Source organism: Falco peregrinus, chromosome Z (assembly GCF_023634155.1).
Source record: "Falco peregrinus isolate bFalPer1 chromosome Z, bFalPer1.pri, whole genome shotgun sequence".
NCBI classification, from domain to species: Eukaryota; Metazoa; Chordata; class Aves; order Falconiformes; family Falconidae; genus Falco; species Falco peregrinus.
This window is the reverse complement of record NC_073739.1, coordinates 66225342-66296333: the sequence shown is the minus strand read 5'-3', so window position 1 is coordinate 66296333 and position 70992 is coordinate 66225342. Positions and strand designations below refer to the sequence as shown.

The 70992-nt window shown below is 40.2% G+C and overlaps 5 protein-coding genes across 7 annotated transcripts in view; 2 read left to right on the top strand and 3 right to left on the bottom strand.

Moving 5' to 3' along the window:
• ESM1 (endothelial cell specific molecule 1) overlaps window positions 1-6572 on the bottom strand; it is a 9978-nt gene extending 3406 nt beyond the window's left edge. The window contains exons 1-2 of the mRNA XM_005241993.3: window positions 6002-6572; window positions 1861-2016 (exon numbers count right to left, since the gene is read on the bottom strand). Coding sequence (XP_005242050.1) covers window positions 1861-2016; window positions 6002-6302 — 457 coding nt within the window. The 5' untranslated portion in view covers window positions 6303-6572. The remainder of the gene's footprint in view (window positions 1-1860; window positions 2017-6001) is intronic.
• Window positions 6573-19092: 12520 nt separating this feature from the next.
• Window positions 19093-26491, bottom strand: LOC101915064 (granzyme A-like). The gene is made up of 5 exons (XM_005242008.4): window positions 26397-26491; window positions 26168-26309; window positions 23398-23545; window positions 20766-21032; window positions 19093-20041 (listed from the first exon to the last, which is right to left on the bottom strand). Exons 1-5 carry the CDS (start codon window positions 26455-26457, stop codon window positions 19880-19882), a joined length of 780 nt encoding a protein of 259 aa, XP_005242065.1. The 5' UTR covers window positions 26458-26491; the 3' UTR covers window positions 19093-19879.
• Window positions 26492-30988: 4497 nt separating this feature from the next.
• On the top strand, window positions 30989-35929 carry LOC101912239 (granzyme A). Of its 2 annotated transcripts, none has more exons than XM_005241991.3 (5): window positions 30989-31108; window positions 31821-31968; window positions 33260-33398; window positions 34084-34356; window positions 35119-35929. In XM_005241991.3, exons 1-5 carry the CDS (start codon window positions 31048-31050, stop codon window positions 35275-35277), a joined length of 780 nt encoding a protein of 259 aa, XP_005242048.1. In that variant the 5' UTR covers window positions 30989-31047; the 3' UTR covers window positions 35278-35929. The 2 variants fall into 2 exon arrangements, with proteins under 2 accessions (XP_005242048.1, XP_027649122.1); XM_027793321.2 differs by having other exon boundaries at window positions 31060-31136.
• A 2746-nt stretch (window positions 35930-38675) lies between these two features.
• On the bottom strand, window positions 38676-62886 carry CDC20B (cell division cycle 20B). Its single transcript, XM_013302866.2, has 11 exons — window positions 62860-62886; window positions 61348-61540; window positions 59624-59745; window positions 55455-55554; window positions 52631-52741; window positions 51043-51239; window positions 50099-50193; window positions 46498-46726; window positions 45305-45430; window positions 44456-44573; window positions 38676-40874 (listed from the first exon to the last, which is right to left on the bottom strand). The coding sequence occupies exons 1-11, from the start codon at window positions 62884-62886 to the stop codon at window positions 40711-40713; spliced, it is 1482 nt and encodes a 493-aa protein (XP_013158320.2). The 3' UTR covers window positions 38676-40710.
• Window positions 62887-64022: 1136 nt separating this feature from the next.
• On the top strand, window positions 64023-68601 carry GPX8 (glutathione peroxidase 8 (putative)). Of its 2 annotated transcripts, XM_005241990.3 has the most exons (3): window positions 64045-64392; window positions 65021-65282; window positions 67849-68601. In XM_005241990.3, exons 1-3 carry the CDS (start codon window positions 64186-64188, stop codon window positions 68010-68012), a joined length of 633 nt encoding a protein of 210 aa, XP_005242047.1. In that variant the 5' UTR covers window positions 64045-64185; the 3' UTR covers window positions 68013-68601. The 2 variants fall into 2 exon arrangements, with proteins under 2 accessions (XP_013158333.1, XP_005242047.1); XM_013302879.3 differs by lacking the exon at window positions 65021-65282 and having other exon boundaries at window positions 64023-64392.
• Window positions 68602-70992: the final 2391 nt, after the last annotated feature.

The window sequence follows — 70992 nt, the reverse complement described above, 5'->3', positions numbered from 1 at the left end:
TGGACCTGGCAGTTCTGGGCTGGTGGTTAGACTCGATGATTTTGAGGGTCTTTGCCAACCTAGGTGATACTACAATTCTGTCTTCTGACTGAGGACAGCTGCCATGGAACAGCCTGGTGCATAACACTAAACTCTCTTAAAATTTATCCAATTTTTCAGTTCCTGGCTGACACTGATTCCTGAGCTATGGGTGAGGCCATGTGGTATGACTGGCTAGGCTTGGAGAAAGTATGCTGGCTGCTGCCCTACTGTGAAGGTGGTCAAAGTGCAACACACAGGAACACCCCTGGCACCATTAAGTTTACTAAGGTATACATAGCCATAGCGTTTTTATAAAACATACAGACCAGAAACTCACCTGTTTAAAATGCAGAAGCATACACTGCTGTACTAATTCACTGAGGATCTGTCCTAGATGCTAGAGTTACCTCTGAAGACCACTATTAAATGAAACCCTGTGTGATCATTAAATGCAGTACTACCTACAGTGTCCCTGGTCTACTTCCAGTGATGGAATTCTGAGGGCAAGAATCAGTGCAAAACCTTTGCACAAGTCAAAAGTACCATTTGTTCCTATGGGGTCAGGATCTCATCCTGGCTGGGATCAGACAATCTGCTAAGTATTAAGGCAGCAAGAAGGTTTGGGACCAAAAGCAAGAAGGGAGAGGAAAGGAAAGAAGGAACTAGTGAAAGGTTGCTACTTGGTAATTGGACTATAGGCTAGATACAGAAAAAAGCAAGACAGGAGCAGTTTTTTCATGTTATTTCAGCACCATTATTGGTAATAAACAAAACCTAGAAAGGCAAATTGCACAATCATGTAGAAAAATATGAAAGGATCAGGACTAATCCATTTCACAAAGTTTTTTTTCAAGATCATTTTAAATGTGGTATGAGCATAAGCTGAAGAAGTTTGCTTCATGTAACTTTCTCTAAACAGAGAGCAGAGCAAAGATAAATCATGTATTAAGGAAGCAAACTTAGATAGGTTAATACAGCAGGAGAAAATCAAAATAAGGCACATGAATTGCATTTGGAGGAGAAATAAAATTCAAAGGCTTTTGGATTAAATCCTAGAAAAGCTCCCAGTAGGTCTAGGATTAAACCTTTGATACTTATTTAAAATCTTTAAATTTGTATTTATTTGTGTTTAAATTTAAACACTGTTCAGTCAAATATACCTCAGTAACATCAGGTAGAGAATAAAAGGGGAAGAAATTTTAATTTCAGCTTTAGAAACTTCAGTGTTCTCTCCTTCTTGCCTCAAAACCACTCCAGTTTCTCATGCACCTTATTTTATTTTTTTTTAATTTAGGAAAGATCTGTTACACACTTCAGACATAATCTTAAAGGTAAGAACTCACTGCAGAGATACTGTGATAAATGCCTACAATAAAACATTTCATAAAACAATTCATTGACACCTGAAAACGTATAAAGCTCTGTTTTCATGGAAAAAAGATGTTATTTTCACCATATATCAGCCAACAGTAAATGCAACCTAGTGAAAACTTACTCTACACAAAGCAGCTACATGCATTGCATCAGAACTGACTAATGCAAATCTTAGCATAGCCTCCCATTGCACAGGTGACATTGTACTGCTAGCGCATGCAAAAGCTGAGAAGTATTTCACTCATTTTAGGATTTAAAAATGTTTTTACCGTGTGTCACAGCTCACCTAATTTCTTGCCTTGTGTTAAAGGAGCTGCCAATAAGAAAAACAAACATACCTTGTGCTGTTAGCTATTTGCACAGCTCAACCAAGGCACACATCACTCACACACAGCATGCGCAGCATGATACTAGATCATGTACAAGGTGATTTCTGCCAAAATCAAGTGCCCCACGAAGTCTTACCTGTGTGTGAAACTATTTTTCGTCGATTTGGAGGCTTTGAAGCAGACAGTTGAAAAAATGGGAACTTCAAACACTTGCCGGTTACTCTGTCACAGATGCCAGAGGGACAGTTGCAGGTTTTCCTGCATTCCATTCCATAGGTACCATAGGGACATTCTGAAAAAAAAAGTAATACAGCAAAGCAGACCTCAGTGATCCAGGTCAGCTGCCAGCACTCCTAATAGCTGGTCTGCTTATATCCTTAAAAGTGGAAAACCTTTGAGTGGAGGTCAGCTAAAGATTAACCACAGGATTTCAGTATGCCAGTGTAACATGTAACAATACTTGTTACAAGTATTTTCCAGTTCTAACAAACCTTGATACACATCATATACATAATTTCTTTTCTTATAACTTATTTACAATGTGCTAACAGTAATACTCTGAAAACTCCTAGTACTAAAATGCAAATTAAAGGCAATATGAATATGTAAGTATGTAAACCTAGAAGATGTAGTTTTACATTTATAAAAGAAGACTTCAGAAAGTTCCTGAATTCACTGTTTGGGCATGATACTATCTGACTTACACGTCTGTCATGATTTAGAGCTGGTTATTGCTGGTGCTGGACTGCTTGTGGTCTGGGCCACTGCACATAGGCTTGGTGGAGGCTGCAGCCCCGATCCTGAGGAGCTATCCAGCAAACGCACCCTCCATCTGGCAACACTCCTGTCTCTTTCCGAAGAACCTCCCCCTATCCAAAAACTTCTCAGACAGTAAAGGTCTGCCTTCCCATTGCAGACACCAAAAAGCTCACCTACATCTCCAGCCTACAGAATGAGTATGCTTTGAAGGGATCACTGGACTTAGGCTGCTGCCTGATTATACTGCATCTGATCACATACCGCCCCACATCGAATCTCCCATTCCTGAGCAAGCTGGTAAAGGAGAACTTGACGGCAGCTGTCAGAATGTGACCAAATATTAAAAAAAAAAAAAAAAAAAAAAAGTCAGGTGCAGAGTCAGGTGCAGAGGATTTGCCCCATCCCATAGCCAACATGTGTCACATGCTGGATTGCATAACTTCCCAGAGGTTTAAACCTGTGGTCACAGCCCTTGTTTTCATCTGCCTTGCTGTTGAAAAGTATAACTTTCCAGGGCCATACCTGAGGAGATGGAGAAAAGGAAAATCCAGATCCAACATCCCCTTTCCAAACCCCCAAAGAGACCATCCCAAGGGAAGTTTGGGATGTCCCAGGAGAAAGGTCTTTACGCTCAGGCTGTGTTTGCCAACCGAGGGTACATGGTCACCTTAAACAGCAAGTCCTGGAGGCTTTCCAATTCAACTCCTAGGGGCAGATTAAGGACCGTTCAGGACTGGACCAAGGATCCAGCCAGCCCAGGCTCCCACAAAACACTTAAGGAAGATGAGCATGGTAAGCAGAAATGATACTTGCCCCCTTATATGCTCGCCATTTTCAGCGCTGGAACCTCCTGAGCCAGACATATTTATGTGCATACAACACCCCACACCAGGGTTATCCTTCTCAGTTTTTCCAGTCTCCTCTTGAATCAGTGCAAATATTTAGTTTTGCCTAGGTTATCTGAGAATCAGGCTAATACCTCAACAAGAAACCAACATTTTACAATTATATGCATGTCCAATGGGTATATTTTTATAAATAAAAAGCATTGGAAAATCAATGACTTCCCCACTAGGGAATGCACAGTGAATCCCTCCAGCCTGGAGGACCTCACTGAGCTCCACCATACTCCCCTTCCCAAGCAAGGATACTCTTTGATCTGCTGTTTGTCCACATAACACAAAAACAAAATCCTGCTAAAGCAAAACAGTTTTTGTGTGCACAATCCTCCCCGAGGGACAAGCTGAGAGCACACAGCACATGGAGCATTAATCTGCCCACTGCAGGTGCTCAAGTCGCTCAGCCCAAGAGGTGGGATGCAAAGCTGTGCACAACAGCATAGAAACAGGTCTGAGCGCCAAGCACTTGGCTCTGTGTGGAGTAATCCCGGCATTGACGCTGCTCTTCAGATTTGATGAAATTGACATCTAAATCAATATTGCTGTTAGAAGGTTTTGTTTAGCAGGAGCCTGCTCCTAAATAAATTGCAAATAGCTCCCAGAGATCTAGGGGAAGCAGGAGCAGGTTCTCTGCTGTGACAGTTATACCTCAAGTTTAGAGGGTATTTACTGATAAAAGTGCAGAGCGCTAGTCTTCCCTAGTCTGTTTTGGACAATAATGACATTGCTATTGACTACAATATGATGCAATCTTATAATACTAAAAGTACCCAGAAAATTACTCTGAAACATATACTGTCCATGTTTTACCAACTTTAGAAATCAGAAACTGAAGAACAAAGAATTCAAGTAGTTTTTCCACAACTTCAAAGTAAATCAGTCGCCAGCTACCAGACAGAATTTATCCATTCTGACTCTGAATTATTACAAACATGAAAATTATTAAAATGAGTGAGTGGTCTGGTATCATAGCTATAAATGGATATATAAGATAACAACATTTGGCCCCATAATTTGCCTGATAAAATTCACATACATATATAGAGAGATTATAATGTCTCAGATCTGAGATGAAAAAAGAAAAAGAATTAGAAATTACACCTATAATATTTAGTGCAAATAAATATATGGGGAATATAAGCCTTAAATACCAGTTTACAACTCTAAGTCAAGATACAGCTTTATTTAAATCAACAAGAGTTTTTCCACAGACTCCCTGGGAAAAAAAAAAATAAATTTACTTTACATTTTCTACAGAGCTTCCAAGATTCAGCTACAGGAATTCAGACCTCATATTCCCAATGTTTCTTTTTTCCCATTTAAAGTGTGTATTACAAAGAAATTCCTGTGAGGACAGTGAAAAGTATATAATCATTCAAAGGAGCTGTTAAAAAATTATAGGTGGTATCTTGCACTGCAGTAATTTTTAATAAACTGAAGATCAGTCAGCTATGTCTGTAAAATACTCTTCTGATGAGTGTATCAAGGATATGATCTTTATGCATAAATTCTAGTCTTTATAAATGAAAGTATTATTTTGGGTTTCACCCTCAAATAGGCACATGATTTTGTTTTTAAATGCCAATGTAAATAAATGTGTGCTGTATGTGACAGCCTGAATGATTTTTGCAGCATCTGATCCTAAGTCATTACTTTAACTAAGGCTATTAATACGCTTGATATTTAACTGCCAAGACATCTCCACTTTTAAGGTTGTTCAAAGGCATATCTATACCTACTTTCTGGAGTGGTACGTGGACACAGGGGAAAACTCACTGCATTCATGCTTTGCAAAGCCTATTTTAAAAATTATTCATTTAAAAATAACTTTGATCCTACTTCTTAGTAATTTAATACCTCCTGTCCTTTTAAAGATTTTCCTTTTTGCATGAAGTGAGGATCGGTCTTAAATGAAAAATGCCATTATAGTCTGTGACTAAAGAAATCAACATGCAGCATACCTGGAATAAGATGAGAGCAGTGACTGGCTGTTCATCTCACAGTCAGCTCCTGTTCTGTTATTCCCATCTTTCAGGCAGGAGCATCTCTGCCTCCCCTGACCACATCCCCAGAGTAGCTGAGCACCTCAAAAGCAGGACTGAATTAAACACCACAACATCCCCAGGCACTGGGCAGTGCTGTTACCTCCATCTCCCAGACCCCAGAAAGAGCACCTGGTCCCTGGGCAGGCAACTGGCAGTGCCCACAGGAACTTCACCCCAGGGAGAGCATGGCAGGGGCAGGGACCCCATGACAAGGATGGACTTGCAGGATTAAAGTCTTTGCAATTTATAGAAACCCACCCACTAAATCAGTAGAAGGATCAGGACTAGCACCTGGGTCTCCCATATCCCAATCAAAAATTTCACCTCCGAGCACACTCCACTCGTATTTCCTCACACATGTCCCCAAGTCTGAAAAATATTCTCACATTAATAACCCTGTCCCTCCTACATGTAACACCTTTTAATACCAGCAGGTATTTTTAACTTTCTTCCTGGCTAAGGGCTGAGCTGGAAAAATCCCATTTTAGACCTTTCAAGCAGGAGGCAAGCTCTATACATAGGTTGCTTGCTGCCAAATTGCCACAGTGGGTGCATGCAAAGTGAATATTATTACCTTTGCAGATACCAAATTCATCACCAAAGTCATCCTCCTCAGTGTAAAACTGGCACTTCAGCCCAGGACCACACTTGACACCATCCATACCCGAGACCGTACGATAGCAAGTCTCCCCCAGAGCAGCTGCACACACTCTGCAACAGCCACAGTCATCCAGCACTGTTCGCTTACAGCGCAAGGTACTTTTGCATGCGTTACTGTCACAGGGCTCGGGACAATCTACTGCGTATTTCGCACTCCAAGCAGTTCCAGCGTGCACGGGCATCAGGAGGAGTGTGAGAAACAGGAAGCCCTTCATGTCTTGCAAGGGTAAATGCTCCGTCCCAAAGAGCAGGCTTTAATGCTCAGCCTGCTGGTGCCTTGTGCCGAGGGAAACAGCAGTACAGAATCCAAAGTGGTAGCTGCACACATCAGCCTACAAGTTTATGAGCTTTATACAGTGTGTTGCCCACATGCTGCACCGTCGTCAGCTTCCTCAATCCGGCAGCGCTGCTCCTGCCAGCCTCCGTTGTTTCAGTTTATGAAATCCAGGATGAAGGTTGGATTAGCACTCTGCTGCCATCCAGGAATTGAAAAGCCTGAGCTGATGTAATCTGTTATGTTTAGTTGGTTGTTTTGCATGAAGACTAAAAACTCTCTCACATCCGTCTCAAATGCTCAAGGACATCTGCCAAAAGAAAAAAAGGGAAAAAAAAAAAACCACAAAAAACCACACACAACTGGGAAAGAAAAAAAAACACAAACCCTGACTAGGTTGCATACCTTCCTGTAGGACAGGGATCACTCTGACAGCAGGCACATTGCTGACAGGACAGCTCTGCCTCACTAACACAGCACATGCAGCCTCAAGAAAATCATTCTGAATCATCTCGTTGCTGAAAGAATAAACTTTAAAAGAATAAATTTTTCCCATCCCCTTCAAGGGGATGTGGACAGTTACTTTAATGAACAAAGTGAGATCATGCCATTTAACAGCCGAGCTCAGATGTGGTTTTCCTGCCTGCATTAAAATTATATTTTTTAATCAGTATTTAGGTGCAGATGAATTAAACACTTCACTCAAAGTTACTTCACTCAAAATTTACTGCTAGAACTAAAACCAAGCCAGACAGAAACCAGCATTTTATGGGATCTTCCACAGGAAGTTCAGGAGAACTATCAATGAGCTGCCCTGACCTCACAACTAAAGGGGGAAATCCCCATCCATCACCAGCACCGTCTACACAGCCTTAACATGCATCCAGGAGGGGCCGATTCTCCTCCTTTTTACACCTCTTCTATCCTGATCAAACTCTATGGGATGCCCTGATGTTCCTCTTCAATGAAATCAGTGTAAATAAACAGATAATAAGTCTCAGCTTCACCCGTCCCCCCTCTTAGATTTTATTCACACTGCCAAAGACTTGACAAGAAACAGCAAACACTTGAAGAGTTCAGTGAAACAGATGAGCCACCAGAGAGATTAAAACTTCTGCTCTAAAGAAAGTTCTACAGAAAAGGAAAAAGGAATAAAGCTAGTCATAAATAAATCTCTGAATACCAAAAGTTGCTGTCACTGAAGTTAGTGGGAACCAAATCAGACTAAACTTGTGTGTGATTGGCTTGCCATTTGGGAATCCTGTGTCTTCAGCGGGCTGAGGACACTGCCAGTGTCTGCCAAATAAAATGAAGGGCTATGCTGGAAATACAGGAGAGCAGGAAAGCCTTTTCTTCATGAATGCAAACGAGAACTGATAGATCCAAAACAAAGTGCTTAACTCGCCTCTTGTGAAGAAGATGAGAAAACCAACATACTGTATGTTGGGTAGGTTATTCATATAGTTCTGGTAGATGTAGATGTAAGAACCTGGATAGGATAGGATAGGATAGGATAGGATAGGATAGGATAGGATAGGATAGGATAGGATAGGATAGGATAGGATAGGATAGGATAGGATAGGATAGGATAGGATAGGATAGGATAGGATAGGATAAAAAGAGGGCAGGGCAGGGCAGGGCAGGGCAGGGCAGGGGGCCTAATATGTTCAACCCATGTGAAAGGGAGATTACACTCAGGCAAACATTTGCAGCCATCCATCTTATATAGTGTATATTTACTGGAAATACAGTTCTAATCACAGTTGCCACTTGGGAGGTGTTTACATGCAGTAGCTCATGCCTGGTTTTACATGTAATTTTGGACCAATCAGTGAATTTAAAGTGTAGAAATTAAAGCATTAGGTTGAAGTTTTATATAAACCAACAAAGTGCTATTGGTAGCCATGAGGTGACAGCAATTAGCAGTAGCAGACAACTTCATCTTCAAAATCCAATGCAACCATCTTCTGGGAAGTGAAAGGAATTATTCAAACATGGAAATGAAGACTGCAGCTATAACCCAAGGAAGAGCACAAGTGCAAGGTTATAATGAGCAGATAAATTAGAAATGGATGTGCTACCCCTGGCCCCATCACAACTACAACATAGCAAAGCCTGGTTAAAAACAAAAAAAACCCACCAACCAACAACAAAAAAACCCACAACTCACCACAACTCAATACCTCCCCCACAGATCACAGGTCAGCAAAGTAATGTAAACCACTGTCCATTTCTGCTGGCATTAGCATCAACTAAAATTGACATTTGTTTATATTAATAGGTCAGGCTTTAATCTGTAGGGTTGAGAAGCCTATGTAAACCCTGCTGGGCAGTCCCTCAGTGGAGAGAGGCTAAGCTCGATCAGAGGGCCACGGAGCACAGTGAAGGGCAGTAAACATTTCAGTCCCCTGGCCAAATCTGCTTGCAAAGTTGAAACAGCCCAAAGAAGCAGGTTGCATACTTAGTGCATGAGACTTCACAGGTCTGCAGCTGTAAGGAGCGGGAAGGCTCTCCCTTAAGTCCTTCCCTTAGTTTTCCCTTATGTTAATTCACACCTGCCCTTAAATTCATACCTGCTTGTTCACTCAGTGGAGATAACAGAGGAGTATGCAGACCCAATCCACACATGCATTTAGGCATTTATGCCTGGTAGTAAACATCAGCTGGTAAAATCCTGTTCTGTGAATATATTTAGGAAATGCTCCTTGTATAAAACACCAAACAAGATCTGAAAGGGCTACATTTCACGTTTGGGTTTCTCACAGGAGAAATGTCCTAGGGAGATGATAAATAAAAAAATTACACACAGATGTGGTGAAGAAAAGAAATTGTAAAAGAAATCAGCACACTCCCCTAGCAACTGGCCAATAATATTTGGAATAAGATGGAAACTGTATTCTCTGCTTGGAGCTGGAAGCCAAAGTAAATTATTATAATGGATCAAAAAATACATATAATGGAAGAAAAAAGTATGAACAGTTAAAGGTCTGGCTTACTGTACAAGTATTATGGAGGAAGCAACGATATTATGACCTTCCACACTGTCCACTCATTAAGTAGTGAAATAAATCCCATGTCACTCTCTCTGATTTTAATGTTTCTTTGTTGTTTTACCTGTTGAATCCATTAAGCTTTTCTTTCCAATTAACAGCTTGATCCTGTAAAGCCCTGAAGTAAGCTCTTTCTTGAAAACTGGTGCAATGGTAATTAATGAAGCTTCCCCAGCTATCAACAGCAGAAAATTTGGCACCATTATTTAAGTTGTGGTATAAGTGTACTTTAAATATGGAAGGTTTTCTGGATCAGATCAGAGCTAATATTTTTTTTCCAAATGTGCAGTATAAATTGTCTTAGTGCCAGTTTACATCATAATTACATCATCACATATAATGTTTGGCATTCCTTCTAGAAGCAGAAAAGATTTCAGCCCTTTGGTTCAACACTTCACAAGGAAATGAGCAATCACTGGTTTAGTATCAGTGAGCTGTGAACGATTTCCAGCTGAATACTTCAGAGTGCATTTTTTCTAGTTTTTTTGCAAATAATCCATTTTTCAAGCAAAAGCAGCTTGTGTGGGGGTCTTGAGGTTGTATTTATACCCTCTGAAAAATTTGTCCCCACCTGTTAAAGATCCCTATGAAATGACACACCTCATGATATACATTATTAATTGGTGCTGATACATGGGAGCCATCTATTCATTAGGCCAGTAGTCTAAGGCTTTGGTCATTTTATTCTTTAGATAGAGAGAGTAACATTCACTTCAGTTCTTCTGAACTTAAACATTCTGGCCACTCTTATTATCCAGTCTTCTGAACACTGAAGTCAGGATAAGCAGGAAACATTAATATCTCTTTAAACATAGGAAAGATTTTAATGCATGACCCTTGTTGCTCGTTTCCAAAAGGCAGTCCCTAAACTAAAAATATGTTACCATACATTCCTGAATGATCCAACCCTTTCCCAGGCTTCCTTTACAAAAAGCCGTAAGCACAATGCTATATGAGAATCAAAGATTCAAAGGGAAACACCGAAAGGAAGCTGAGCTGCAAAGTCCAATATGAAAAGCCAGAAATAGGAAGTAAAAGATAAGAATCAGGAAAGTGAGATAGCAGCAAGGACTCCCCTTTGTATGATTTCTTTTCTTGTATCTTTTCAATGAATTGCTAATTACTCTTTGTTTTAACTGTAACATGGCAACTCAACTTCACTCTGGTAAAAATAGATGCTTTGGGACATTTCCTACTTGCTGAAGGCAAGAGGTGCTTACATGTTTTCTCCAGGCAGACCAGGTGCTATGCACAGGACTGGGTAGGCTGGTTACCTTTGCACACTCAGGAACTACTATAGAAATGACTGGATATGGTGGGGTTACTCACAGAGAGCCTCAGGAACTAGAGCCATACATAGCTTGTTCAGAGTACACTAAAAATATACTTACCCATTACTTCACATTGCAAATACATGGCATGTCCAGCCTGGGATCTGGAAGCCAAACTGACTGAAAGTAACTTCTGCTCTGAATTTCCTCCCTCAGACCTGTTCATACAAATGGAGCTGGGCACTTTTCAGGTCTGTGCTACTGAGTCCATGTGGCACAGCCCTGTTCCTCAACGGGTCACGGTCATGGCCTAGCCTGATAGAAGCTTCTCTGCATTGTGTCATCCCTGCACAGTGTGGCTATTCCTAGTGATTTTACAGCCACTGCAAATATCTGTGTAGCAGAAATCACTGGCTTTCCCTCAATTAATTCATTAATTGGGTCAAATAATTCTGCTGTGCTTGGAGAATATGTTCAAGAGACAAAAAACATCACAGAGTGGTGGAAAAGCTCTACTACATGGCAACATGGGTCAATTTTCTCCAAAGCAGGCAAGTTCCAGTTTGTCACACACAATAAATAGGCAGTTGATATAAGCTGGAAAAAATAGATTGGGATTCTATTATGCTGAAGTCTTTTTTACTACTTCCAAATCATCTACTTTTCCTGAGGAAGAAAAGAGTTTCAGTGCCCAAGCCCTCTAAGATCTATATTAGAGAGTTTCTAAAAAGTACAGGAAAGTCACATACCTTCTCTGTACTTCAGAAAATCTACTTCTCTGAATACAATACTAAATTTGACTGACCACTCACAGCCCAAACCAATGCCCTGCTTTCACACATCACTACCTTATCAGTAGTTTTGTCAGTAGCAGTTTCTTTTGTGAGATCTCTTGGTCCTAGGAATCTAAATCACCCTGATTAAGCCATATGTCCACCTAGGGAAAAAAAGCCTTTCTGCATAGAAAAACATCTTCACTATTTTTCACAGTTACTAATTTTCAAGAATTTGCAAAAAAAAAAAAACCAAAAAAAACCCAATCCCAAACCCTCTTCCAGGAATCGTCTTCAAATATTCGGTTTGTTTATCAATAAAACAAAACAAGATGTGAATGATGGTTCTTTGCATGCTGTACTTAGGTGTGCAAGTGTATATATTCTGCCCGTATGCAGGTATGCAGCTTTAATGTTGAGATAATGTGAAAGATATTTTGTCCTTCACTACTCGACATAATAAACTGAGGTAGAATACACATTCATTTCCCTATTGCCATGCAGCCTATGCTCTCAGTAGTTCTCTGCAGAACTAGAATAAAACATATTAGACTGAAAAAAGCATTGTCATTAGTTTTGTTGGGACATAAACAGTAATACAGCAGTCAGTAAAATGACAAATATTGTGAATTCTATCCTTTCCCTACTCAATGTGAATGGCAATTGTACTCTGACTCTATCAGTCCCTGATAACTAAGCCAAATTCCCATTTGAGAAAGGTTTGTTCTTGGTTACCTGTGCAGGATCTCGAAATGCACCATTTGGTTTTCAAATCCTAGGTATAAATTTTAGAATCAAATGTTTTTTGACTGGTGAAGAGTATCCTTTTACTCTCAACTCAAGCTGATTTTGATCTCTGCTCTTTAAGGAAAAAAAAGTGACATCTCTATAGATAGAGCAATAGAACCATATCTAAGTATTAATGTGATTTCTACTTTTCTGTACTAGAACATGTTTTTGAAAGCCTTGTTGCAGTTCAGTAGTGCTATTGTCTTACAAGGTTTCTGCAAAAGTTTTAGCTATGCTTTATATATAGTTCACACTTGAATAAGTAGCTATTTCCTGTAATGAATGACAAAGCAATTAGAAGCTCAACTTTTGTGGTACTCTGTGTGTTCTAATAAGAAAATTTGTCATTATGTGTGTAAAACGTTGTTTGATTTTGGGCTAGGTGTCCTTATGAGCTAATATTTCTATGTAACCTCTGCAATATTGCCAGAATAATGACCTTTACATTGGCAGAGAAAAACCAGTTTGAACTAATCCATTTAGATCTGCAAAATGATCAAATTTGTATCAATCATCTTTTTTTTTTTTTAGAAGAAAACTCTCTTCCTTTTCATAAGAAACCATCTTTGGAGCATAAACACTTTACAGAATAATTACATGAACCCAGAAAGGCCATAAGAGGACTTCAGCATCTCCTAGTGATAAAGCTTCAGGCAAGAGCTAGCCAAAGGCTGCAAGGAGTAAGGACACCAACAGGAACTATTAGAAGAATTTTCCGCCAAGTTACTTTCTTTCCTTAGGATGAGTGGCTGTTTTATCCTGGCTTCTCTCTACCACGCAATCTCTCCAGCTCACCCTTAGTCCTCACTATGCTGGTTTTCTTCACTGCTGACACCTTCATCTCTTTATGTAAATGCGTTCTCTCTCTCTCTGATTTACATGTAGCTTTATTCTTTGTGAGTCTATGCCACAAATAAAATATACCCTAAAAATAAGAGTGGAACAAGACTGTGCCACTTCAGCCCATCTTTATTGCTTTATTTTGTTCGCAGTCTTCACATTTTGTCCATCTTGTCTATCCAGGCTGAAGCCTTTTTGAGACTTTGGGATAACTAGTGCAGAGCATTCTTCAAGGAGACTTTTGACAGTTGGTCATCAGGCATTTCCATGCTATATGCAATTGATAGATAATTCAGTGAACAGGTTTGGACATAAATTTAATTAATATCTTGGCTTCCAAGTCTTGACACCAGTCAAGGTCTCCCAGAACAATGCATTTGGAGGGATCTAGCACAGGTCCATTTGTTTCTCCAGGGTGTGAACAGGCTTTTCACACATGTACATGCTTTTTACATCCTCTGCCCTTTGCCTCATCAATCATATGGCTGTATTTTCACATATTTGAAAATATTATTATTTTTTTCCTCTGGGGTATACATATTTTGGGTGAGCACTGACCCGGTGATGTAAATGCTCTGCCACTCTTTTCATTTATCCTTTAAGAAAAATGCTGGGGAAAAAATTGAGTAAGCTATTCAAAGCTGCAACTGGTCTTCCAAATGATGAATCTGAGAGCCTGAATGTGTGATTTCTCCATACTGACATATTCTACTCTTTTGCTTTATCTTCTGCATTGTCATGGACTGACCATGGGTTATTTTCGAAGTTACTTGTCCCTGACAGAGTAAACTATTTAAGCAAGCAGAATTTCTGAAATAGTTCACAATCAGTATATTTTCTTAGATTATTTAATTAAAATCAGATAGTACTGATCATCCCCCAATCATGTTCTAATTGCCAGCCATGCTGTATCACCTTCACTATTCCAGAAGTTGGCCTATAATGTTCTAGACTTCAAATGTTGGCCAAGTGCTGGCTAAGTGTGTCATCCTGCCTGTCGAGAAGCTGCAAAGGGGAGCAAGAGGAAGGTCAGCTGCAGATGGTTGTTGACAGTAGGAAACAGCCACCAAAGCTGTAGTACACAAGATATTCCCTCCTGTGGATCCCATGAGGGAATGGGGCCAGAATTGGTCAATGGTATCTTCAGTTATGGCTTTAGTGGCTTTTTCTGTTTCATAAAATGAAAACTTGTTTTTTTCATTTTATAAAGCATTGGTAGTAAACTAATAAGTCTGTTTTCTACAACAAACATAGAGGGAAAGGACTTTTTGTTTGTTTATTGCCTAAGATAAGTGACTGAAACAGGACTTAGGAATCACTGGTTGTGCCCATTGAAACCCACCCGGAGTTTCATCTGACTAGCTGTGTTTGACTAGGCAGATGAATACTGCCCAGGATGGCTAAACTGGAACCAAGCATCATGAGAAGGGAAAACCCAAACCCAACACAGCTGGTGGAATAACACCCTTCTGAAAACCACTGTTGCAAATACGAATATCAAAACTAGTCACTGTTACCATGACCCTGACTGCAGTAACTATGTGCGGGACAAACAAGGGGAGGGAGAAAGAGCCCTGGAAGAGAAAAACTTTGAATATCCCATTAGAATTGAGTCTATTTCTTACATTTTCTTATCACCAGCTGTCTTCTTACCTCATGCAGATACTTTCAATACTTCTGCACGATGAAGCCAAGACCACCCAATAAGATCAACACCATTGTTCATAAGACAAAATACACAAACTGACTTTGTATAATTCAGTGCACTAATGAGCAGTCCCTGTTAAATCTCACTGTGGTACTGCCTGGCAGCAGAGTCTTATTTCACAGCTCCATAAACAAATTTACAGGGCAGCAAGTTAACTCAAACCACCCATTTCCACATCAGGAGGAGCACAAACACCACTGCCCTCCAGCTACAGAGGTGATAAAACCTGAAACTGGGGTACCTTGAATCATGAGCACCACAGCCCCCTGTATCACACTCATCACACTCATATTTTCACGTACTCCTGTTTTGTTGTAGAGGCATCCTCAAGATAACCTGCAGTTAGAACGCGTCCCTTTGAAATATGGCAGAAAGAAAATAAGCTATGCAGCAGTATCAGCAAGTTTATCTTCTGTCCCTGTGTTTGTGAGATCTTTAGTGCTGCAAGTATAGTTGCTGCCTCCACATTATTCTTTTCATTATGATGTGGATTGTACACAGTAGGAATCTATCGACAAGGTCTAGCTGGAAGACAAGATTTCTAAGGCCCCACCTTAGAAGACGGGGCTTCTCATGATCCCCAGTGAAAGGAAGCAGTGCAAGTTTTTCCACAGCGCTCCATCAGCATGCCTGAAACCTCAGTTCAGAGAATACTCGTGTGCTCAGTGTGACTATTGTTACCTGAACTCTGCTAAAACCAGTGCTAGGACAGGACCATGGCTTTTGGCACAAGATGTGGGTGCCCTAGATTTTAATCAGTGAAAGCCACATCACTGTCAGTGTGGTCCATTGCCATTTGAAAATTTCGGGGGTTTTGAAAACACACTAGTCCAGAGCTCCCTCTTCTTCTCATACATCTGCTTTTATCTGTTACCAAGGGGGCTGAAAGGATGTGTGATGTGGCTTTGGTTGTAACAGCTTGAGATAGGGATGTTTCAAGCAACCTGGACACTACATCCTGATAGGTAACATCCTCTACATGGGTTCAAGATAACCTGAACAAACAGCCATGTGCCATTTATTCATTTAAAGGGAAATGGTTAATAAAATACTCCTGAGTAGTATTTTTTAATGACAGCAGTGATTAAGAGTAATTAAAGTAACATTTTCTTTCATTTACTGATGTCACTGTTTTAATTATTGCTTATCTTAATTTTCTAAATGGCTGCAGACAGGTTTGATATTTTATTGAAACAAAGGTTTTGTGAGTGTGTGTTAACATGGCAAAGTTTCTTGCTTTTAACAAACATAGACAAGAATGAACCCTGTGAAACGCCATTGCTTATACACTGAATGGAATCGGTGCCTTTTGAAGTAACTAAGATCTGTTCTATTTTTCATTAAAATAAGGGCTTTTTTTGCTCATCTTTCTGTGGTTTCCTCTTTGTCATGACAAGGATGTGGATCTTGGTACAGCTTTTAGACTCAATGACTTTTTGTGAAATTAGTGGCTAACTTTCAATGCACGTTTCACAGCTGATTTCAACAGCTTTGAAGCAACCTGTGCCACTTTGAATTGAATTACAGCTAAATGTACCATACTTGCAATCTTCTAGGTATTAATTATTAAATATTATTAGTCAATCCAAAAAGAGCTTCATTAGATGATTGTGGGGTTATGCACATACTAGGATGGAGGTGTCTGAACCATCTGCTAGATTGTTAATGAGATGAGGATACATTTTGGAAACTAGTATATCATAATTAAAAGATGTAACAGACATATTAAAATAACTCGCTGTAATTTATCTGACTGTGGTGAACTGACCTATTCAGACTTTGAAAGAGTCCTCTGAGTTTACCTTTATTTTTCTTTGGCAAGTATCCAATAAAATTATCATCAAAATCTGATGGCTTGCTTTGTTTTCATTCTGTATTCTAAATATTTCTTCCTGATGCTAGATTGAGTTGCCCAGAAGGAAGGTTACTTTTACAGCTTGCTAGATGGCAGGCAGTTCTGTAGTCAGAAGATAAAACAAAGACTGAGCAGGAGCTGCAGAGGCAATCCATGCTCCAAAGATATCACTGCACTTTCAGAAAACAACAGTTGTTGACAATAGATGATGCCACCCTCTGTACTCAGAACCAGAAGTATGTTGGTTTTTTTTTTTAAAAAAAACAGATTCCCAAATTGAACATACAGTGCAATAGATGTACAGCCAAAAGAAGTACAAAACACCAGCCACTACTGCCCAAGGTCAGATTGAAGGTAAGGGCTAAAGCTAACTTCCACCTGCATCCCTGTGTGATGTGTGAATACGAGTTGTCAGCCCCCTCTATTGGACAGAAAACCATCAGCTGTATGTCAGCCCTGTATGCTCTACATCAACACCATACATCCATCACATGTCAGTGCCGTACGTCGTGTCTCTGCATGGCCCAGTCAGCCTTGGGGGCTGCTCTGTGCCCAAATCCGACTGTGTGAGGAGCAGGCGACAAGCAAGTCAGGCTTCTCAGCAAATAATCCTTAAGAAATATCGCTTACCTGAAAAACCTCAGTAAAAGCAAGGATAGATGCAAATGTCTGACAGAGAAGTCCAACCCAGCAGAGACCAAGCTGCAAAGCACACGTGTAGATAGGAGTCCAGCCCTGGCCAAGGGCTGAAGGATTCTCGAGTCAGGACTCCTTTAATCCACTCAGAAATTTCCAGTAAAGAGAAAACCAGATAGTATAGGAAAGCTGGTCTAGTACTAGAAGCCAGTATTTGGAAACTGGGAGGTGGTGGGCAGGGGGACACCTCACAGGCACCCAGAGATTAGTGCTGAGGCCTGACAGGTTAAAAGAGAAAAGCCTAGATGTCCCTTACGGAAGGAATGTAGAATTGCAAATGCTGTGCTAGAAACAACTGGAATCTACAGTAAACTCTGCCAGGGGCTGCTGAATATGGGCTCCTCTCAGTCTAGTAAGAATGCGTTCTTAGCTTAATTTTGTCAGGCCTTGTGGGTGTCTCTTACTGTGAAACCATAACACACCGGGGGCTGCTCTGTGGCTTTCCCACTCTCAGCTCAGTTCTGAGACCCAGCCTGGCAGCGCCTTCAGCAGGGAGTGACACTGGCAGTCACCTCCCTTAGCCAACACTCATCCTTTTCCTTTAGGACTTTCGCCTACCGCCGGCTGCAGAACCAGCCACCCTTCCACTGCGTGCTTCCACAGGGGCTGCCCCAGCACAGAACTGCGGGCACGCTGCGCCCTGCTGCGAAACCCCTGCCGCCCCCTGGCCCAGGCCGCCCCTCACCCAGGGGGGTGCACGGGCAGGCGCTGTCTCAAGACACAGGGGTTTCAGCACCAGCGATGACTTCCCTCCTGTTGTATGTGGAAAGGATAAAGACTCTGCTGCCTCAGGGTAAACAGAAATTGAGTCACGGTCACTGCTTAGCTCGCTGCTCCTGCACCCCCCTGGGGATAGGCCAAGGCCAGGCTGGGACATCAGCCTGGGGGCAGGCCTGGCTCAGCCGGGCCCATGGTGGCAGGGCCAGGCTGAGGGCAGCTGGGGACTGGCCCTGCTGGGGCACTGCTGGGGCTGGGGCCAAGCCAGCCAGGTGCTGACATGGGTCCTGGGCTGTGGGCAGGGGGGTGGGGGAGCCCCAGGGGCTGGGCAGGGGCAGGCAGGTCTGCTGGTGCCCTGGGGGCCAGGCAGTAATGCCCATCCACCTGCCACATCATCCCTCAGAGAAATGTACATGGAGTAAAGTTGTAACAAGAGATCACACGCAAAAAGCCCAGTGTCTGAACTGGACCTGACCTGCTGGGTTAGGGTTTCCACACTCTGTCACTCATTACTGCCCACCAGTGACTGAGATACAGCCACTGTTCACATGAACAGAGTGAGTGAAATCTTTGCCTTTGAGAGGTTAAAAACCACTTAGCTGTAGCTAGGCTGCAGGGTGTAAAAAGTCTCCTGTGGGACGGGTAGAAGGATACCCTTGCTATTATTTACCTTGCAAAGGTAAAAGAGACTGATTTGTAACACCCTCTGAGACCCCCAGCTGAAAAGTGTTAACAGTGGTATATTATATTTCCCACTTTTATATCACTTCCCCCTTTTTCCTCATTTTTTTCCCAGTTTCTGTATTCCAGAGTCAATTCTTACTGTCATCTTCTAAGATCTTCCTTCCCATGACCTTCAGTGAGAACTGAATGAAGCCCCCATACACCACATCATTTATCGCACCATGGCTAACCACCAACCCAACTTTGCAGTGTCCATTTGCTCCTTTACCTGCACAGCTGTTATGAGGCTGGGCTTTGCTCTGCCCAGTGCAGTGACACAGCTGCTGGTCAATAATCAAGGCCAGTATGTTGATGTGTTGGAGTTATTTATCCATGCCTGTGTGATGTCCCAAAGTTTACAGTATTTGGTACATAGTAATGCAGTAACCAAAGAAGCAGAGAAGCGCTGCAGATGTTCCCTTCCAAACTGTTGGCAAAAACAGATCAATATCTGACAGAAGTATAATTACTCCCATTACGATCAGTATTTATACATTTTTCAACAGACTATTCACTGAAAGGGTGAGATCATGAACTAAGCTGTGAGAAGAGAGGATTTTGTTGATTTTAACACTAAAAAAATATGGCGAAAATAATCTAGAAAATAATATTTTTATCCCACTCATAATGGAAGATTAATTGGAAAAATGTTCATTTTTTAATACTTTATGAAAATTAATTTAGTTAAGTAAATATTTAGTAATGGAGAATGTAAGTACTTGGTTTTGAGTAATATCATAGCAAAATATCTGAACATTTAAAGGCTTTTGTTTTGTTTCTTCTCATTCAGCAGACATATCATTCATTATCAGTCTGAAATTTAATTTTTCTCTAAGTACAGATTCAAAAATTTTGCCTCATCCCAGGCACAACAAATAAGGTGAGCAGTACTTTCCCTTCACACTAAGAAGTTGGGTGAAGTCCAATACAAATTCTATTACTGAAGAGGCAGTTTCCTACGAAAGATTAGTAAATAAGTTATCTGTCCAAAGGGGAACATTTTAACTGTTCTCATAAAACTGTGGCGGTGCAAAGCTGTAAAGCTGGGAGATATTTTTTAAAGGTGGAGCACTTTATTAAAACTATCTTGCCTGCCTCATGGATCTCTGTGAAGGGAAACTATTTTTGTTATCCAGTCAACATATTTTTCAGTCAGTCGTGTATAAACTCCAGGCATGTTTCTTCTTCCACATCGTCCTCCAAAAGAAACAATCCCACTGTATTGACCGGCACAGATTAACGGCCCACCTGAATCTCCCTAGAACACAAAATAGAAGTAACTATCAATGTGTGTTCATTGTTCTCCAGAGGAGCATACAGTACCACCTGCAGTGCATAAGCATCTCTGGTAACGTGGCTTCTAACCTGTTCCAACCTATGAAATGTATAAGCTGGCTTGCATCACTTCATGGTAGTTGGGTGAGGTATAAGGAGAGGTTGCTTTTCCAGCCCAGGGGAGCCTTTGATATAATTGCTGTAAATCAGCACAGTGCTATCATAATTCTATTTTAAAAGGTATCTTTCTGATGTTGGTATAAACTGATTCTCCTTCTTTAGCAACAGGCCCTTCTGGACTCATCACAGAAGACATCAAAAGCAAGATCCAAACAGCACTTTTGAGTGTAAAGTTATTTCTGTACTATTCAGATGTTGACATCTGGAAAGGATCAGATGATTCAGACCCTGGAAGTTCTTTTTCTCTGACAAGTACCTGTGGTGCCTAAGAAGAGCACCTTAGTTAAAGAAATGCACCTGAAGTTAACTGAGAGAATCCTAGACTCAAATTCCCATACTCTTAATCTTGTGTACCTAAACTATGCAAAGTTTTAACACTTCTTTTTCACAGCAATGAAGTTTCTTACAAATGTGGTTAAAATCACTGTAAATCTGATCAGCATCATTAAGTGTCTGGTACTGCTTTGTTACTAGTGAACAGCATACCCTTGTTAAAAGCACATCCTCTTTGTAACTTTGCTTCTTACCTGGCAAGCATCTCTCTTGAAAATTTTGTTTTTCCCTGCAGCACACAACATGTTGCTGGTTATTTTTACATTATTTCTATAGCTGTGCTTACAGCTTTTTCTATCAACAATTGCAATACTTGTTTCCTGAAGATATTTTGATGGCTTTCCTGAAGATGTGCGTCCCCAGCCGGCCACCTTGCACCTTGTGCCAGGTTTGATGTCTTCACAAGAGTCAGGCAGAGGCAAAAGTTGCACATATTTATTCAGCTGTGCAGTATCATTCAGCTGGAAAACAAAAAGAAAAATAAAGGCTTCCTTATGCAGAAAGGAAGGAAAGTATAATCTAGTTTCAACTGGCAATTATTCTCATTTTACCAATACTTTCCTTATAAATCACATTTCAATATTTAGGAACTGATCCTGAGCAAATTGTCCCTTTGCAAATCCAAAAGAATCTCCCTCATGTCTGTATAGCAATTCTCTATCCACAGCAGTACTCATGAGTTCAAGCCCAGCTTTCCATTGATTACAGTAGGAAATTAAAAACCTGCACAGGAGTTGGGCTGTTGGATCTATGTCCTATTGGAGAACCAAATTTGCCACTAAACCTCTATGTTGAAATCAGACTCTGTTGCTTGACTGATATCCAGAAAAATCTCAAAGCATGGTACAATGTACCCAGTAACAAAGATGAAAGCAAAAGCTATAACTAATTAGACATGGCAGCAGCAACATAACTGGAGAAAAATGAGATCTTGAACTCTTCAGATTGCCAAGTTTTTGCTCTGAAAGATTCAAAAGGGCCTAAATGATCCAAACTGTTTTGTTGACCTTTACCTGATAGATTCATCCTTCAGCAGAGGCCAGTTTAAGCCTGTAAATTAAAACACAGCCAAACACTAACACACTCTCAATGTCCCTGGTAAGGGCTCACAGCTACTGAACAGACATTTTCTGTTTTACACATGATCAGCACACCATGATTCATTTTACAGGTGGTTATACACGTTGCTGAATGGTTATCAGTTAAATGATTCTGGCTTTATACATTTTTTAACAGGCATTCTTAAAAAATCACAAGTTTATCCTAAAAATTCTTACGCTTTATTGTCACCTGTGCTGGTGGGAACTTCCCAAGATGGCAAGTTAATCCCAAGTCACTTAGTACTCCATTACAGCAGAACCACAGAGATGGGAGATGAGCCCTGGTGCCAACACTATCCATGCTCCTTATCAAATTCAGGCAAAGGATTTTATGATATCCATGTCATTCTGCAACACAGTTGTAACTTTCAGCTCTATAAATATTACTTCTTAGCAATCCGTTTGGGTATTGTGACCACAAATAACATGTGCCTCTGGTAAGTTGGTGGTGGCCACAGAAGCCAGTGAAATGAATCTGTGTGCCTTGACAATGAGGCAGATGGAGAATACTCGCTAACATCTGGGGAAAGGAGCTTCTCTCACTTGGGCAGTGGTAAGTCACTGGAGGCACGTATGTCTGTAAATGCTCCAGCTAGTTCCAGAAAGGGACATTGCTAGTTTCCTCCCTGTCACTGTCATATCAAACTGGTGATACCATCTAAATATTAGAAATAGGGTTCAAGTAAGTCATCGCTTCCTTTTCCAGATAATTCCACCAATTATTTCAGAAGTGTGGCAATATACATAATATAATGTACTTAGTCAATTATTTTAAATATACATATTGGTCCTTTACATAAAATTGTTTCTTATTACAGACATAACATTAAAGCATAGCCTGAATAAAGACCCATCCAAGATCGCGTAGGCATTGTACTGAAGTCATGATGTTTCTAAATGTACAGGCAAGATAATGTGCAAACCTTGCCTTTCTCAGGGACTTTGGATTGGCACTGCAACTGCTGGTACCATGAAGGCAGTCCTCCAGCACCATTTGACCATCCACAGGTTTCCTGCATAAAGATTGCCCTCTGCCTATTCAAAACACCCATGGCTGCCTCCATGTCAATCTCAGTGCTGGATTAATGGAGTTCTCAGTGCAAGGACACATGAGGCATGAGCCAGCTCGAGCAGGAGCTGGTATGCAGGAAATTCTCACAACCTTGCCCTACTTTGGCCTCCAGGATCATGACGTTGGGATGTTAGTGAGGGCATCTTTCCATGCTTCATTCTACAGTGTCCTGAACCTTCCTTATTACGTGACCATTCTGTGCTCCTAGAGCTGAATTCATTTATGTCCTGTGTTATCCATACTTTTACTTTATGTTGTTACCCCAAATAATTATCAGTAAGTTTGATTCCCATTTTTGCTTAGTCCAGCACAAGGTATCCCTTTGGGATAGAGGTATAACCCAGACTCCATTGCATGTATGACTTCAGCACTGTCTTTGAAAAATTACTGAAGAATGTGTTTGGGGGTTTTGGAGTGTTTGCTGCAGTAAGTGGGTTAAAGGGAGTTCCAGAGCACAGAATGGGCTTGAAATGTGATCCCTGCTCACAGTGCCAGTGATCTTGTAACCTTATCTAGATTAGTACAACCAAAAGCAGGATGTTCTCTGATATTGTTAAGCTATCTAAACAATGCACTCTTTGACATCAAAGAACAGCCAAAATGGTCATCAGCACCATTCCTTTTATAATGATACAACAGTAATTAACACAATACCTTGAGAAGCATTATATCATTTTCCTTGGAAGACCCATCATACTGAGGATTAGGAAAGTAGTCCATAACCTCAAATATCTGCTGATCTTTTTCAGCAATGGATGGCCGATGGGCTCCAAGAACAACTCTAGCTTCTGATTTGCTTAATCTGCAATTTAAAGAAAGTACAGGGAGAGAAGGTCATTACTGGAACTAGGCAACTTCTCTCAAGAAAATCAAAAGACACATAACATAATACAGTTTTATTTTACAACCACATGATTAAAACATAGGGAGGGATATTGTTCATTTTGATGTTTTGACATGACCTTTTTTTTTTCCTCTACAAAGTAACATTTCTTTTTGTAAATCTAGTTTGGTAAAATAATGGTGTGATAGCTGACCTTTGAAGATTTCCAGAGTTTAAAATTAGTTTAATTTAAAAGCCTACTGACTTTTTAAAGACAGTCCCTTGCAAAAGGGCTGCTGCTACTGATGCCTTTCATTGATCTTTTAATGGTCTCCTTTGGACTCACGACATAATCCTGCAAAGGACTAAACATGCCGGACTCATAGCATGTAGGTTGTCTTGCTGACGTCACTGGGATGTCAAAACACACATTGACACTCAGTACTCATTCCAAGCATTATGCATACATGTAAGTGCTCCACTGAAGTGGACATCTTTAATATTGATAAGAGTTTTGTCTTTAACTTCACTAAATACAGGATTCAGCCTATTAGGGAAGAAGGACGGGTGTTGCCTAACTTAAGACAACCCTATAGTGAATATTAAAAAGGGAGACTGCCAAAACCCAAAGAGAGTTTTAAGTCCAGTTCCTGCTAATAAACAGTAAGAGCTAAGCAACTCATGAATCTCCCTCTCCCCCAAGCACTCTAAGTATCATCAGAAATGTATTCATTAGAGGTTGTCTTTCATCATTTTGCCCTACTAAATTTAACACAGCCCAGTAAGATGACATTGCCAGAAGACATACTGCTGGTTTCCTGTGCTTCATCTTCAGAACACAATCTCACTACACACAGGACAACTTATTCAAGCTGGAACAAACAAGAAAAAAGTTATTTTCTTTATTCCAGCTGCATGTCTTACTGAAAGATAAAATTAATTTATTTGTATGTGAATGTTTGCTTGTGAAAACAGCTACAAAGGCAGTGCTGGATCCTAAAAAGTTCTGGGTTTATCTACAAAGCACACTTACACAGTCAGAATTATACAAGACTCACCGAACTCCATCCTGGGACTATTTCATGTATAATCCCCAACAGAGGTGCAACTGCTGGACTTGCACAAAGCCCAGGCAATCAGCTACTATGTATACAGAGATGCTTGGGAGGAAAAGGAAAAAAAAAAAAAAAAACCAAAAAAACAACTGCCACCTCATCCAGGTCTGTGATAGGTTTCTGGCAGGCCACACAGAAATTCATGTTGCTGGGTTCATGCTATCTTGTATAAGACAAAAATTGATTATCACATAATATCCATTAGTTAGTAAGGCTTACATGCACTGTAATTGGATCTGATAAGAGCAGTCTAGACATAGCGTAGAGGTGAGAGGGTTTTGCATGGGCATCATCATACAAGTCAGGAGAAGACCAGACAGATGTTGTTTCAGATTGCCCCAGTGACAAAGACTTTAAGTCAGCCCAAACTAATGTGCTTGTTAGAAAACCAAACCAGTGACAAGAAGACACTCTCCACAGGACCAGAGACAACTAGTGCCCTTTCCACTGAATAGCTTCCAAATCTGAATTTTTATAACCATAACAGACTGGATGTCTCCGGCCCATTGACTGAAGAGTGAGAGACCCCAACTCCCATCAAAAACTCCCTTAATTCCAAAGAGGAAGGCTTGGCTTTTGTTTTGTAATTGTCCAAAAAACACATGCCAGGTGTGAATATGTCTACCCTTACAAAAATGCAAACAAATTTGATTCAGCTGAACAAGTGTGACAGTCAAATTATTCATTTAGAAAGAAGGAGCTGTGTCCTCTATTTCAGACTAACTGATGGAAGAAGGCTGGCTGAGCTGCCCACGCTGTGTTTGAGGAGGTCAAGTTTGCCTGCGTTTATTGTAATTGGTTTGCTTTTAGTTCCTCAAAATATGGGGAGGGGGGCAGGGGAATGGAGTACTAAAACACAATTTTGAGAATATTTTAGCAAAACCAGGGCATTTTACTTCCCAACATGAACAGCAGGTGTCCTCCTTACCCTGAGCCAGCTGTTCAACATCTGTGCCAGTCTTGGGGTATTGCACCTGGGGAAGGGGTGCTTGTGCTCACATCTGACTTGTCAAAAGGACAAAGCTCCTTGTTACAGTCATGACTGACATTCAGGTTTTGTGAGCCCAAGTCACGTAAATGGCAGGAATAGTGTTTCCACCTAATCCAGCTTCATCTCTCAGGCTGATTTGAGGCTTAATCCCAGGCACACAGGTAAGATAAATTTAAAGGTCTTTGAAATATACCCTCATCTCTAAAACATTGCTGTTTCAGATGCATAAATAATGAATTTGGTCTTTTGTCAATGCAGTCTTTATGCTGTAACACTGGCAGGATATGACTAATTAAGGTAATGGCACACAATGCAGATCAGTAGTTTACAAAACAACTTAAAACAGAATGACAAGTTCATAGATCAGTTTAGTGAGAGAACTGCAGCTTTTCACAATCCTTTAAAAATCAGTATCTACCTTTCTTTCCTTACAGGCTTGCACACCATGCCCCACCTCAATGAAGAGTCAAAATTGCCCCAGTATAAGATACTTACTCACAGTGCGCAGCTGTCAAAACCCATTGCTTTTCCACAAGAGCTCCTCCACACACAGTTAAATCCTTTCTCTGGATAGCAGCCATGTAAGGCCACGAATGAGGACGCACAGCATGTCCTCCGATAATGTCCATGCAGCCATCTGAAATGCAACAGAAGTGCAATTATGTTATGTGTTATCCATAAAAATTGGGAATTTGGATATTTTTATCCTTAGATGAATATTTACATCTCAAGGGTAGGATAACAGCAATTAGAGAGAACAGGAGAACTGACAGGTGGCTTGTCATAGCTGCTGCTATTTACTTAGGAAAGCAGGGTAAGTTATGATACAGTCCTTTCTATTTAAATGCTCCCTACAGGAAATAGTGGTTGAAAGGTTTTATGACTAGTTCCCTCCCTTGAAATTTCCATTTACATCATTAATATTGTATCATTTAACTGAAGTTTCATCTCATTAGGTTCTTTCTTCAAGTTTCTTGAATCCCTAACACGTGTCAATATTAATAATGATCTAAGTCTTACAAGAACGTCAGTAGCCCTTCATCACAGGTACTATATTACAAAACAAGAACATGAGAAAATTCCTGAGCATTACATGCAATCAACATGTAATAAAACCTAAGTGTCTCCAGAATTCAACGTTCTTTTGACTTTGAAGGTAAAAAAATAAATAAATGTGAGAAGAGTGAAATTTGCCATCATCAAGCTTGTGACTACGTGTGAGAACAAATACAAGGGCCACCTGAAAAAACTTCACAGAACACCAGTGTGAGGGAAAACTCAGAGCATGAGAAGTACAAAAGTCATTGACAAACTGTGGACCAAGTACACCACCAGCCAGCAGAATCATACTGCCCAGGTAATATTTTCAGTTGAAAGACTTGAAAAGATTCATACCTTAATTTTATGAGAGCCACTGAGAACTGGCAGACATCTGTTGTCTGATAAGCTTAGGAATGCCTGGCACAAAAGACAAGCTACACACATGGAAGGCAGAGCAATTTGTATTTTCTTAGCAATAATTTTTGAGGGTGCAGGATTCAGATGCAGAAAACCCTAGAGTGTGTATGTGTCAAATGCAAACAAAGTATCTAATCAGTGGTCACAAGAAAAAGACAAAAAGACACAGTGGTGGGAAAGACATTTCTGTACTGCAAACCTCTGTGCCTGCAGCTTTATTTTGCATGCCTTGCTGGTAAACCACTACAAAAAAACAGCGTGCTCTTCTGTGAAGAAATTTGAAAACCTGCTATCATCTGAAGTACCTTTAGAAAAAATCAGAAATGTAATGCCCAATATAGCTAATTCTCATTTTTATTCAAGAGTTAGGAGAATGGCAGCTCTCCAGATTGCTGAATGAGATTACAGCATAGAAATGCTTATTTCTGTGGCACAGAATCTTACTAGTTATAACCCAGTTTGAAAACACACACACAATCCAATGCAATGTAACACATTCCATATTTCAGAAGACTCTTCCCACAGCTCTTTTAAAAGAAAACCTGTGACTTTTAGAATTCAGCAGCTCATAAAACAGTCAGCTCTAGTTACCCTAGAATCACTCTCCATCCTCCAACCAATACTGGGATTATTCACCCACTGGAGGTCACCTCTGCAAACAGGGTCCTAAAGGCATGTTTGAGTACTTTAGGGCTTTGCCCTCCCACTAGGTGGCTAGCTCAGAAAGCAGCATAAGAGACAAAATCGGCAACAGATCCATGTTCTGACCAGACAGAAGGCTTATGTTTCCAGAGCATTATATCTAATGCTGGATTCTTCCTGTCAAGTACATTAACCTTCATAGAAGTAACACCAATTTGCTACAAGGCTTTGAGGACTCTCTGAGTTAACTACATCTACCTGTATTTCTGTGTTTCAGCGTTTTCCTCTGATATCACACAGTAAATAGATGGAAAGAGAGAAGCTGAGCAAATAGTCAAAGCAGGAAAGACAACAGATAAACATCATGAGACACTGGTAGCAACGAAGAAAGTAAAATAGGTATCCCCAGCATATGTCCTGTCCCTCCTCCAGCAAGTCGCTGGGAGTGTGCCCCCCAGCCACTGAGGGATGTGTCCAGACAAACACACTGGAGTGGGGTTGGGGATGGAATAGTCCAGGGAAGAGACAGAAAGCACCCCAGCTCTGCCTCGCTGTGCTCCGAGCGGCTGTCTGCTCTGCACCACTCTCCTGCCCTCCCTTCCCCAGCTCTGTGGCTGAACTAAGACACTGTCTGAACCAGGGCACCCAGTGCCTCTGGAACATTTAGAGCTGTAGCTGTAGCTTAGATTGGTCTCCTAAAATCACACCTGATGTTCACCTTTAGCACCACAGAAAGCAGCATGAAGTGAAAAGGAACACAGTCACTGCAGAAGCAAAATGATCAGAATTACTAAGTATGAGGTAAAGGACAGAAGCACTCGACACAGTACTGAACAGAGTTGAAAGTGATCCACTGATCCATGGGCTTAATGCCCATAGTAAATTTCCTCAAAGGCAAAGGCTAGAAATAGAACCTGGGTAGGCTTGCTGTTCTGTTACTCAGGCAGTGGTTTCTGCTGAGAGAGTGGCTATGCCTCCTGGGCACTGCAGGGAGAAAGGATAGAGCATTTTGTTTACACATCAGTCCTCTTGAAGACCAATTGCTTGTGCAGCAAAGCTAATAAAAGAATTTGACAATGCACTCAAATAGAGAAGGAAGTTTTGCTTTGAGGTTTCCCTTTACATACAAAAGGTCAATAAAATCTAAACTTGACCATAAATTAAGTTATTGCCATAACCAAAGGAGTCCAGCCAACTTGCTGCACACCCTAAAATTTCATGTCAAATTTTCAGCCTCACCTACATAAGTTACAAGATGAAGAGGACACTGACAAAAGTATTTGGGTAGAAAACTAAAGGCTGATTATGTCTATATCAATCTGATCTTTAATACCCACACAACCGATCTTAGCCCAGAATAAGCTTGCACAGAAAGCAATTGGTTATCATCAAACAGTAGTTTAGACTGTATATTCCTAACTGTAATTATCAATGTAAATGGGATCTCTCTGGATTAGAGGGAATTTTTTAAAAGGCAGGGGTATGCTAATACCTATGGAGTTACAGAAAAATATCTTTAGAAGTAGGATTTAGAAATAAATAGGAGTGCATTCAGATATTGAAAGAAAATGTAAACAGGCTATAGAATTGGTTTTAGATGGTGGCCATAGATCTATCTTAGTTGCCTCGAAAACATCTAGGAACATTTGCTCATCTTTTATTCTGTATCTCCCAAATAGTTTTTTCTTGAAAGCAGCTCACGTAAACATAGGATGATACAAACCAAACCTCTTTTCACTAGACATGGCACCACATACAGGAATATATAAGGATGAATCACTGCAGTACTATGAGTTTAAGCAGGTCTCAGTGTACAGGATTTTTGCCCACAGGTGCTCATCCTGATCATGTCTCTACATAATCCAGAGAGGAAACGGCTTCAATATGGTAAGATTGCTAATTAAAATGTCATAAAATCTTTGTCTTTGGCAACTATTTATAAGTGACAAATGAAAGAGCAGTACCTGTGATACCTGGTGATATTGTGTTTGGGAGAACAGTGGAAAAAAAGAATGCCAGTGCTACAAACTGCTGATAGCTACAGGGGCTGTGCAGGTATGAGGAGAAAAATGAAAGAAAATTAAAAGCTTGGTGTGGTTTTGCAGTGCACAAAGCTGTCACCATGTCATATAGGTGACTGTTTGATGAGACACATCAGTGACAAAGAACTCTGCAATCTCTAAAAACAGCCCCACATCTGCCCTCTTCAGAGAAACCACCACCAATTACCTTCTGTCCCAGAAGGGAGGGTAACAGCAGATTTGGGCCAGCTATCAGTCCGAGGCCTTCTACAGATAAAACTTACATCAGGTTGTGCCAAATGAGCTCAAAGATGTGACACAGCCAGAACACAGAAGTTTTCTGCAGGCTGACCGTAGCGGAGCCCAAGCCTTCAAGAAACCTTTCAGGCTGTGTGGTAGTGACACTTCACTGAATGTACCTAGTTACTTAATAAAATATTTGATATTCCATATTATCTAATATTGATGGAAGTTATTTCTATTATTTGGGGTTATATCTGAAAGTGAGGAAACATGCCTTTACAAGGCTCTATTAAGATTTATTCAGTTCTCAGGACTCAATCCAGTCACCTAAAACTAGGCAATTTAGAGACATTTGCGACACCCTGGGTGCAGGGCTGGCAAATCTGACATAGCACCTACAGAAGACCCCTGGATTCCTGTACCAGGAGGCAGACCTAAGACACCTTAAGACACTTTAAATGGCGTTATACCCTTAGCTCTAAGTCACTAAACCACACTCAGTGTTATATGGATGCTAATCCAGTGCAAAGCTGATGAGATAGGATCAGATGCTGAAAGGAGCAAACATCAGATTCCTTGGCCCTGAGGGGCTTCTGACTAGCACAGACAGCTCTCTAATGGGCAATGGGCTGGACTCATCTCAGCCCTGGAGGCCTGGGATGACTAGAATGAAACTATATGTCATGGGCACAACTGAATAAAGCATAAATTTATGTGAGCTGAGTCCCACTGGACTGGGGGGCTTAGCGGTTTGGTGGGTTTCACCCCAGTACTCATATATTCGCTCTCTGCAAATGCTATAGTGAAAACATGAAAGGGTGCAGACCCCATCTTCACACCACAAATGACTCAATTTCTCACTAACATCTCTGCAGTAAACTGCATTGTTGAGGAGGTTTTTCACTTTTGCCACAGTTACGAATGTCAACTATCCTTAAGAGGAAAAACAAAACCCACATCCTTTTTATTTAGGTATATATATTACACAGTGAATAAGTAGAAACAGAAATCATGGCAGCTTTCCTCACTTTGACTGCCTCTGCTGCTGTAATTCTCCTGGTAATTCGTGGAGGTACGTGCCCAATTTGATCCTTTTGAAGGTAAATGCTGATGTATAAAGTTCTAGTTAAGCCAACATATATTAATGTAAAGGAAGCAGTTACAATTATTATTTGAGGTATTATTAGCTCTTTTCCACTGTCTGCATGCGTTTGATCTTTCATACAAACAAAATAATTTCTGAATGGGTAGTACTAATTAAAGTACTAAAGAGGACAAGCTATTTGGAGGAGTTCTGAGGAGTTAACATAATGATTATCTGACCTTTCTCTCCAGCAGCATACACATACATTAGTCTCTTGATTTTATGTTTTTCTGAAAAGCAGGTTCATGTAATATGACACCCCATACAGCCCAGTTTCCAGGTATCTGCCTAAGTCACATATTTTACAACACTTATCATGTGGCAGATCTGAGGTTGCTAGTTACAACGAAAGCTAAGAAATCAACCACAGCAGCAAACTTCAAGAAAAGAAATCTGTACAAGAGCAACAATACTTTGGTGTTTTTCTTGTCAAAACTCACCCTACTATCTAATTTTGGTGCCAATGAAACATACAGAATAGTAATGCTGTCTACCCTGAAGACAGCATTGTGACATGTTGTACATACCGGTGTGTCTGTAACAGTTTGTAATTACATTAACTGTTTTTTTCTGAGACTTTGAGTGTCTTACAGTATTTGATAGCCCAGTTGTGTCTATTGTGGCTTATTTTTATTTTTAGGTTTCTGTGTGGATATCATTGGAGGATATGAAATAGCACCACACTCGAGACCATTTATGGCCTTAATCGTTGGAAAATATGGAAAACCTATTTGTGGAGGAGCTTTGATCAAGGAAAACTGGGTGTTAACAGCTGCCCACTGTGATGTGTAAGTTCTTACTCCAATTCAGAGATTGTCCTTAGTGAGTACATGGTGTCTCTGCTCAAGAAGTAAAGTTAATATCCCTGGTGGTTTTGTGCATTTAGCATGACCATAATCATGTTCTGATTAGTATGTTTTATAATTTATATTGAGAAGTGTGCTTCAGTGAGTAAAAAATAATATAACTATGTATACTGATCTTCACTTTCTGAAGAGATATTTTACAAGCTTCCACCTGCATGCAAGCACAGAATAGAAGCACTGAAGTAGTGAATTTGGGGGAAAGGTTTATCCCCATTTTCTCAGTCAACTAGTGTATTAGGCCAGAGGACTAGCCAGCCTAAATAGCTGCTCAGAAAACAGAAATATATTCTTTCATTTTATTCCGCAAAAAATATGCAGTTCACCACAGAAAGAGACAGCATGCAGTTACACATGAGACTGCATTTAAGAGAAAATAAAATAAATAAATAACTTAATGAAGCTCAGTCAACAGTCAGACAGCTCTTAATAGCTGAAGGAAAGGAGCAGCCAGTTCCTAAGGGTTGTTCGCTGCTGTAAGATGCAAATGAGGGCCAACCTGCACATCTGCTCAAAAAATATTCTCCCATTCAGCTGTAACGTACATTATTATAACGTACATTATGTAATGTACAGCTAAACCCATGGCCTGACATAAAGGTCTGCTTGGACTGCTTGACCAAGGAGTGCTAGCCTCATGGTTTCTGTACCAGAGAGCCCCAGCAGGTACAACTCTGTCACCACTTCAGAATCTAGTAAGTATTATGATGTTGCAGAACAGTTAGAGAAAGGTAGTGAGTGACGTCCCCTATGAACTCTCAAAACAGTGTTGAAATGGTGTTAGGGAAAAGCAATGGTACAATACAGTCCAGTTGTGGTGATCTCTGAAATAATAATGCTGTGAGCTATTCTCCTAAATTTTCAGCAGAAATTGCAGAGGGCATAGTTAGTGAGACCACTATCCAGAGCAAAGCTGATGCATCAACCCCTCAATCAGTTTCCAAAGGGAAACAACAGGGGTATGTTCACAGTCAAGTACCCAAACCCTGTCTCCTGGAAAGCTGAAAACAGGATAGCATGGATTTTGATTCACTGAGTTAATTTTTTTAACTACTTGTAAAAACAGGGTAATTATATTTTTTTAAATTACTGTTTCTTTTCAGGCATGAGCAAAGAGACTCTGTAGCAGCTGAACATTATAGCATCATATTTAACAGCAAAGAATTATGGAGTTACAGCAAGTGAATACAACTAACCACGTTGTCTGTCTTCTCAGGAAAGGAGGCAAAGTTATTCTTGGAGCTCATTCACTGAAAGCAAAGGAAAAAGAAAGACAGATTTTTGAGATTGCAAAACAAATTCCCTACCCATGCTACAGTTCCAGTCATAAGGAAAATGACCTTATGCTGCTGCAGGTATAGACTTACACATCACTTGCAGAGTATGCATCTCCTATGATGTACCAGTTTCTTCCTTCTTGTGAGGGAGATGGGCTAAGGCAGTTTCTGGTGACTGTTTTTCTGGGGTGGTATGGTCTGGTCTGCTAATCGAGCAGACTGGGGAATTGGGTATGCACTGGCAACTAAGGCAATCAACCATTCCTGTAATGCATACAATGCTAGAAGTAGAAAAATTCTGGAGCTTGACCAAGATATTTTAATTTCTGGCTTTTCAGTGAAAGAATAAATATTGTCCACAGAAAGAAGCATATTTCACACATAGAAATGATTTGGTTAAAAACCCTAATGATCTCTCTAAAAACAGTTCTAATGAAAAATGTCTGACTTCTCTGATTCTCAGTTTTGCAGCTCCAGTGATTACTGTTATTTTGTCACTAATGTCTGAGAGCCAGAGAAGTATAATAGGGTATTTCTTAAAGCTAATATTTCAGCAGAAGCTAAATGGGTTTTCAGGAGACAAGGAATACTCATTTTGTTCATTCTTACATTGATGACATAAATCCTGTCACCAAGAATGGAGGAACCCAAAAACAGATTGCAGTAATCCCTCATTACTGTAATGGATAAGATCTGACAGTTAACATCCAGGGGCCCTTGCTAGACTCTGCCCCATAGTAACTATTTTCCATATCCTCTACAGCTTCAGAAAAGAGCAAGACTTAATAAAGCTGTGAAAGTCATTCCCCTGCCTACCTCAGGTGATGATCCCAAACCAGGAACAACTTGCACAGTTGCAGGATGGGGACAAACTCACAATCATCAGAAAAAGTTTTCTAATACCCTGAGGGAAGTCAACATCACTGTCATCAACAGGCAAATCTGCAACGACAACAATCATTATAAAAACAACCCTGTTATAACAGACAACATGATATGTGCAGGATCTAAGAATGGAGGAAAGGACTCATGTTTTGTAAGTATATTTACTGTCTGTATCCACATAGATTATATTAAAAAAAAAAAATAAAGTACTAGCTTTTACACATTTGTAATTTCTGCATCTCTTCAGTTCAATGAAGAGTTTTATTAAAAATAAATGAAATTTCCAAAGCTTGTTCTTATAAATCCTAAAATCAAAACTTCTGATTGATAAATTCACCTTCACAGACTTTGGATATGGTGGTTTTATCCAGGCATATCAGATAGCCATTTTAATAGAAAAACCTCCACATAACTGCTTATAAGCCCATTCTCAAGCAGCTCACTTCAATGGAACAACTTCTCTGATGTCAGAGGGCTTTGAAACAGGTTTTGCTGATAAAAATCATGTTGACTGGGCCCCAAGTAAAATGCACAACTATGTAAGAACTACCACACCTTAGAAGATTTAAATATTGAATTAACAAAGTTACAAAAAAAGTACTGATTTCTAGAGACTTTCTGCTTTTCAAGAGGAAAGTTCTCAGCTTTTTCTTTTCATATTCAAAAAGACTAACCATTCGTTAGCACTGAGCTAGACTCATTCCCCATTACTCACACTGCAAAAGTCAGATTAAAGTCGTCTTTTTTTTTTTTCTAATGAAAAACTTAACTTCCAAGGAGGAAAAAAAAGAAACCCACAATAATGCTATCTACATTTTTATTTCCTCCATGTTACTGGTGCAAATTTTACTTAGAAGAAGCATTTTTTAGCTTTTGTAAACTTGAATAACAATTTTTTCCCCCCTTTTTCCAGGGGGATTCTGGCGGACCTTTAAGATGCGACAATGTGATGAGAGGCATCACTTCTTTTGGGAAGAAAGGCAAGTGTGGTAGTGTTGATGGCCCTGGTGTCTACACTCGGCTCACAAACCAGTACCTTCACTGGATAAGGAAAACCATACGCGGAGCCTAACAGATTGGAGTTTTGACCAAGTGATTTCCTACTTTGTATTTGTAACAGTAACTAGTTTTGAAATACGCTTTTTAAAACAGCTTCATTATACTGGTAAAAGAGGTATTCCCATGCTGAATTTTAGAGCCTGACATTCTTACAGATGAAAATACTTAAGTCTGTTTTCAGGACAGATGTGATTTTAACAGGGCCAGAACAGAGTGCTCTGCTACAACAGCATTTGTAGCTTATACTGTCAGCCATGGAGTCATTCAACAGGTATTTGTGACTCAGGCTTCCGACATTCTTGTGCTGCACATCCAGACTTAGCTCTGCATGGATGAGTATTTCTGACCAAGAATCTAATCTAGCTGTTCGTGTCCTCACTGTATGCTAAGTATATACTGCACTCCTCTGTATCTGGACTTCTGCAAATAAACCTGAAAGTTGTAAAGATGCTAGGTACAGCTCCAGACACCTGAAAAACTGCTTCTCTGCAGCAGAGATGCTGACTTTACAGGTGTAGGGGACTACTAAACTTCAGAAAATTTCCAGAAACTGGATTTGATTGTGGGAGATAAGAAATGTGCATTTCCTAACTGTCTTGTATTTTAAACCTCTAGATTTCACTCCTTTAAGCACTCTGCAGCTAATAAAGAAATGGCAATCAAAATCTACTGTTTCCAGTTGTCAATTTATGTGAAAAGCTCGCTCTGTTGCAATACAGATAGTCTGTACATAAAGTTCTGGACATGCAATATGTTTGCAGAATGCACCAAGATCAACACCACTATGTTAAAAGATCAGTTGAAAACCCATCCTCCAGAGAATACACAAAGTGTCATAGCTGAAGTAACAGTATTATAAAGTGCTGTTCAAAACATAAAACAATCTTAATTTTATGATACCACTACTGCTGTTTCAGATACGCAATGAAATTTTTAAGTGCTTCAATAACCACTTGTCAAACAGCAAACAGACCTATTGTGAAAAATGCTTTTGCCTATCTCTGTATTAACAGTGTTGGGCATTTTCAATGCCATGAACACCTTAAAAGGGCTTGGTTTCATTTTCTGTTGCTTTGGGTTTTTTTACTTGGAAGCAGGCATTGGCTAAGAGAATGCTGAGGACACTCAAAGGGTGGAGAAATCTTGTATTGATTTTCATTAAAAAATGATTGCTTGGTTCATCATGAGCAATTAAACATCCCTTATAAATATGAGAAAATAAAGAGAAAAACTTTTTTACACAACTACCTTCATCTGATCTTGGTGAGAAGAAACAGTAGCTTTGCCACAGAGGAATAATGAAGGGTGAGGAGGGAGAGGGCCTAAACTACAGGGACCTTTACTGAAAGTTTTGATGCTGAACATCTTTTACGTTTTCTGTCCATTACAAATGTTACACAGTCAGAACTTTCCACATTCCTTATTTTACTCCTAAAATGCTTGTTCTGGACTCTTGGGTTGAACATACAAACAAGCACAGAAACAAAGACACAGAGGCACGCATAAACGCAGAAGCAAAGCAGGAGCAAAGAGAAGGATTCCAAGCCAAGTAAGATTGCATCAGTGGAACTGAGAGGAGAATTTGCCCCACTGACAGGTACTGACACCCAAAGTGGTGACTTTGATTCTGTCTTTAAACACACAGGAAGTAAGATTAGTCCAGACTTTTTCTACTCTGATAAACTACCAAGCCCTTGCTTAGGAAAGAACAGATTCTAAAAACCTTCAGAAAACAAAAATATCCTTATCAATCTAGTGAAAATCTGTAACAGACCTTCAAGACAATCGATCACCTACGGCTGTTTCACTCTTCCCATACATTAGTCTTAATTAATTTCTTTCCTCTTTGCCCATTGTTTCTCTGTCTTTCCTTCATCCTCTTACAGCATTTTTTTCATCTTACTGCTTGCAATTTTGTTTGCTTCTTCCTCCTTCCTGAAAGTTACAGGCAGCATCCTTGTCAGTGGAAAATCACCTCAAAGCCAATTCAGTATTTCTCTATTTTTCAGACAGTAGTCCTGACCCCAAGTGTTGCAGAACCTTACAGACCAGGAAGAGGTTCTGATCAAGAAATTTACAGTGCATGAAGAAATGTGCAAGAAAACATGTGCAGCCTTCCTTCTCTAGCTTGAAATTTATGGTCTACCCCAAAATACTTTAAAACTTTTTTTTCTCTTTTTTTTTTTTTTTTTTTTTTTGTTACATGAGTGTTATTTAGTGAATTGTGCAAAATGAACTAGTGAAACTGGACTTACATGGTAAACAAAACATTCTAGCCTCTGTCACCACTGCCAGTAGTGGAAATCTGTGGAAAAAGCAGAAGCAAGAGCAAGAAGATAGAACTGAGTTTTCATCTAGGTAGGGACTTCTTCTGATCAAGAGGCATGAAACCATTCCCAATAAGCTCCACCAACTACGGAATGGAACAAGTTTTAGGTACTAGCTAAGAAAAATGTTACAATCATTTGATGTCATTGTGACATCTAGAATGTAACAATTTTTTCTCACTGTGGCTATATGCGATAACTGGGGGAAATGAACAAGTATAAACTCCATTACACAAACCAACGCAACATTTAAGTACATAGCATCAAGTCAGATCATATTGTGGCTGAAAAACAGGGAACTGTCTGCTAGAGACTAGTGCATTTATTTGGGCACAAAACAAAATGATTCCCCAGTCTGAGATTCTTTAATCCATTTCATTGCATTACAGACAGACAATCGTTTTGTTGTACTGACATAGCTGGGAAGACACATGCCCTGCATGGGCAATGATGTTTTCCCTCTTATAAAAACAATTTTATCCTGAAGTTTTGGATTCCATATCTTTTACAGTGCTCCACTTTGGACAGGACTGTGGGCACTAAGGCCCGAGTTTAGGCAACTTAGATTTAACTTAATCCTCTGTGCCACCTCTGGAAACTCAGCCTTTAATGCATACAGACCTCTGGTGCAGAACAAGCTGACCTCTTAGAAATAGGTTCTGATTTCTGTCTCAGTCTGGGCCTGAACAACATACCAGGCACATAATAAGCAAAGAGCTAAAAATATGTCACATTCTACCAGGAGAATGTCAGGATTTCATGTTTTGTCCAAGACTCTGTATGTTAAGACTTCTACACTGGCAGAACAACACAGCTATGCAAGTACAATGATGTACTTTCAGCAACTGCACACTCTAGTATTCAGCAGCATTACCTGCAAAAGACCTCAAATTCCTATTACAGCAAAATAGATATTTGCCATGTGAGAGAAACTGGCAGTAAAGGACCTAGAAAAGAAGCACATCCAGAAAAGGTACTCAAATACATGTTTAATTTCACTCCAGATTAGTCACAATCTGGAATTTAAATGCATGCTTAAATGCTTTCTCAGACATGGTCAGAGAATAGAGGTACAGGTCACACATACAAAATTGTGTCATATTTATGATTTAATTCTACTGAAATCAGTGACTTCTTCCACCTTTAGATACTAAGTTAAAATACTTCTGGGGCCAAACAGTTTGATCACTCAGTAACGAACTAGCATAATTAACTAACAAATGAGCACTTCTCAGTGATAAAGAAATGTATGTTCTTATTTTGACAGTTAAGCATCCAACAGAATATGCATGGCTTCAGTACTGACAGCTCCTACCCTACCACAGCCCCCCATCAAGTGTTATACACCTCTTCCTTCATTTGGCAAACCAATACAATGTAGGTACTGCCTAAGGAAAGAGAGAGAATTTCTGTAAGAATCATAAAAGCAAGTAAAGAGATTAATTACACTCCTTTCCCCCTATTCAAAAGAGAAAAGAAGTTTTTAACATTTTCAAAAACTTTTAAACTCCTTTCAAAACTATTTTGAATATTTAAATCAGATTATAAACATTTGATAAAATCTGCTGCAACAAACACGCTCATATTAGAAGACAGGCACAGGATAAGTAATTTCCCATTCTTAGACATCAACTTCTTGGTAGTCATTTCTCAATTGATAACCAACATTCTCATTTTCTAACTTATTTTGAAGACCACATGAGATAATGTCAGAAACAAGCAGTTTAGTAGCAGATTTATTGTAAATTAACATTTTACTAGATAAAAAAGATGAGTGGTCTCAACCTTCCACACTTAAAGATTGCATACACGTGACTTATCAACAGAAGATGAGGTTTTTAAAATTTCACACCCATTTCCAGATACTTGTGCCCCTGTTAACATCATCAACCTCTTTTCATGCATTTGTAAAATGTAATTTTCCATGGGCTGACACTGCTTTACCGGCCTAATCTCCCATTCTTCCCCAGCTACAGGTAATACTCAAAATAAATCTCAAGCAGAAAAAAAAAGAAATCCAAACAATATGAGTTTCTGAGCTCATGGGGTTTTTAATATACAAATGTATGAGTGAATCCTTACCCCTTGCCTCCTGTCATTCCTAATAATGAAAGCAAAGCTCCAAAGATGTCTGTGGATAGAACACATTTTGAATAGCACTGAATAGCACTAAATTCCATCTGAATAGCATCTGAAGACCAATCCTGACATCTTTACTTAGCTGTTGACAGTGTGCAAGTCTTAACACGGGCAGACATCTGTTAAAGTCCAAGAGGTTTGGTCCTTGTGAACGCTAAAGAAGATTCATAAGAAGGTGATAGCTGCCAGGTTTGCTGACACCCAGAATTAATTGGTAACTTTAAGGAACGAATGAACTAAATGTTGTGTTAGATCCAAACTTCTTTGACTATGTCCATCTGGCTTATTAACCAGTTCATTACATAATTATACATAATATAACTATTGTGTGATTATTTATATTTTCAATCATTGTTAAACATATCAGGTAAGTTTAAGGAAAGGAAACAATTCAAAACAATAAAGACAGTTTTCTAATTAAGCTAGTTATCATTACTACTATGAAAAAACCAAAGAATTCCCAAGAAATCATTTATATTTAGCCACAATTACATATTTAACCTAGATCTCTAGAAATACTTAGACAGATTCTGTTCCATGACCCATGTGATATATAGAACAATACAGACCCCTGGACTGTCCTCTGCTGATTCTAGCCCTTTGAATGATTCAAGCGAATTTACACATTATTGGCATGTGGTTCCCAATGGGGATGGTAAGATGTAAAATCACTTAGAAAATCATAGCTAAAAGCAGGACCTAAGATTTTACGCTGGCACTTGATACAGTGTGGATTCCATCCATGCTTGCTAGTTTAATGAAAATAAATATCATGTTATTCTTCAGAGTCAGAATATTTTTTCTCTAGGGTAAGTAAGACAAGCTACTAACATTTCACATGATGGACTGACGGGGAAAATTGCTTTTTCTTGAAAAAAAATATACTATCTTCTGCCATGTTTCCACTGGAAGGAACACACATATTTTGAATTATTGAATCTTCTAAATACATTTAATCACTTGCTTTCAAGGAAAAGAAGTCACAAGAATGAGCTCAAATAATCATTAGAAAAAGCCTTGCTGCTGTGCTTGCTCTGCCCAGGCTCACAGCATTTCCACAGACAAGCTATCCCATCAGCCGCAACAGAAAAGAGCCTGTTCTGATCTGGGTTCAGAGCTATATGCAGGACTCTCCCTTTGTGACCTGTAAAATAAAATATATACAAAAGAAGGAAAGATTCATCACAATTCTACTCTGATTATGCCAGTCACTTTCACCACTGCCACACATACTGTAGCTTGTTCCACTTCTACTGTAGCAGCAAAATATGCTGCATAGGATGTGGGAAGCTAGCACTACCTATAGAATATTTTCACATTAAGAAAGAGCTGAAGGCAATATTTTCTCATTAGGGATCAAGCTTTAACTGACAGGACTGCAGCACATTGAGAAGATATTTCTGTCAAAGGAGAGCATTGAACCTGAACTCTTTGATTCTTCACACACTTAACAACGTAAGTCTCATCTGTGTTTGGTGATGTATCTCACTGCTGAGACACCCCATCTGGCTGCACATACCTTGGGGACAGTTTGCAGCTGATCCAACAATAATGAGACTGTGTCCCCAGCTGCTCAGTTATTGTTGTTAAGAAGATCATTTAACAGTGATCCTACAAAATAATTTACTGGAATTGTATGTTGAGTTTGTCCGCAGTTGCAGTAGGCTTTGGGAGCTAGACATTAAGACCACAAGCTACACCAGTCTGGGAGAACAAAGAATGTGCAAAACTCATTAACCTGATTATACAAGAATCTCTCTCAGTAGAATCAACTGAATTTGAACTGAAGCCAGAAAGAGTCTGATACTAAGCTGAGACTGCTGAGAGCTGTATTTACCTCACTGCTCTGCCATAGACCTCCTGTATCATCTAGCACAATGCCAATGCTAAGCAAATCCATGAAGCTTTTAAGTACACAGGGGCCTGAGAAATGAGGAGCCTTTTTACTCCAAGTTACTGGCCATTAGCTCCTCTGGTTGGGTGAGTTACCGACAATCATATAGCACAGCTAGTCACCCAAGGTCAAAAAAAACCTTCTGAGACGCAGTGTATCTCACCTAAAACAGACCAGATGAACCACATCCTAAAAGGAAGTGTGAAGGTACATATGAAGTCTTGGGTGACCAACTTGAATGAGCATAGGTGACACATCCTCTGTACCCAAGTTCACTATGAACACAAAGGAACAGCACTTCCCTAGCTCAAAATAATTTTATGAGAATAAACATGTGAGGAACTGTAAAGCCCTCTGATACTGTGGTACTTACCACAACGGCACCTGGTGAAGATTCATAGAACTGCTGCAGATGGACAGTCTGCCCTAACTTTGCGAAGCTGCTACAGAGCCACTGTGACAAAAAGCAAATATCAGCTGTCCTGGTGCTAAGTAACATGGTCCCTCTGCTAAACTTTGTGACTAGAATTTTGGTAACAACGTTATATTATTTCAGCAGAATCTAATTTTCAGGCTTTGCTCCTTCTCAGGTTATTGAAGTGTACACTATCTTTGTCAATATTTAAGACCATGAATTTACAATTCAGCAAATTCTTTACACTGCCTCCATTCAGTGTCTGTAGTGACTTTGACAGAAGAGCTGGAGATGTAGTTTTTGGAGGCACCCAAATCTATCCACAACACTGACTGAAATTTAATTAACAGTTTCAGTCAAAAAGAAGTGAAGGGGGACAGGGAGAAATCAGAAAAGTTGAGATGCTCATTTCCATGTTTTCTGAGTGGAGTTTTCTGGTTTTATTTCATTGTTTCAAGATCACATTCAGATATGTTTCAAAGCAATTACTGTTTTGTTTGCTGGTGTGTTTTCTTTGATCTACAACATCTTTTCTAAGGGGAGGGCATTTATATCCAAAATTTAATCTTTTTTTCTAGTAAATTACTAGTTCTATCAGGAGTATCTCAAAAATCGACTTAGTGCTATAAAAAGGTTACTATCTTTCAGTTGTTATTCTGTTCTGAATATGCTCAGTAATAGGTAACCTCAATTACTAAACTACCTAAAAGTAGCTTGACAGGGCTTCATTGTTAGCTGAGGTCTTCAGCGTTTTGCAGGAGGATTAAATAATGAGATTCAGTTACAATTTATCTGTTCATTTTTTTGGGTGTAAAACTCATGTGGTTAAGGATGTCTGAGGCTCACTTTGAACCATCCCACAATCATTCACCACAGTATTTTTTCTGAACATATTTTGATACATTCACAATTTTTTTCCAATATTCAATTGGTTATAGTAAGGTATTATGAGCTGTCATAAGCATGAATGTATGTGTGTAACAATTACCTCGTCTATTTGTTCATGAAAATTAGTTTCTTTTGCATATAAGTAAACTGAATAGGAAACAGGATGATAAGTAAACCTCTGGCTTCACCAAATTACCAATGCATTTGACTTATATGGTAAATACACCATACACTATTCTCAAAGGTGAAATTCAATCTAGTTTTCATTTCAAATAGTATATTCAAGACTTACAATGATTTCAGAAACCTCAAGCTACTTTATAATGATGGTGTCACTTTCCAGATCATTTCTCAGGAACATCACAGGACATTCCTTAAAAGCTGTACATAAATGAGGATGGATAAGGAAAAGCAACACAGACAAGCAACATTACACAAAGATAATGTAACTACATCTACATATGTCTCTTCTGCCCTTTCTCTTCCATCCATCTTTGTTTTGACTCTCTTGTGCTTTCCTCTTACAGGCTAGTGTTGAAGCCAAGTCCCTGGTTCCACCCAAGTCCCTGGTTCCAAGCACAGCATCCCAGCATAGCTAGGATTTAATAGATTAGGAATTTAATGAATGCCTTCAAATGTAGCAATAGGGTACAAAAAGTATTTGTTAATATCAGCTGTCAGGTTAAAAATCCAGGGCTTCTTTGGCCATATCTTGTCAGTCTGTGAAAAAACAACCATACTTGGGAAAATGCAGTCAGTGTGCAAGTAATTTGTGACTTTCCTTTAACTTCAGATGCTTCTGTTGGATTGCTTCAGTTAACACTGAAACAAGTAAAATAATGGATAGGAAGTAACAGCAAGCATCAGAAACAAGGCGACTTAATAGAAAGTAACTTTTATGTGTAGGGTAGCCCTACAGCACCATGGACCAATACAGAGCTGCAAGGAAACTCCACTTTCCTTTAGCTGTCAGCATGGTACAAGGGAAACATGCTGCACCACATTGCTTCACAGCCAAAATCATGCATTAAAACCCAGACAGCTCTAAATAAAACATGGAGATTTATTTCAAACACCATTTGGAAGCTGGTTCAGTATCCTTACATGATGAGCTGCAAAATCAAAAAGCCACATCTAGTTTGTGCTGCCCAGGAGACCATCAGCCTCGAATATATTGGAGGCAACCTGGCACTGGCACACTCAATTCAGGCCTAGTAAGCCTTAGGGAGAAGTGGAAATCCACATCCTGCACCTGGGATGACCTTAGAAATTAAAGGAGAGAATCCCATCATTAAAATCAAGGAATTTTACAGAAGCACCTTACACGATTATCTTAGGAAGTCAACATTTACAATCCCATGAATCAGAATTGTGCTTATGAATGTATGTGGTGTAGGCAGAGGGAGGATGTGTAGGTGACTGCTCTTTTAACTCTGTATGTAAACGCGTAAAGTATGCACTTGCAAAAACACAGTGATTAGACAGACAGTTAACTGAAATAGTTAAAACTATTAACTGAAATACTTGCCATAGAGTTCTGATGAATTGATAAGCATGGGATACTTCCATATCTTCATCTGATTTCCAGGAAGGCCTTGTCCAGTCATCAGTTCACTGGTTTGGGGTAACCAGAGCAAGGAACAAACCTATTGCAATTTAAAATTCTGCTTTTGTTTTCAGGAAGGGTCAACATAACACCATTCAATATATTTCAAAGGTTATCTACAACGTTTAAACAAGCTACTGAGAAATAGTCCCAGCAGGATATTTACTTATTTAAAAGGATCATTTCTTTCTTTACAATACTTCAAAGTACAATTGCCTTATTGTCCTATGTAAATGTGATTAACAGCCTATTAGTATAACACCAAAGCCCTTCAGACACATCCTCAGCTAAGTTGTAACAGCTCCAGGAAAATCAACAGTTAGGCTGCTTTACTCCAGCTGCAAATCTGTTCTTCTGTCTCTTAATATTCAAACTCCAGAGGCAGATATTTGCCCTCTGACTCTTCTAACCTCTTCCCACCCCAGGACTCTGGGAATTTTCCCTCCCACTCAACATTCTCTCCACATCCAAGAGTTTTGGCCAGAACTATTATTGCCAATAAAGAAAAGATTATGCTAAGTGTCTGGCTGCAAGACCACCTCCTCTTCAATCACTTCTGTGTGGAGACAGAAGCAGTGAATGGAAACAACAAACCGCTTCTGAGTTCAGTCACACACTGCCGTGTTGAATGTAGCACAATTGCACATCCAGAGAAAATCCTGCTGTTCTTCTGACTGCAGAACCACCCTCAAAGTCAGTGGTAGTTTGCCAAATGAGCATAGCTTTACCAGAAGAGCATAGCCTAAGTATGCAGACATTTCATCATTTCACCTGAGAATCTGTAGCTGCACTTTGGATAATTTTCTCACAATTTATGTCCCAGACACGCAAAATCCTGTCCTTCATTCCACCCCCTGTAGCAAGGACTTTGGACTGCCAAGGACACCAGTTCATTGCCTAAAAAAAAAAAAAATAAAAATAATAAAAAAAAAAGAGATGCCAGAACAGACTAGGAGGTTAGCTGTAAAAACAGAATAGTTTTTGCTTAAAAGACTAGTTGGAAAAATGAACTGCAACAAGCACCCAGAATACACGTTCACAGAACTGCAGGATCCCAAAACTCCAAATGTTGCTTTCCTTGTCATTGCTCCACAGTAGCCTGCACTGCCCCACATACACTCACAGAACTCCAGCTTCTCTGTTTACCCTTCATAGACTCACACTCAGGACCAGAAGAACCCAGCAGGATACGGTCTTACTGCCTATGCTAAGCCATCACAGAAGCCTAAGCAACGTGACTTACAGGGCTTAAAAGAGACAAGGTTTCTTCTGACATATTTCCAGGATATGCCTAAGGCCCAGACTCTACCTGAAGAAAAGCTACTAAGAATTCAATTCCATCTGTTTCAACAAACTCCTTCAACCTTTTAACTCCAATGCTTCAGGCCAGCCGCAGACTTTTGGGAGAATAAACAGCTCATATATTCTGGGCTCCCCTGCCTCTTATTGCTGATACCTGTCCTTTCTCCCACACAGACTGGAACTTTCTAAAGATGAAAAATCTTAAATGGTCTCATTTCCAGTTTCCTACTTCAGATTATTTGCTACCAGCGAACACATAAAAATATGGACAGAAGAAACTGCATATTTAAATTAACTGCAGTAGAGAGAACTTTCCAAAATTCCAAAAATTGAAAGATCTTGTTTGTTAACTTGTAAGTATTGCATCATCAAACTTTTCTGTGCAAGGCAGAGAGATAAAGAAGGCTGTAAATTTTAGTTCTGTTTGACATTATATTTACAAAGGCCTACTAATCCAGTAAAATTTCATAATCAAAGCCCTAGCAAATTTATCTGTGACTTGGTATGAGGAGAACTGGTCTTAAAATTAACTGCATCACAGACAGGGAGAAGAAACTAATAGGTATCACTGAAATAACTTGAAAAATTTCCTAACTGTCCCCATCAACAATGTGATTTCAAGAGAGCAAATATAGAAAAGCAGACAATCTTTTTCCATATACCTTAACTGCTGAAGAATGAGGTATGGTTTTCAGTGGCTGCAACTGCAATTTCACACCAGGGTCACCAGGCCAGATATTTAATATACCATCACTAGACCCACTGGCCAGCAACTGGTCGGTTAGTGACCATTTCAAGCTGCAAATGCTTTTTTTGTTGTGGCGAAGAGTCCCAACATGGTGTTGAGCAACCCGAACATCATGGTGATGAATAGATCCTAGTCGTGAACCACTGTAGATGAGAACAGACAGCATGGGTTTAATGTTAAAGAAGACAAGCTACAACATCACACTGATGTGAGTCAGATGTGTGGTTTCAGAACCAAACCACATCAGGGTGGTGCATCTGCAGAACAACACTATTTCAGTAAAAGGAAACACAAACCAACCATTGAAAGCACACCCTGACTGTAGAGGTGGCTGACAAGAGAAATAAGCCAAGCAGCTGCTCAGTTCAAGCCAGGCAGAATACCTGTTCTCTCTCATGGTTTTCATTTCCCTGAAGATATATTGCACTGTATTCCACTAATCCACACCTTGTCAAGCCATTTAATGTAAACTATTTCCTGTTCTTCATGAAAAATCATTTTGCAAAATGATTTTTGCCAAGGCCAGATATGGCTCTATGCCCAACAAAAAGGGAGTGTAAAACTACATCGCTCTGGGAAAGGGCTTCCTAGCAAGTAACTTGGTTCTGTCTCTTCTCCCTCCCACTTCCAGGCTTAAATAAATCTGCACAGCTTGACACTGTTGCAGTAATTGCCTGTCAGGAAATGGATGCATGGTTCTACAGCCAGTATCATCAGTTTATCAAAAGAAGGAAGAAATATCCTGCCTGGAAGCACAGCTACTGTTACAGCTTAGTTCTGAGATACAGGTTTTACATATGAACAGTACAGCTGAAATGAAAATATTGAAAATACCTTGCAGTACATTTTCTTTTCCTGCCTTTCTAAGGATACTACCTACAGTAAACCTATGACAAAACAGAAGGGCTTCCTGCTGGAAATTCACATTTCCAACACGATGACATGTATCTGGCATCACTTATTAATTGAAGGCAATAATGACTGGAGACTGTCCCATACCGGCTCTTCAAAACATTTCAGATCCAAGTTGAGTGATGTGGAAACTCTAGAAAAGCACACTCAAAACTGACTGATTGCAAGAAATGTCATTCTGTTGTGTTTGTATTATGGACTTGCCAAGCTCTTGAAGTTCACCAAAAAGCATGAAAGATTGCAACCAAGCAGTGCTTCAGTGAATATTAAGCACACTTTTCTGGAAAATACCTAGAAAATACATGACAATATGTGCATTATATGCAAAGCCATCATCATTTGCCTCCCAAAGATTTACACTGATTTTTCCTACTAAATACTATGCAGAAAATTTAACCAAGTATATCGGGTCTGGCTAAGATGGAGTTAATTTTCCCCATAGCAGCCCTCACAGTGCTGTGCCTTGCATTGGTAGCCAGAAAGGCAGTGATAACACACCGGTGTTTTGTCTTTTGGCTACTGCTGAGCAGCGCTCGCACAGCATCAAGGCTGTCCCTCCAACCTTTCCCCCCTCATCAGTAGGCTGGGGGTGGGCAGGGTCTTGGGAGGGGACATGGCCAGGACAGCTGATACAAACTCACCAAAGGGATATTCCATACCGTATGACATCTGCTTAGCAATAAAAGCTAAAAGAGGGTGCGAAGCATGTGGCAGCATTCATTATTATAACTTTTGTCTTCCAGAACAACTGCTATGTGTACTAAAGCCATACTTCCCAGCAAGTGCCTGGACATTGCCTGCTGATAGGAAGTAGACAATAATCTTTTGTTTGCCTTCACTTCTACACACAGCCCTACTTTGGTTTATTAAACTGCCTTTATCTTGACCCAAAAGGTTTTTCCATCCTATTTTCTCCCCTCCCCATCCTGCCGAGTAGGGGAGTGATAGAGCAGCTTGGTGGGCACCTGGTATCAAGGCAAGGTCAACTCACCACACCAAAAGAAACAGAACTGAATTGCCAGTGTTGGCCATATTAAGGTTTTCGGTACTTCTAGTGGTATGCATGGGAAAGAACTGGGGTCCTGAGAATCCTGGCTGAAAGGAATTTTTTCCACTTGGCATCAAATCAGAATTATTTGCTTTTGACACAGAAGGTGGCGTCTGTTTTGCTAAAGACAAAAAGAAGCCAACAAAATTTTGTGATGGATTAATTTATGGTACTGAAATTTATTTACAGGTTCATGATGATGTGTTGTTGGGCTATTTTAAACCACTGAAATTAGTATGTAATCCCAAAGTATCGATTGTCCACAGTGAAGTTTACTGTAAGAATGTTGCTCTTATTTTAGTAACAATGAGTATTAACTTCATATCTTTTTTCTACTTATACAGGTATTTTAATTCTGCCTTAATGTTAGAATGAACTGGTTAGTTTCAAACCTAACAAGAGAAATAAATGTTATCTCAACCTAATCTGTTAACCATAACAGTTCACTGGTTCATGCTGAATTTTATCACCAATTTCTATTCAGATAAATCTATAATTTGATTTTCTCTGTTGCTTTCACTCCTCTGGCCAAGCTGAAATGCAAATTGAAACTATTGCGTATTCTAATAAGGTCATGGCATTGGCAGGATGTTCTAGCTGCATCCTTGTAACTTAACACACGCAATGTACCAGCTCCAGTAACGGCATTTTATTAACTGGTTGTTCAGCCGGTATTCTTGTACTGCACTGCACCTAGCAGACCTAATACAATCAAAACCAAAACCCAGAGCATCTTGAAAAATCAAAATAACACTACCTCTAGTGTTCATATCCAGAGATACCAGTGTCATTTTGAGTTTAACAAGTAAGTCTACCTTTGCTATTAGTTCTGCATTTAAGTAAAACAGAAGGCTATCATATGATTTTAAAATCATAGAAGCATCCACCCTAAACAAGTCTAACCTAAGCCCCTTCAAGTGTGAGTCAAAGATCTGAAACAGGAAGCGGGAGGAATAAAACAATAAAAGAGTACACTTGATCTTTCTCATCTGAGTCCCCATATTGAAATGATCCCTAAATATAAAATATTCACCAGCTAGTTTAAAATTCACCCTTGGCAAAGCAAAGGTCAACCACTTCACTCCTCCTTGGGTTGTAGGCAGCAGTGAGCCAGTCTTCCTTTGCAGATACCCAGCTAGAGAGGTGTGTAACTCTTAACAGCTGTGTTTTGCTGTGCACCTCAAAAGACAGATGTAATCTTGATATCAACAGAGGGGCAGACTAAACTACGTGTCCTTTCCCTGGCACTGGGCAGGCTATGATCAGGCTTTGTGCAAAACCAGAGCCACAGTCTCCACATCCTAGTAAAATTCTGCAAGTGCTGACAGTTTTCTGGAAGGACAGTAAGAAGAGAGATTAAAGAGGCAGGCTAAATCCCCTTTGGCTGCTTTCCTGCCACACAGTAAATCTACATATTATTTCTGAGATGCCCAATAAGTAGAGGGACAGGATAAATCATCTTTGAGCAAAGCCAAAGAAAACAACCAAAGTGAACGGGACATTTGTATAAGTAAAAGCCACAGGACTCCGCCTGGGAATATACTACACCACTCACCTGCTCAGAATATGATGATTCCAGCTCAGCGCTCCAACTACAGACAGGTGACCAAACATATTTCTCAACCTCTTTTTGGTTTCAATGTCCCACAGCTGCCAAACCAAAAAAAATGGGAAATACAAATTCAACAACAAAAAGAAAAAAAATTCTTGCTTGTCTTCATTTGTTTGCAAGTAACCCACTTCCCAGTTCTGCTCTGACATATGGACAACCTCAAGCTCATTTATTTCAAAAGTTAAGAAGGAGTATTTCCAGATTTTGGCAGCTATATCCATGATGCTGAAGTGGACTGAAGAGAATGCACATCTCCTGAGTTTAAAGCTATTTATTAACACGTTAGTATTTGGAAGTCTGTACTTGAAAGCACTGGCCTTCAGTACCTTCAGATTGCTGACTCAGGACTGCAGCTGGTAGGTCCCTATATTATCTAGCATCTCAGCCAAAGTCCCCAAAAAATCTTTTGATAATAGGACTGTTGCATAAAAGCAGGCTGACAGATATGTGTATAATCACACTGAAGTCAGATTCTCATGTGTGAATCCATAAGGAGAGGTCGAGAGGTCAGAGTATGGATCACTACAATAATCTTAGCAAGAGAGATACAAGAAAAAACTGTGCTGAGTAAAATAATTTAATGAAGGAGTTCCTCTTACTAGTGAAAAAAATCTGATTGTCTCTGGACAACTGAATATTTATTCAGTCATCAGCTTTTTAATGGCTTCAGAGGCTCCATTACATATAGACAACTCTGGATGTTACTAAGCCATTCAGTAAGGTGCAGCCTGATACAGGGAAGTGCTATATGTTGTCTCCAGCAGAGTTCTTCTGTAGCTTAGCCCATCTTTTTTGTTTATTTTCTTAAAAAAAATTCAGTATCAAATTGTCATGTGGAGACTTTAGCTAAAAATGGAGAAAGACTAAAAAAGTAGACTATCTAGTACTTGTACTTCTCCATCGCTGGTGCCAATTGCAAGGCAAGTTCCTTCTTTTATCCAAGCCAGAGAAGAAATGTATTTGGAATTCGAATTCAAATAAATTCTTTCAATGGTTTGAAGAGCTCCTCCCTTCCAGATGTGTGCAGCCGGTCCTACAGCAACAGCCACAAGATTTTCCAGGCTCCAGTCCAGTATGTTTAGATCTAGAAGAAAGCTACCAAAAATTACTGCAAAAAAGTTGTAGGTAACAGGATGGGGTGAAAGGGAGTATCATTCTGGGGGAGAGAAACTTTTTTTCTAATAGCTATGGGAAAACTTCAAGAGAATGCTTCTACGAAACCGTTACTAGCAAGTATTGCTCCTACATGAAGGACAGTATCTCTAACTACGTAAGGTCTCCACAAGACTAATCTCTACAAACTGGTACGTTTGCACAGCAGGATCTGACTTGCAGCTTCTCCACTAGATTTTTTTAATCTATCACGCTGTGTTTTGGATCACTATGTTATTCACTCTTCATTTCTGCCACCAGAAATGAGGCTCCCTCAGAAACCACTCCAGTTCCAAAACCACCCTTGTTCCAAGGTAATTCTTGTAATTGAGAAAGACAGAGGAGAGAGCCTATATGCTACAGTCTGTCCTACATCCTCAGGTTAATGATAACATTTATGCTGCTAATGATAAGGGTTATGATAATGATTTAGGGCAGCTTAAAAGTCATGACCTCTGAAGCACAGAAGACTTACCACAGGCCAAGGTCTGACATCATATTTTGGTAACTAAAATCACTCTGAAGAACAGCTGAATCCATCGGTCAGCTGTTTTAACTACAGTCCTGATCGGTGTAGCCAGAAATCACTTCCAAAGACTTCTGTTCATGCCATTAGTCTTGTGACATACTTTGTGCACAGTGTAAATCACACAAACTTTTGTCCTGTTCATAGATATACATGAACACTTGCAAAGATATGTTGAAAAAAAACTCCACAGGGCAATTACAAACACTTGCACATAATGAGCTGTTCATTAGATCTTATGAACTGTTAAAACATGTATTTGCTGCTGTAGACCAGAGATCCATGTGTCTTCATGTGCAATTTGTGCATGTTTAATTTTTCCCTGTGCACCACCAAAGGCACAAATGAGAATTCAGTTCAGAAGGTATCTATCATCTGTCAATGTATTTATCAATGTCACTGATCTCTGCCAAAACAAGAGATTTCAAAGTCTGCTCAATAAAGTTGCTGCTGTGTTGACTGGCTGCTGGATATCCAAGGCTGATAGCTGAAACGTTTTAACTTAATTAACCAGAGGTAAGTAAATTGGTTTGATTTGAAAGTTGTATTGAGATCTACAGCTGAAGGAAACTACGTGAGAGTTAGGTAGTATTGATTCTAGGGTTTGATCAGTCATGTCTCTGTCCTGGGACAGCCAGTTTTCAAAGATGTGTCCTTATAAGAAACATGACTTCATGCATATGTCCTGCAGAGTTTCCATTTTATGTGAAGGGGACACACCTTTGCTATCTATCTTGAAATATACATAAGAATTCCCATTCTCTGTGAAAACCACCACACAGGAGAAATTAACTTACAGTAATCATTGCGCAAGCCACTAATATGAAGCCTCACTTCTGGTTCCCATAGTATGGAAGGCTTCACGGTGGTAACAGCTCTGAAGTCACTATGGGTCCCCTCTTGGCATCCTGTATTTGAAGATTCATCACACACAGATAAGTAATGCAAAAACACCACCAACTTTTCTCAGGCCTAAGCCTTTCACATTCTCACTATATTTGTCTCTCCATGGTCCAGAGGAGGCCAGAAGGGTCTAATTTATCCTGGGTAGGCTCCAAACATTCACGCTGAACTAGGTGAAAGCCACCTTTTACCACCTCTTTCAAACCTCCATAGATTTAGTCAGCTAGAACAGAGAATAGGGAACCCTATACTCTGTTTAAATTGTACCACAGCTCGATACGGAACATGGGGTTTTTTTGCCTTTTTCGCCTTAGTTCTCTGTCAAAAGTTGTTAGTAGCAGAATGTTTCATACATGCTCTCCCACTTCAAAACCCCCTCACACAGCAATAAACTTTGCTTTCTCATGTTAATTTCTCACCAAAAGGTCTCCCCCACCAATACCTAACCACAGGAAAAGGTTTTTAAAGCACATGCACCTTGATCACAGCACACTAAGCTTGTGACAGCACATAAGCAAGAAACAAAAGCAAATAACAAGTACGAGCAAGCAGAAGAGTCACCCTTTATAGTCATTGTCTAACTTACGCTTCAAGGACTCCTAAACATCATAGTAAAAAACCCAGATCATTAGTGCTATGAACCATTTAATGCTAGATTTTTATGTGTAAGAAATCATTTTAATGTACTATGCAGAGCAGAAAGGCGGAGATTCACATTTCTGTGCTTCTCTCTGTGTTTTGACCTCCTTTTTCAATTATTCTCCAGAAAGAAGTATTTGCAATAAGTATTAAAATTTTCAGGGGCAGAAGACACTACTTATCTCTACTGGTAACCTCGTCCATTCAAAAAAATCCAACACTGACAAACTTAAATACACAGATAAACATCCTATATGGAAGTCCAATGACAAATTGTGGAGAAGTTATTTCACGCGGTCCTTCCTTAGTCTGTCCTGAATCTTCTCCCCTAATCCAAAATTCATTTCTGCCAGACCACAACTATTTCCCCTCTCAGCTGTGGTACCCCCTTTCTCTCCAAATAAGGACTGAAGATGAGCAAGAAGCAGACCACAGTGATTTCCTTCTGTGTCTAAAATTTTGTGGAGTTAAACTATCAAGAAGGCTTGCAGGAACAACCTTCTCAGACCTGCCCAACAGGAGATGTAACGCTGCATTCTACCCCTAAAAGGTCTAATGTCACTGAAATTAGATTTGTCTGTACAGAAAAATCTGTATTTCTAATATCTAGATTTTTGGTTATTTTTCCAAAACTTTACCAAACCTTTCTGAATCCAGCCAAGTAAGATAATTCAGGAAAATTAAGGCTCTTAATTGCAACAGTGAGATGAATGGCAACACTTCTGAAACACTGAAAATGCTTTTCTTCTTTAACATTGGTAACTGGTACTGAGTAGTGAGATATAAAGGATGAAATCATCTCTGTAACTCATTTGAGGCTTCTCTTCTCTCGTGAGTAATTAATTTGCCTACTGCAAATTCATACTGAATACGCCATCAGGTCTATTCACCTACTTCATAGACACATGAATGTGCATAACAGGATTTTTAATTAGTGAAAATTAAGCTTCATTACACCATTTTGTGTTATTTTGCATTGGTACTAGCAGATATCACTGACTTTTAATTTCTTTTAATTTTGGTCTCACATGTCTGTGTCACTTCTCACAATGAGACTCAGGAAGTGGTAAGTAGTCAGTACTGTCACACTAGACCACATAATCAACAAGTGGATGGGTGGAATAAAAGCTGGTATTCCTGATACCTGTATTCTTTTGCCATCAAGAAAAGAACCACTGTCAACAATTCCTACACTGTTGCTATTGACTGTTCTGAAATGAGTCTTATTTGCATGAAGAAGAGCCACAAAGGCATATATAAAATCTATCCCACAGCTCCCAGCTTCTTCTACAGGAGCTGAACTCCAGATTCATAAAGAAGCTTTTCTTAATGTTTTTACATGAGTATGAATCAGGCCTTGACTGGCAAGAACCCATCATATACAGAAATAGCCAGATCACCAAAACAAATCATCTGTCCAAGACAGAACACAACAAAATATCTGCCTGATATTTAATGAATTCCCTCATACTAAAACAACTCTGGGAGTATCTGTATTATTTCACGGGTTAGCTCCTCACATCCCATCTCTTTTCCAGTCACCTGATCATTCACACTCCCTTATGCTCATTCATTCCCAGGACATCTTTTGAAGCAAATTTACCAACTCTCCCACAGATGAAACCTGAGGGAGTGCTAGGGACCGTTCACTCCAGCTGTATTTATCTATAGGTAAGAGCAAGAAGACTCGCCATCTCTGCATGTCTTGCACTCTCATGTATACAACAGTCCATATATATGATACATATCCTGTGCCCTTTCTGCAGCACAACTCTACATTATTTGTAGGGTTCTGAAACTGAAAAGCTAAAAGGAAATTAATGTTTTAGGGTCATCAACGCATTAAATGGGGCCCAAAGGACAGCCAGGTAAAATACTAGGGGTGAACCACACTGGAAGTCTTCACAGATGGTAGGAACTCTAAAAAAGTAGCCCCAAGCAGCATAGATCTCAACCACTTTGTATTATTCTGAAACACTTGCTGGAACAGGTAGATACACTTGCTTTTCCAGTGTAGATGCAGCCTGCTGTATCTCTCTGTTTAGCATGCATGACAATATTTGCTATATTGGGACATACCTTTCCAGATGCAACTGGTATTTTCACAGACCTTCATGTCACCATTTTCTGCAATGCTATATCCAACCTCCTGGAGCACTGGAAGCTGAGAAGAACATATCTGCTAATATATTGAAGTGAAAACATGACTTAGTGAAGAAATCTGTCAAAAACCTTATTTTAACATCATGGATAACACAACTCCCACCAAAGGACTCAACACTTGTCATATAAAAGCTTCAAAACAACTTGCCTCTTGGATGGGAGATCAGTAACAAATACGGCATACCAGTGTCCAAAATTGTGTGCTCTAATTTGAGCCACCATCTTCCCTTTCACAAAACACCAATTCACTGCTAATGATCACACAAACTTTAACAAAGTTGTTTGAACAAGACCATCTTACCAATGGAAGAGGTCCCAGGCCTGTACATCTGTAGGTCACCTGCCAAACGTTAGTGCCCTCTTGCTCTCTTCTGAATTGGCATTTGGGCTAATTTTACCAGCATGCAATGCCATGTTTTCTACATGCAGACAGTAAGTCTGATGCCTCAGGATTGCTCTATGAGAGAAGATCAGTTTTGTGGTGCATAAACTGTAAGGCCATTGATTCCAGCATGACACCTACTAGAGTCAGAGTCCTCTCTCAAACCAGGGCTCCAAAGCCTGGACTCCATGATCCCATTCCTTAAACCAGTTCTACAATATGAAACTGAAAATATATACAAGGTGTCTCAGAGGAATAAAATTTTTTCCATTACATTATTATTTCCTTGGGCATCACAGAAATAGATGATGCAGCAAAAATAAGAAAAAGGAGATCAGAATTTTTAACAGAACCTTTTCTTTTTTCAAAAAAAAAATTAGCTTAGGCCTTTAGTCAAGATTCAAGCAAAGGCTCAGATCAGCTCACCCAGGATATGAACTTCTTCACCAACCCCTAGTGATATGCATTTCTTCACAATGTTCACCGAGTTGAATGCTCTGATGCCAGATGTCTGTTTGGTCTGTAATTCTTTATTTACAGTCAGGTGGAAATGCAGCTGTTGTTTTTACCAGCCACTCAAGATTGGTATGTATTTCCTCTAATGTCTTTGAAATCTGTCCTTCCAAGCACACTCAGTGTTACTCTTCTTCAAAACCCTGTTGCAATCATGATAAAAAATGTCTTACAAAAACATAGTGGAAAAAAAGTTTTCCTCCTTTACATATCCCAGCTGTTCTACAGCAGGCCTGCAGTTTTGAGAGGCACTTTCTGTATTATTTATATAGACAACTTGGCAGAAAGTTAATCAGATTGCTTGGATCTGTGTCCCTCTAAAATAAGTGCAGACATTTCTGTGGAAAACCAACTGTGTATACAAGGAAATAATCTTCTGGCCCACAAAAAGACCACATGCATTGATTGGATGTGAGATTTTATTTTCAATGTATTCCATCCATTCATGTTACCAGGCAGTCAAATTAAATAGTCATTAATTACTATATCTAAGAAAATTTATAGATTTTCATACGGTTTTAGCCAGGACTGACTTCCAAATGGTTTTAGGAAGAACTTGGGGTTTTGTTATCCCACAACGTTATCTCAAAGACCCGCACCCCAAACTTTTAGGAAATGGCTGTGGTCCTTGATGTCAAACGCTGAATATCTTAGTTCTAACTCAGCTCCCACTTGTAAATTACAGCGTAACTCCAGGTAAGTCACTTCACAGGAATGACAGACTGACACATGGTCCATACTGGGACCTGTACTGTTTAATATCTTCACCAATGACAGACAGTGGGGATCAAGTGCAGCCTCGGCAAGTTTGCAGCTGATACCAACCTGAGTGGTGCAGTTGACATGCCTGAGGGATGGGATGCCATTCAGAGGCACCTGGACAAGCTCAAGAAGCAGGCCCATGTGAACGTCATGAGATTCAGTAAGGCCAAGTGCAAGGTGCTGCACCTCAGTTGGGGCAACCTCCATTATCAATACAGGCTGAGGGAGGAAGGGGTTGAGAGCTGCCCTTCTAAAAACAACTTGGGGGTACGGGTAGGTGAACATGAACATGAGCCAGCAATGTGTGCTCACAGCCCAGAAAGACAACTATACCCTGGGCAGCATCAAAAGAAGCATGGCCAGGAGCTTGAGGGAGGTGGTTCTGTCCCTCTACTCTGCTCTGGTGATACCCCACCTGGAGCACTGCATCCAGCTCTGGAGCCCTCAGTGCAGGCAAGACATGGACCTGCTGGAGCAGGTCCAGAGAAGGGCCACAAAAATGATCAGAGGGCAGAGCAGCTCTCCTGCAAAGACAGGCTGAGAGCACTGGGGTTGTTCATCTTGGAGAAAAAAGATTCTGGGGAGATCTTATCACAGCCTCTCAATATTTACAGAGGGCTTACAGGAAGATGGGGACAGACTTTTCAGTAGGGCCTGTAGCAATAGGACAAGGGGTTATGGTTTTAAAGTAAAAGAGGGTAGTTTCAGACAAGATATAAGGAAGAAATTTTTTACAACAAGGTGGTGAAAGACTGGAACAAGTCACCAAAAGAGGTGGTACACGCCCCATCCCTGGAAAGATGAGGCTCTAAGCAACCTGATATAGTTGAAGTTGTCCCTGCTCATTGCAGGAGGGATGACCTTTAAGGGTCCTTTCCAAATGAAACCATTCTTTGACTCTATGACTAAGAGTGAAGACAATCACCGATGACACGTACTCATCTTTTAAAAGATTTTACATTTTAAGGAAGAATGTTTTTACACACAGTACTTCATAGAAAGTTCTTACCATTTCACAAAAGAGTTCTATTAAATTTCTCTGTAGTGTGAATTCAACTAAGATTACTAAACCCATTGAGACGTATATCTTAACGCTCAAAAAATTCACAGACTTTCCAATCAGACCATGGAGTGGGGCAGGAAGGGCGCTGTTGAAAGGACGATTTCCCAGACTATTTTGCTTATTTAGAAAGGAAAGTGATTGCCCAGAGGACCAGGTTTCCCAGAATGATGTAAAAGCATGGTCTTTTTCCAACATCCAGCAACTTTCAAGAATACAATTATTACAAGGTATCAGTCAGTGAGCATGTTAGCCCACCTGTCCTGACAGTATGTCCTCCTTTTCTTAGAAGTTGAGCTTGGTACCCTCACAGAAACTTCTCAATAATATTAATTAAGGATTCTAAACCACTATAAGCAAGGACATAGAGCATGCATCTCTGAAGCATCCTTACTCAACAGCTACGGTCAACAGCTATCAGTATCTTCAGTACTGAACTTGTAACTGGTGCAATCAAGGAAAGGAGAGCACACCAAAAAGAAAAAAAAGCATGGTCACTGACTAAAAGTTTACAACTTAATTATTGAACAGTCACAATTTGATAGCACTAAAGTAGATAAGTTGTTTTGAGTGTAATGTTAGGGTAATGAGTTTCACTAATGCAGACAAGCATCACCCAAGAATTCAATTTTCAAGAAGTCGGTGAACAGAAATAGGTGGGTGGCTAGAGCACAGGTTTATTTAGGATGACCAAAAAGCAACAGATAATGCCTAAAAAGAAAAAGTGGCAGTGTCCACTAGGAAAAAAGAAGGTATAACATGTACAGCAACAGAAAATAACACCTAAATGCGAAGTGATCTGAAGCCTTTGTTTCACATATTAGGCAAATTCCATGCGTTCTTTTATCCTTGAACAAGAATCTGACCTTTTACTGTCATGACAAAAAATTTTACTCTCAGAAAGCTACTTTCTGCCAAATTTCTCATAGCATTTCTGTCTACGTGATAAAATGAACAGCTACATCCTGCACAACCGAAGAAATTATCTTCTTCGCACATAGTGGTTATTAAAGCAAGTGGAAAACTGAGTCATTCATGCTTTGCGTACTTTTTGCAACGTATGTTTTCCCTCAGAGGTAAAAAACATATCTTGAGGGCTTCATTAGCTTGGTTTCAATTTTAGTTTGCAGGACAGTAATCTGAAGGAGGGGGAGAGCAGCTAGATCAAATAAATAACAAAGTTGCTCCTGACATCTCTCTAGCAGGCATTTCCTAAATAGACCTCCTCATGTTGCTGTTCTCCATGCCAATAAGGCAGTATCCACACAACAGATTCCAGATCAAAAATAAGATTTAAAAACAAACAAACAAAAAAAAAACCAGGAAAACAAATACCCTACCAGTGCATCTGAATGTTGTATTACTCACTTGTTTCTTTTCCATTCCAGCTCTCATATTACTGCTCCCTTCCAAGCCTAATGCAGCATGACTGCTAGGTAGAGTCACAACAGTTTTCATAACGGAGAGTTTCTTAGGCACCTGAGGTGTCACTGCAGAAAGAATTTCAATGGAATCAATTCCTTTAAAAAACATCACAGGAATATTTGTCAAGTACTTCTCAGAACAGCACCAATTTCATAGTAACAGTACTCTAAAAGCAGATCTGACACAATAAGTGGGACAATGCAAATAAGTGACATTTGAACCAGTCACCCTTGCTTTCCTTTTGTCAGTGGAGACATTTCTACAGCATTATTCCTCTTATCCTAAAACATGTGTCTAAATAAAGGTCAGATTGATCACTCGCTTTCTAAAGAGTGCTTGTTTACTACTGCAGCTCATAACCAGCCTTATATTTATCACCGGCTACACAGAAAATCCATTTCTGATTTCCCAGAACCTGTATACAGCCTTTCACCACTGCTAACAGAGACAGCATGAAGGACTTTTTATTCTAGAAACTGAAGTAGGGAAGACTTCACCCTGTGTTAGAACCTGGGTTTCTCAGAGCTGGGCATGTATTTCTGAACAGCTCTGGTATTGTGCTTAGCAGAAGACAAATTGCACTTTCTAGCCAAGAGCCACAGCGTCACAGGAACATATCCTGAACACTAAACAGCATCTCTTATTTGTTCTCTAAAGATTTCAATTATTAATCAAGAAATGAGCTATTTAGATCCCTCAGTCTTCCAGGAAGCTCTTCTTGTACATGCTGCATGTAGACCCTTCCGCACTTTCTCACAGGACTGCTGGAAGTAGGAGTTGGTGAGTTCAAGGGCTCATATTCAGCCTTTTGTCAGCTCCTTCTGCTGTTGAGGAAGAGAAACAGCTTCCCCTATAGTCAGTTCTTCAGACAAAGTCCGAGTACTGAAAGTTTGATCTGTGTTGTGAGCGGCCCTCAGGTCTCTCCCTAAAGTGAGCTGAGTGTGAGCGTCCCTTGGCTGCTGTCCCTTTGTCAATACTTGACACTTCATGCATTGGAGCAGACCCAGTGACACAAGGCAAGCTTCTTCTTCAGCGAGCGTATGCTAGAGCACATGCAGGCATGTAGACTGATCCAAGTTCTGCAGTTATGGCCGGGTCTGCAGCAGCTGCGTGTAAGGCAAAGGAGAAGCAGAAGGAAGGGGTGAGGCCTCATGACTTCTCCTGCTCTCCTCTGTCAGTTACCGTTAGCTACTCCAACAAACCCTGCACACTGTCACAGCCCAAGTGCCACTTAAACTCGGCCCGATACAGCCCGCACCACAGAGGAAGAAAGGCTGGTCTGCAGCAAGCGTCGCTGGGCTGGGGGTGAGACTGACTTTTCTTTCTCCTTTGCACACCCACCTCCACGACCTGCTGCCCCGGGCAGCCTGCGCACTAGTAACGGGAACCTTAGCCCCAGCTTTCCTTTCACGACAGCGGCGCACTGCTGCCCTGAGGCCGCTGTCCCGCCGCGCCTGGGCAGCCCTGCGCAGACCGCTGCTGCTGCACACCGCCATGCCCAAAGCACCTGGACACGGCCAATGCCCAACACCAGCCCACACCTCACACGACACCCCCGCTCCGGGTTGCTCCAGGATTCCTTCCTGGCACCTTCTGTGAGGGAGCAGTGGGTGGACATCCGCAGTTTGGCCACCCTCTGCATGAAAACCCTTCGCACCCCGCCTGACCTGGAGTCTCCCCGGGAGCGCGGCCGCGCTGGGGCCCCGCGGAGGCACCGAGGCGGGCGGGGGAGCGGCCTCTCGCGTGCAGCTGCTGCCATCTTGTGACAATGGGGCTGCTCGCCACCGCAGCGCGGGCCGCCAGCCTCCTCTTCATGGAGCTCTTAAACCCGGAGTACGTGATCCTTTCCGAGTCTGGGACCTGCACAAGGGACAGGAGACAAAACACCAACTAAAAAATGCGTCATGACTTAACAGCATTCCCGTTCCTCAATGATGTTTCAGGTTTTTGTCTGCTGCGCTACAAGGGCTCAAGCCCACCTCAGAGCAACGGGCCGTGGAAACGGATGTTGGGCTGAGTATGGCTCCAGCAGTCGGTCACCTGGGTGGAGAAAGAGTAAGGAGTGGGGAAAAAACATAAAGAAATGTTTCTGGTTAGGTATGTAGCCCTGAAAACTGTCACACAGCCTGTAGCAGAGAAAAAAAAAAACCCCACCAACTAAATCTGTGTCACTCATGCACTAGGCTACAGCACTGGCCTTTGAAAGATCCGAGATCTTCAGACACTTTCCATAGGCTCATGGGTCTGGTCTTTCCTAAGACATGGGCATTTGGGCAAACCCACATGTCAGCTGTCTGGAACCAGGCTGGTATTCTGATCTTCACTCAAATGAGGGCTTAGATCTCTTCCGATTTCTAAATCTCACCACCACTGCAGCTTGCTCATGTTACTATTTTTAATATTATCTCACATTTTTTAATACATTAAGGCATACTAAATGAAAATTCAATGACAGATTTACATTTCTTACTTTCAGATTAATTCATAGAGCAATTTGTGTCAGAAAAACGTAAAACATAAGAATGTATCAAAATTTGAAATCTAACAGCCTAGATAATACTGAACACAAGGCTTTGTTTTTCAGACAATTTTAAAGCAATGTTTTAGGTGAAAGTAACAACAGTAAGGAAGCACAGCAAGTATAATAGGCTTCTGGATCATTATTAGGTACTCCAGTAATATTTATAATACGCTAAGTCTTGTAATTTTTTAATTTCTGAAATAATATTAGACACAAATTACAAGCTGTTGACACATAACTTAGACACCACGATCTTGCATGGATTTTCTAAAATCAAACACATTCAAACTTGCTTTTAAAGTCAGAATCAGTCACCTGTGCTTGCTTGTTGAGTAAAGCTTTGTTCATTACAGCACTGAGGTCTGTGCCTTTTCTGTCCCCGCCACCAAAACAGTACTCACAGGCCTCACTGCCATACAGAGATCAAGCCTTACAAGTCCCCAATTCACGGGAAACACCCATACAAATACTGAAATGTCACAGTCTTTCCCAAGCATCTCTCACGTAGAACTGCATGAAACCCTCTATATAATCTTGTTACACAAAATGGACATGGGCTTTAGCTATTTAGAGATTATAGAAATGGTTCAAATCAGGGATAGATGAGGTGATCTCAAAGTTGCTGAAAAGCAGCAGACCCCCAGATTCCAGGTTTCACCTTCAGAAAGTCCCACTCTATTTTCATCCTTTAAAATGTAGCCTCTCAGCACAGCGAAGTATCAGTAAGAAGAACGACAACTGAGACAGAAATCACTCTTCAGTGGTGGTTTGGACAGGCAGGAAAAGAAAGTTAGCAGAGACTGACAGGCAACATGGATTGAAAGACAAGTAACAGCTTAGAAAAGCCCCCAAAACTAAGCATTAGCAGGACAAAATAAAATTATGGAAGCTGAAAGGAAGAGAGAGAACAGCAAATGGACATAAAGAAAGAGAGGACTGAGGACAGGAAGACCTGATAAAAGACAAAGAGGAAAATTTTGGGTTTTCCATAACTGAGTTGTAACCACTACATGTTGATGTGCTATTAGAAACCAAGAGCAACAGGCAAGCATCTCTAAAATAGAAAACAATAAACAAAGACAGGTAAGACACCAGACCTGTGTGGCATTGAAGTTCAGGTTGTCTTTCACAATGGCCTCAACAAAACACCAATGGAGCTGCCTGGCTTATACCCGAGATTCTCAGCTAACATACTCTTTGGTCACTCAGACCTTCCCCTCTTCTCATCTCAGCACAGCTTGTGCTAGTTAGCGAGTAGCAACAAAAAAAAAGCAACCCATTTTCCATCAGCCCCCCCATTACAAAAAAAAACATTTTATTATCTTCCCGTACGCCAGCCTGTCAACATGGAGTTTTTCTCTGCCCCATGTGCTGTAAGAGTTTTACAAAGCTGCCTGCAATTCTACAGCAGCTGATGAGAAGCAGCATAACTGAGGCTATGAAACAGGCTAGTTCAGTCCTACTGCCCTCCTACCTGAACAGCTACCCCAAACTGCTTCTCCAGATCTGACCGCACAGGTGCCTGCTGCTGAACTCTGTATGGGACACCTGAGGGGGCCAGGGGATGCACTATTGCTGCACAACAGACCCACAAGAAGCCCCAGCAGTTCTCAGCCAGCGTGCAGACAGACACTGATGTATCCCATACAGGTCAAACAGAGCAAACAGGTCAAAAGCTTTAGGTGATAAGAACACACTCCTCATTCATTTCTTTTTTTTCCTCCTCTCCTTTTTGCCTTCTTTTTTTTTTTTCAGCTTTCTTTTCTTTTTTTCTTCTTGCCCTCCACCCCCACCTCCCGGGAGATTTCTGTACTTTACCCAAGAGCTCTGAAGCCCAGCAGAGACACTGTGATATGAAACAGGCACTTCTGCAACAGGGGCTAAATGAGCAGCTTGTTCTTTCTAGTCCCAGCGGCGAGTTTCATGTTTCAGCTCCTCCTTCACATTCCAGGCCTGCCCAGGCTCCTCTCCAAAGATTTCAAAAATGGAGCCTCTCACAACTACTTATCCTCTGAAATACTCAGTGCCCAAAGCCAGGGTCTTTGTTGTCTTTCTGTCAATGTTTTTGTGTACTGCCATTCTCTGCCTGCTGCAGCTCAGATTTTTTAAACCTAAAATCAAGGATTTTTATTCTTTTGAAGTCAAGGATTCACGGGGAAGGATCATTTCCTTGGAGAAGTACAGAGGAAAAGTAAGTTGCAACTTCATTTTATCTTTGTCTTGAATCTTTACAGAAAAACAAGTATCCAATTTCTAGATAATAAGTTTGGCTATGGGAATCGTCAGCAGAGATTTGTGCTAAATTCTGTTCTTCAAACAGAAAGCTGGAGAGAAATTTATTTTATCTAGGCCTGCTCCAGGAATTAAGTATTAGGTCTAAAAAAATCAAGAAAAATGTTTTTTTCGTATTCTTTATTATAAATCAATATAGCCTAACAATACAATTCGTGCATTTTAATCATAGTTAAGAATGGTTGTGTGTTGTGTTGATGACTGGAAGTTGATTTAGTAAATATGATTTCAGTGCCTGTCCTAAATACCTGCTTTTTTTACATGCTTATAGTTAAACAAAGCTGTAAGTTGAAATTTATCCATTTACTGGATTTTTTAAAACGGGCTGTCTAAAAGTAAGTATCTTAAGCTGGTAACATCCTTAGCTGTTTAATGAAATTATAATCAGATAGATTAAATTTAGCCTTTCAGCAGGAATGACTGTGGTAGTGGGAGATGCCATTTTAAGATACAATTGTAATTGCTATGCCATTTTTTTTTCTTATGCTAGTTTTTTTTCTTACTATTATAAATTTATTTCTCTGAAGGCAACTTTGGTTGTAAACGTGGCCAGTTACTGCCAACACACAGCCAAAAATTACATCGCACTGCAAGAACTACACAGAGAGTTTGGTCCCTCCCACTTCACTGTGCTGGCTTTTCCCTGCAACCAGTTCGGAGAATCAGAGCCTAGTTCGAGCCAGGAAATAGAATCTTTTGCCAAAGGAAACTATGGAGTAACCTTCCCTGTTTTCCACAAAATCAAGATCCTAGGATCAGAAGCAGAGCCTGCCTTTAAATTTCTAATCGGTAACTATTTTCTTTTATATATCAAGCTGCCTATGACTATGGTATTCTCCCTAAATTCGAGTCTGTGTTTGTCAGGAAACATCGTAGTCTTCACAGTCTATGGAGGGGAACAGGCACTCAGCATACAATTCATCTTATTCCAGTGTGGATATCAAAAATGTGGTCAGAAGAGCTGTACCCTGAAACCATCCGTCTCTCCTCACTGATTATAACAGCCTACTGTGACCAGCCCAACTAGGAATATCCATTCTGTGGATGTATAAACTCGAGTGCAAAGATGCCCACCTACAAATCCCACTTCAAATCATGTGACTTTTGTTGAAAAACAACTTTTCTTATGGACAAAAAAGTAACTAGGGCTGCAAAACTACCAGAAGATTTTACATAAACACATGCAGATGTGAAGATTCCTTTTTTAGCTGAGTCATATATCCACCTTTATGAAACCTATATTGTAAAGCAGAGTTATATATACTGTAGTTAAAGATAATCACTGATTTGCATTAATTTGTCTTGTGACCTTAAGGGTACAGCCTGCAAAGCCCACTGACACAAATACTCCTGTTACAGTACGCATTTACTGACTTGGAGCCTCATATTCTCACACAAGCAAAATGAAGATCCCCTCAGTTGACCAAAGAGCTCATAGACCCAAAGCCAACTTGAAAAGCCTTTCTGAATTTTCCTGAACTTTGGCCAGGTCTTTGACCCATACTAATTACTCATATATTAAAGAAAGTATAGTTAGAACATAACCCTTCTCTACCACATCATTTTAAATAGAAAATAAGGTAGGGGAAGGCCCAAACCTATATTCCATCTCCCTGCCCCAAGACAGAATCACAGTTACCCAAATCAGTACTACATGTGCTCCTCCAGACTAGAACAGTAGTCATGTGAGAGATTCCAAAACCTCCCAGTCTATTCCAGTTCACAGCTCCTCTTGTCAGAAAGCTATTTCAACATCTAAATGAAAATTTTCTTACACCACTTAAGTCTGTAGCTTCTTGCCATATCCTCTGTGATACTTCCTACATACTTGAAAATTATCATTTAGGAGTCATTTAAGTGGTCACCACTGTCACTGTAACTGTTCCTTACTATACCTCCCCGTAGGCATGCCACCAAAGACCACAGGTGAAGTCTTGTTACTCTGAGTTGCCTGATGTCCAGTGGAATTATTGAACGCACTCTGGCAGCGTCTCTCAGTTCATTATTGAGGAGACTAGAGCTTGTAGGTACCAGCTGAGTGGGGTGAATTCAGATTCTAACTACCAGTGCAATCAGTATCAGACATTAATACCTATACAGAAACAGAATAGCCATATTCAGTCAGTTCGTTCTTATCTGTCATGCTGTTCACCCACAAGGAGAAGGATACTCTGGTACTCAAATATTTTGAAATAAGTCTTTCTTTTCCTGCATTCCTCTGCCTCACATGAAGTTATTGTGCATCTTCAATTAAAGGAGCACCTGTTTTCTTCATGTAGCTGTCTTGATAATCAAAGGTTGAACATCTTCATGCTACACCCCCTTGTGACTGTGACTGCTAGCTACAATTTGTCCAGCGCTGTGAAACAGTCTAGTGCAAAAAGAATCCACCTGCAGCATAAATACACGCAACTGCTTCTTGTTGCTTTCCTAGTAGCAAGGCATTTTGTTGGGCCAGTGCAAGGCTGGCGGCCTCACATTTCCTCAATGTGCAGCTTCCTATGTGTTTCTACTTTGTATGAGTTATTCTTATGCATTGATGAACACTGGAACCACGTTCAGAGAGGGGGTTATGTTACTTCAAGACTGATCCTAGACATAACTCAGCAAAGATACAGTTACTAGCTGGGCCAGAGCCTCCAGGACATGAGCCTTACCATACCCATTTCCTTGCCATGGTGTCCCCTTACAATCATGACATTACAAATGTAGTCCAATGGCAAAATTCAGCCCATTGCTTCCAAGAATCAGTGTAGGGTGTAGCACTGTTCCCCACTGAACACATACTCCCCAGTCAAAATCTAAAATTTTCTTCTAGTTCTTCTCTCAAAAAGAGGTTTCCCTCTAATCTGTGTGAGACTCTCCAAGAACAAAGCCAGAGTCAAGAAACCTTTTTCTGTCTCCTCTAGGAGCCACAGTTTCCTGATAGCCCCTTGATCCTAGAAACTACCTTACCAAGTATTCATGATAGCAAAGATACCAGTAAGGTTTTGTTCATAGGATGAAAGGAGCCCATTTAAACCATCACCAGTATGACTTCCTGCTGCTATTTCACTTCCCCTAAACCAACACAAAACTGGGGATGCCCCAAATGAGTATGCACCCCTCATATTCTCCTCCCTAGGAAGCAGAGCATAGTAAAAGTAGGAACTCCTTAAACAGTTTCACAAGAAAGGGAAAGCATCATTCACTTCCCAATTTTCATATCATTAACACCAACCAGTAAATCCATGCTCAGACTACTAGCAAAGAACAAGGTAGGATAACTTCAACATAAACAGTTGAAGAATCACTGCAGAGTAATTAAACAGTAACAAGTTTAAGTCACTAAAATGACCTGATGCCATTCTTACAGATTCTTCAAAGAAGGAGCCCCGATGGAATTTCTGGAAGTACCTTGTCAGCCCTGAGGGTAAAGTTGTGAAATTCTGGAGACCTGAAGAGCCCATAGAAAATATCAAGCCAGAAGTAGCATCATTAATTAGGCAGATTATCATGAAAAAAAGAGAAGACCTCTGAAAAAGCCATTCACCCTGTGAATCCATTCAACAGCATGGGTACACAGCCTTACTACATTCCTGGAAAATGCTGCTAGAAGCTAAACCATCAGGTGACTTCTCTTTGGTGTTCGTATTTTCAGCTACACTATGTCTATTAACATTGAACTGGCTCCTACAGCGGCCTTGAGAATCACTGAGGTTACTGAGAATGGCAAAGCACTCAGTACCTTGCAGGGATGGACCTTCAATTTGCATAAAGTTTCTGACTTTAAATTGCCGACAATAGCTAATTAATTGTCACCAGCGGGGAGACAGCTAAAAAGAAGATTATTTGTTGAAAAATTACTCCGTATTTGCACAGAAGGGTTTTGTTTCCCATTTAGCAGGAACAAACAGATTATGATATTCCATTAACACATAACTGCCCTCACTGAAAGCCATGGGGCCCAGAGGCATCATAGCAGGGTTTTTAAGAGACAAATGCAACTGAAGATACTAGCTTTACAGTATATTCTTGAGGAAGATTACTGTATTGTGAAGCTGTCAACTTAGTTGTAAAAAACTGTACATAGAAAAAAATTATTAAAAGAAAAAATTGCAAAAATGTTTCCTTGCCTGCTTTGTATTTTGATTCATTTTACATTTCATCTTTACAGTCACATTTTTAACCTCTTTAGCCTTCTCCATGCATTTGCACTGCAGAACTGTGCCTCAGCTGTGAGCTCATCTCCTGCTGGATTCCCAAGCTTCTGATCTGGATGAAGGCAGGACCTGTTTGAATATACATGGTTGTTTACAGCAGGATTCAAGGGGCAAGACAAGTCAACTGCCCGGGACTCTTAACAAACATCTTTCTGAAACAGCCCAAGACAACGCTCCCCAGCCACCTACCTCACACCTTTGGAATAAAACAATTTTCAGGTAGAGGTAGAAGGGGATGAAGGTTCGGGATGAAGGTTCATGCCTCAAGCCCCACTCTTCTCACTTTGCAATCTCCCTAATCCTGCATGAAACTGAAAACCCATTTCCTGTTCCATTCCACTGTTACATTTCAAACTGCCAAGTGTTTTGATTTCTGTTTGATGAAGAAAGACAGTAAATTGGAATAGGGAACCTCATTCCAGCTGTCCCAAGTCTTAAAGGAGGGCTGAAAGAGTGGAAACAAGAGAAAACAGCGTCTCAGAAAAATTTTCTGTATGAAAAAGCACTGGTAGCATTAGTACTGTTCTCTTTTAAGACTAGCAGTGACTGAAAATACCTAAGTGCTTCAAAACATTTTCCAATAAATATGGCCACTTACCTATATCAAAAAGTGAGAACTTTTTTGAAGTATTTTCTCATTCATCTATAGAATTCATTGAGAATTTCACAGAAACCCCCTGAAGAACAAGGAGATTAAAAGATTGCGAATGATTGAGTAATGATACTGATGTGGAGAATTAAACAAAGTCATCCTCAATAATGACGACCATCATTTTGAAAGGGAAAAAAATCTTACGCATGATAACTTTAGCCACTAAATTCAGAGATCAGTTAAGGCCTGTGTAAGGGTTTAGTTAATCCAGATGTGCCTGCTGCTGGTGTTTCAGATGAGGTTTTGAGCAATTTGCCATTAGTCTGCAAGATTCCACATCCAATCCATCAAGACAGTTCCTGTTCTTATACTGAGATCCTGTGTTTCACCCCAGTCTCCCTGTGAATTTACAGTTCCAGCCTTGGGAACATTTAGCAGAACATGTCAGGTGATTTTTGTCACATGTCCTTGCTGCTTTGATGGAGTAGGAAGGGAACTGAGATAGAGATCCTCTCCCCTCACTGGGAGCAGTCTAGATTCTGTGGGACTAAGTGGCAGGACACAATGTTTTTCCCATAAATGTGGATGATATCTTTTAATTGAAAAAGCACATGACTAAAACATGCATGTCCGTTCATGTGCACTGCTGTAGCTCCCTGCTTTTCATATCACTGAATAAAAAAAGAGTAGATATAAAAAAAATGGTGGTTGCTGTTAGTGGTACACCTGAAAAAATATATAATTTATTTTAGTCTTGGTATCGCCTGAGAGTGACTCATACTATAGGAAATTCACTCAAGTTCCTTAATAACCTATGAAAGGTAAACAGCACGGTATCACTTTCTAGAAGGGATCAGGAGGGAAGTGGGTGTGCACACCTTGCTTGTGATTCACTCACTAAAGCTCATACTCTGTTTTTCACAGGACACACTGTAATCTTAAATAACTCAATGCCAGCATTAAGATCAAATCTCTTTCCTGGTATTCAGAAATAGCATGAGGTATTAGCAAATGAGTGAACAGAATTATTTAACTCACTGCTTCCTGAATTGCTTTTGCTTCAGATTCCTAGAAAAACAAGGTTTTACCTGAGAAGACCGTCATTGATTTTGTTATTTCACTGTTTGGTCACAATCCACTATAACCATCTTCTGTAGAAAATTGAATATGCATACCATTCAGTCCTGAATCTACACAGAGTTTAAGTTTTTCAAGGTTTACTCCTAATATTCCTCAAAAAACTCAGTATGTTTGTATTACTTACTCTTCATGAGACATACCAGCTTTTCCAATGTAATATTTAGGGCAGATCATAAACTAAACACTTCTTGGAAAAGCAAATAAATAAAATGAAAGTCAGAACACTGTTATACAAGCACACATCTATAGGCAAAATTCACAAAGTAACATGAATACAAGTTTGTATAAACACCCACTTACAGTTTATGTAGGATATAGCATATAAAAAAAACCCACTGAACTGCGGACACTATAAACAGATTAAAACCTGTTTATTGGATTCTTAAATAATCCCACCAATTTAAGACAAAACTGCCCTCTCAAGGAAGTTAAGAGTTCAGTCCATGAGTGTTAAGTTTCTTCAACTCCCTTTGAGTATAACCTATTGCATCCTTCATCCTAACACTTCTGTCATTCCTCTCTCAGGCATCTCTCACTCCATAGGTCTGACATATCCTATGTCAAA

What these genes read in the sequence shown, in the direction of transcription:
- LOC101915064 (XM_005242008.4), bottom strand. Translation starts at nt 26,457, where the DNA reads ATGACAAGCCACCTGTCAGTTCTCCTGTTCTCTCTAATTGCTGTTATC. An exon ending in TGTTATCCTACCCTTGAGAT is followed by an intron (nt 26,310 to 26,396) that starts GTAAATATTCAT and finishes GTTGCATTTCAG; the next exon opens with ATGGCTGCATGGACATTATC. An exon ending in TCAAGAGAGATGCTTGCCAG is followed by an intron (nt 20,042 to 20,765) that starts GTAAGAAGCAAA and finishes TTTGTGTTCTAG; the next exon opens with GGAGATTCAGGTGGGCCGTT.
- LOC101912239 (XM_005241991.3), top strand. Translation starts at nt 31,048, where the DNA reads ATGGCAGCTTTCCTCACTTTGACTGCCTCTGCTGCTGTAATTCTCCTG. An exon ending in TCTCCTGGTAATTCGTGGAG is followed by an intron (nt 31,109 to 31,820) that starts GTACGTGCCCAA and finishes TTTTATTTTTAG; the next exon opens with GTTTCTGTGTGGATATCATT. An exon ending in GAGGAAAGGACTCATGTTTT is followed by an intron (nt 34,357 to 35,118) that starts GTAAGTATATTT and finishes CCCTTTTTCCAG; the next exon opens with GGGGATTCTGGCGGACCTTT.
- CDC20B (XM_013302866.2), bottom strand. Translation starts at nt 62,886, where the DNA reads ATGAAAATAGAGTGGGACTTTCTGAAG. An exon ending in CGCTCCCGGGGAGACTCCAG is followed by an intron (nt 59,746 to 61,347) that starts GTCAGGCGGGGT and finishes TTCTTTCTGCAG; the next exon opens with TGACACCTCAGGTGCCTAAG. An exon ending in CTCATTCTTCAGCAGTTAAG is followed by an intron (nt 45,431 to 46,497) that starts GTATATGGAAAA and finishes TTTTTTTTTTAG; the next exon opens with GCAATGAACTGGTGTCCTTG.
- GPX8 (XM_005241990.3), top strand. Translation starts at nt 64,186, where the DNA reads ATGGAGCCTCTCACAACTACTTATCCTCTGAAATACTCAGTGCCCAAA. An exon ending in TGGAGAAGTACAGAGGAAAA is followed by an intron (nt 64,393 to 65,020) that starts GTAAGTTGCAAC and finishes ATTTCTCTGAAG; the next exon opens with GCAACTTTGGTTGTAAACGT. An exon ending in TGCCTTTAAATTTCTAATCG is followed by an intron (nt 65,283 to 67,848) that starts GTAACTATTTTC and finishes CCATTCTTACAG; the next exon opens with ATTCTTCAAAGAAGGAGCCC.